The sequence below is a fragment of the Lycium barbarum genome, chromosome 1 (genome assembly GCF_019175385.1).
Source record: "Lycium barbarum isolate Lr01 chromosome 1, ASM1917538v2, whole genome shotgun sequence".
NCBI lineage: Eukaryota > Viridiplantae > Streptophyta > Magnoliopsida > Solanales > Solanaceae > Lycium > Lycium barbarum.
Genome location: NC_083337.1, coordinates 160,507,573 through 160,566,899, shown reverse-complemented (window position 1 = coordinate 160,566,899; position 59,327 = coordinate 160,507,573). Strand labels below are relative to the sequence as shown.

At 34.7% G+C, this 59,327-nt stretch overlaps 4 protein-coding genes across 5 annotated transcripts; 3 read left to right on the top strand and 1 right to left on the bottom strand.

The window, feature by feature from the left end:
• The first annotated feature begins 20,545 nt into the window (after positions 1-20,545).
• LOC132602000 (uncharacterized) lies at positions 20,546-23,562 on the top strand. Its single transcript, XM_060315036.1, has 6 exons — positions 20,546-20,736; positions 20,831-20,901; positions 22,259-22,307; positions 22,423-22,530; positions 22,798-22,873; positions 23,071-23,562. The coding sequence occupies exons 1-6, from the start codon at positions 20,688-20,690 to the stop codon at positions 23,315-23,317; spliced, it is 600 nt and encodes a 199-aa protein (XP_060171019.1). The 5' UTR covers positions 20,546-20,687; the 3' UTR covers positions 23,318-23,562.
• Positions 23,563-26,153: 2,591 nt separating this feature from the next.
• On the top strand, positions 26,154-28,646 carry LOC132601991 (probable aquaporin TIP3-2). The gene is made up of 3 exons (XM_060315032.1): positions 26,154-26,444; positions 27,027-27,277; positions 28,056-28,646. The coding sequence occupies exons 1-3, from the start codon at positions 26,312-26,314 to the stop codon at positions 28,446-28,448; spliced, it is 777 nt and encodes a 258-aa protein (XP_060171015.1). The 5' UTR covers positions 26,154-26,311; the 3' UTR covers positions 28,449-28,646.
• Positions 28,647-32,582: 3,936 nt separating this feature from the next.
• LOC132601976 (small ribosomal subunit protein uS2-like) lies at positions 32,583-35,335 on the top strand. 2 transcript variants are annotated; one of them, XM_060315025.1, is made up of 5 exons: positions 32,583-32,821; positions 33,876-34,138; positions 34,217-34,414; positions 34,584-34,779; positions 34,959-35,335. In XM_060315025.1, exons 1-5 carry the CDS (start codon positions 32,686-32,688, stop codon positions 35,057-35,059), a joined length of 894 nt encoding a protein of 297 aa, XP_060171008.1. In that variant the 5' UTR covers positions 32,583-32,685; the 3' UTR covers positions 35,060-35,335. The 2 variants fall into 2 exon arrangements, with proteins under 2 accessions (XP_060171008.1, XP_060171001.1); XM_060315018.1 differs by having other exon boundaries at positions 32,584-32,821; positions 34,956-35,335.
• A 3,839-nt stretch (positions 35,336-39,174) lies between these two features.
• LOC132601969 (uncharacterized) lies at positions 39,175-48,979 on the bottom strand. The gene is made up of 7 exons (XM_060315011.1): positions 48,519-48,979; positions 46,886-47,121; positions 45,227-45,920; positions 44,456-44,798; positions 44,191-44,285; positions 42,359-42,553; positions 39,175-40,381 (listed from the first exon to the last, which is right to left on the bottom strand). The coding sequence occupies exons 1-7, from the start codon at positions 48,699-48,701 to the stop codon at positions 39,608-39,610; spliced, it is 2,520 nt and encodes an 839-aa protein (XP_060170994.1). The 5' UTR covers positions 48,702-48,979; the 3' UTR covers positions 39,175-39,607.
• Positions 48,980-59,327: the final 10,348 nt, after the last annotated feature.

Sequence of the window (59,327 nt, the reverse complement as noted above, 5' to 3'; positions counted from 1 at the left end):
TAAAGTATATGGTATAAAAAAATTGTGAGAGGGGCAGGGTTGGGTAGTGTGGGAGGTAAGAAAGAAATTTCTCATTTTCGAAATAAGTTATTATTGGGTCTGGTGTGCTCTTATATGAATACCCATAATTTTCCTCATATTTATCTATATTTTTATAGATTAAAAAGATACTTGAAGCCCATATTTACCTATCTAAAATATGAATAACTCAACTCACTAAAATATAAATTAAATGGGCTAATTTTCTAAATATGGGCTCAAATTGCCCCATCTAATTCTTCCCCTGAGTTTGTACTTTGTTGTAGCTGCCCAAGTTACAAATTTGCCTTTTAAAAAAAAAAAAATCTTTTTAGGCTGAAACCCTTTCTATAGTATATATATTTTATTATCTTGAAGGGCTTCCTTGACAGTTAAAAGTGCAGGAACCCTATTTGCTTTTTGCACTTTCCGCCGCCTATGAATACTATGTCTGGATTGTAGTGTTACTTTGAACTAATAATTTGTGGAATTGAGGGGTAGTTTCAATAACTAAAATGGCAGATGAGGAGAGTTTAAATGTTAATGAAGAGCAGAATGTCAAGCCGAGGCACAAGGGAAAACATGACAAGCCAAAGCCATGGGATGATCCGAGCATCGACCATTGCAAGATTGACAAGTTCGATCCTTCCGGGAATGAGAGTGGGTTGCTTGAAGTCAGTTCCTTTTCAACTCTCTTCCCTCAGTACAGAGGTTAGCTCCCCAAATATTATCTGTCCAAAACAAATAACCTGTTTTTATGTTCTTTTTTGATAACCGTGGTGTCCCGACTGATTCCACGGGTTACGTGCCACCTCCCACTAGCAACAGGTAGCAGGTCCACCAAGGCTAGGACAGATGGGAGAAAAACCCCTAGTGTTTTTTTTTTCTCTGTTGGGATTTGAACCTGAGACCTCACGTTTCTCAACCCACTTTATTGGCCCTTGGGTGCAAAATAAATAACCTGTTATCCCATCGGTTTTTCCGAAGATGATGTATGCATAACTTATAGATGTTGTTGTAAAAACTTTATTTAATAATATGAAGATTTTGAGTAATTTAGTTCAAAGTTCTAAATATCGCTCTTAAAAAGTGGATAGTTTTTTCTTTTCTTTTATTGTACAAAATTTTGTACTTCTTTTTACAATCTTCAATATTGTCTGTGAAAAAATAAAATCATAAAATTCATCTATAAAAATTTTAGGGCCTCAAAAGTTTGGGGGGATAAAGTAAAGGTTTTACTAGCTTCACCCTTGAGCCATCCCTGATAATAACCATCAAACTAACGGACAAGTATCAGTATTTAATATATTTTGAAAAATCTAATTTTGGGTTTCCCTTTGTGAAAGAAAACGATGAAAAAGAATGGTAGCAACAAGTATCAGGAGAATTTGCTTTGCTTTTTCCTTATTGATTAGTCAATCTTATATTTTGTTTTTAAAATATAAAGTGTTAAAAAAAATTCTGTATAATATTCTGTATGATAGCAACAGGGGAAAAAGTTACCCCCAAAGGAAAAGAACTGCACGAGTTCAATTTATACGTTCTTCTAATTTTAAAAAGTGAATTAAAAGAGAATCTTGCTTATTATAGCAAAAAAGGGAAAAAAAAACATAGGCACTGGTGGGGTTTCGAACCCACATCTCTGGAAAGAGAGAGCTTATCTAGCCTCTGCATTACCGTTGAACTGTCCGCTTATTTCTGTATGTGGGTTCGTAAGTAAATAATATCTACCTTTACTATTTTTCTATAGTAAAAATATAGGATCTACGCAAAAGCTACTGGGTTCGCCTGAACCCCTCTTTAACACTGTAGCTCCACCTAGGGGTGGTAAATGGGTGAGTTTGGTTGGATTTGGTTTGGTTGAACAAAAACGGGTTGGGTTTCAAACCGCCCATATTTCATGTGGGTAAATATGGGTGGGTTGATTATGAGTTAGCCCATATTTTCAAGTGTATTATTATTTCAAGTGTAACGTTTATAATTTTTTTGCCTTTTGTCAGGTTGAATTATTTTTTTTCATATATTCATAATTGATATTATGAAATAGAAATTTCAAGGGTGGGATGGAGGTAAGAATTTTTTTCTCCATTTTTTATAATTGTTTTTATAAAAGTAAAATATATGAAATTGAAATTTGTGTGTGGGGAGGGGGGGGGGGGGGGTTCGTGGAGGGGGTGGGGTGGAAGGTAAGAATTTTTTTTTCCATTTTTTATAATTTTTTTTATAAAAGTAAAATATATGAAATTGAAATTTGTATTTGGGGGGAGGGGGTCGTGGAGGGGGTGGGGGTGGGTAAGAAATTTTTTATAAAATTTTAATAAAACTAAAATATACTATGAAAGTGAAATTTGGGGGGGGGGGGGAGGCATGGAGGGGGTGGGGTGGGGGTAAGAATTTTTTTTGCAGTTTTTATAAAATTTTATAAAAGTAAAATACATGAAATTGAATTAATTTTTTTTTTTGGGGGGGAGGGGATTTCATGGAGGGGGTGGGGTGGTGGGTAAGAGTTTTTTTTTCATTTTTTATAAAAGTAAAATATATGAAATTGAAATTTGAGGGGGGAAGGGTGGGGGTTGTGCAGGGGATGGGGTGGGAATAGGGGTCGGAGTGGGAGGTAAGAAATTTTTTTCTCATTTTTTATAATTTTTTTATAAAAGTAAAATAAAGTATATGGTATAAAAAAATTGTGAGAGGGGCAGGGTTGGGTAGTGTGGGAGGTAAGAAAGAAAATTTCTCATTTTCAAAATAAGTTATTATTGGGTCTGGTGTGCTCTTATATGAATACTCATAATTTTTCTCATATTTATCTATATTTTTATAGATTAAAAGGATACTTGAAGCCCATATTTACCTATCTAAAATATGAATAACTCAACTCACTAAAATATAAATTAAATGGGCTAATTTTCTAAATATGGGCTCAAATTGCCCCATCTAATTCCTCCCCTGAGTTTGTACTTTGTTGTAGCTGCCCAAGTTACAAATTTGCCTTTTTATAAAAAAAAAAAAAAAAACTTTTTAGGCTGAAACCCGGGCCTTTTAATTATAGGTGACAAATAGGTTTTAAAATTGAGTTGGGATAACTCTAGTTTGTTTAATTGAGTAGCGGTGATAAACTTTGGATTAGTGATTAGGGAGTTTTGACTCACCCCAAAGTTATATTTTTAATACTTTGACCCCAAGCTTTGTTTTTTTACACTTCGCTCCCAAGTTTTATTTTTAACACTTTGAGCCAACCCATATAAACCCTATAGAGCCAAAAAAAACGCGCCAAATTTTTGTTTACCTGCGCCGTTTCCACAATTTTTGGCTTTTCTTTTTTGCTTCGTTTCTTCTTCTTCTTGCTGCTTCTTCTTATTTTGCTGCTCGTTTCTTCTTCTTCTTCTTCTTCTTCTTCTTCTTCTTCTTCTTGACTGGATTTTGCTCAATAAAGAAAAAAACAAGACCACCTGATTTTGCAATTTTTTGTCTGGATTTCATTCGTGTAGCATTGGGAATTGTTTCATAACTCATTCCATTGTTCTGCTTTCTTCTTCTTCTTCTTCTTCTTCTTCTTCTTCTTCTTCTTCGTCCGCCATTGTTGCTCAAGAAAGAAAAAAATGTGACCACACGATTTTGCAATTTTTTGACTGGATTTTGTTGGTGTAGCACTGGCAATTACTTCATAAGTGTTTTTTGCTCATTTGGTAAGTACAACAATGTTGTTTTATTTCAATTTTTCACCTCGGTATAAATCTACTGATTTTCCAACAACTTACAGTAGCTGTTGTAGTTGTTGCAACATATAATGTGGTTGTTGCAACTTCTTCAACAGATTATGAAGTTGTTGTAATTGTTAAATAAATAACATGCAACAACTGAGTGAATTGTTGCAACAGGTATTCCACTTGTTCCAACAACTCAACGATCTGTTGGAGTCAGATTAAGTTTTTGTCTGAAACAGAACCCAAAAAACTGAAGCCGCTTCCAACAGATTATTGACTTGCTGCAACAAGTTGTATAGTTGTTGCAACAGGTGTTCCACTTATTGCAATAACTCAACTATCTGTTGGAGTCGGCTTCAATTTTTGTCTGAAATGTAACCCCAAAAACTGAAGCTACTTCCAACAGATTATTTACTTGCTGCAACAAGTTGTATAGTTGTTGCAACAGGTGTTTCACTTGTTGCAACAACTCAACTATCTGTTGGAGTCAGCTTCAGTTTTTGTCTGAAACAGAACCCAAAAAACTGAAGCTGCTTCCAACAGATTATTGACTTGCTGCAACATGTGTACTACTTGTTGCAACAAGTAATACACTTGTTGCAACAACTCGATAATCTGTTGGACATCTTCAACAGTCTGAAACATTACCCCAAAAAAACTGAAGCTGACTCCAACAGATTAGTGACTTGTTGCAATAATTTTATTACCTGCTGCAACAAGTAGTCCACTTGTTCCAACAAGTCAATAATATGTTTGAACAACTGCTGCAGCTGTTTCATTTTGTTATAGATTGGTATGTACTCTCATGACCAATTTTTTGTTAAACAAAATATCTTCAGCTACCTCGAACACCACTAATGGGGGACTCAATAACAATAGGGGTTGATTGCCACGGTGAATGGATCGAGAAGAACAATCGATATATTTGGCGATGGAAGGGTAGTGACACGTTAGAGACGATAGCGATGACTATCCAAAGAGATGCTATGTTCGATAATTTTGTGTACCTAATCATCACCTATTGCGAATTAACTTGTGAACCAAAAGATCTTGCCATCACTTACATGCACAATTTTTTTGAAAATCAGAGGGTCTTGCCATTTAAGATAACTGATCAGGTTCATTTGCGTGCTTATTTGAATGATGTAGCTAGGCCCATTTTAAGGGTATACATTGTTAGAAGCCCAGTAGAGAACCACAATTTATCTCAAGACCAACAAGATGTGTTAAATGATGAATTAGATGGGGTGGATGTGGATATCCCAGATAATGGAAGTGGGGCTGACCCGATTCCTATACCCGAAGTTGCGAGCAATACAGTGGGCACTACACAATCAATACAGTCTAGCCATATTCAAGATGATGACAAGTTTTTATAAAGGAATGTCATTCAAGAACAAGGAAGAACTAGCCACTTGGTTGAAACTTGCTTGCTTGAAGAAAGATTTTACAATCAAGAAGGTGATTACTTCGCGTACTGTGTATTGCTTCAGATGTGTACATTCGGAGTGCAAGTGGTGGCTGAGGGCTGTGAAGCTTTTAAGTTCTGACAGATTTTGTATCAGAACCTACATAAAGTATCACACATGTGGTTCTGAGCACATTACGAGCCATAATCCACACGCTACTGCGAAAGTCATTGGTGAATACTGTTGACACCCAATTTTGTCCCACCTTTTCTTCGAAATATCTATTTACGCTTCTAATATTTTTGGCGAATTAAGAAATAATTATTTATATTTTTTACAATAATTATTAATACCGGCATTTCCTTATCCTGTCGTAGCCACCACCGTCATCATCTTTATTTTATTACCGTTACTACTACTATTATCATTATTATTATTATTATTATTATTATTATTATTATTATTATTATTATTATTTTGTCATTATTATCACTACTGGTATTATGATAATTCGCATTTTTATCATTTCAGCATTTTTACCATCTTATGCACATGCATTGTATTTATTTCGCGCAGTTAAATAGTAGCATTTATCTACTGTTGAACTTTTTAAAATATTATAGCACGGCTATTGCGACGTCATATAATTTTATCTGAGCACTAATAATTACATATTTCTATATTGGGTCGCTCATTTAAATTTAGAAGCCCAAATCCGAGTCCGATTAATCCGTATTATTTTTCGGACCAGTCCATTAACGACCAGCCCTATCCGTATGAGGCCAATTTTATACCCAGCCCACATTTTATCCCTCAGCCCACTATTCATTCAACCCCAACCCAACCCATTATTTGAACTGACCCGGTCCAGCCCATGACCCAACCCGGGTCAGTGAATAAAAAGAACCCCAAGGGTTCATTCCTTTTCCATCCTACGTACTTCAAAGATATACTGCGAAAGTCATTGGTGAATACTTCAAAGATAAGTTTCCTTACGGTAAAGGCCCATCTACAAAAGATATGAGTCAATCAATCCGTACAGATTTGGGTTGTAAGGTAAGTTATTGGAAGGTCTGGAAGGGCATGGAGATTGCAAAGGCTTTGACAAGGGGGACACATGAGCACGGGTATACGGTGCTTGATGCGTATCGTTATATGCTTCGTTCTGCAAATCCAGGAAGTAAGACGGCATTAACGGTTGATAAAAATGGGAAGTTCAAGTACTTTTTTGTAGCCTATAAGGCTTGGATGCTTGGTTTTGCGCAAATGAAAAAAGTCATAGCTGTCGATGGGACATTCTTGAGGAGCAAGTTCGAAGGAGTGTTGTTGTCAGCAGTCGCACAAGATGCGGAGAATCATATTTTTCCAGTGGCATTTTGTGTAGTGCATAAGGAGTGTGATGCTTCGTACAAATATTTTTTTGGACAAATGAGAAGCTATATAGAGGATACCTCTGAGTTGTGCATAATTTCTGATAGACATCTAAGTATCAAAAAGGCGGTTTCAATTTTCTTCCATACATGTCATTATGGTTTTTGCATGAGGCACCTAGGGGAAAATCTGAGAACCACCTTTCACAATGGGGCCGTCGCATCTCAATTTTATAAAGCAGCAAAAGCGTACAATAGTGATGTCTTCAATGACCATTTCAATAAAATCAGAGATTTGGTTCCTGGGGCCGCCGAACATCTTGAACGTGCTGGATTCCACAGATGGAGCAGGGCATTCTGCCCCAGAAACAGGTATTTGCACATTTCTGTTTCCAACAATTAACGTATCTGCTGCAACTAATAGGTAACTTGTTGCGGCAGATATTGTACTTGTTGTGATTTTTGACACAGCTGAGCCTCAGCCATATGTTCCAACACTAATATGTTTGTTTTGTCAGGTATAATTTTATGACGACAAACGCTGCTGAGTCGGTGAACTCAATGTTCAATGTTGAAAGAGAATTTCCCATTACTGCTCTATTTAATTCCATAAACAGGAGGTTTACTGAGAAATTTCATGAGAGGCGTATGGAGTTCATCGACTCACCAACCATCTTTGTTCCCTTAATGGAAAAAAAAATCAAAATTTGTCAACTTGGGTAATAAGTTATTAGCCCATCAAATTGTCAACTACAAGTTCAGCGTCATCGGCTACGGTTCAGTTGCAACAGTCGATCTGTAAGAAGATCTTGTACTTGTAGAGTTTTTGACCTGGACAAAATACCTTGCCCACATGCTATGGCAGCGCTTCGAGTTCAATATGGTGAAGACTTTGGAAGGCGGATTTATGACTACTCATCTCCATATTACAGGATGGAGAATTACATAATTGCATACTGTGAGGAAATGAATCCCGTGCCTTCTGAAGAATCTTGGGAAGTTCCTATGGAGATTTTAGAGAGAGAAATACCTCCTCCACATGTTGATCCGAGCAAACCGGGAAGAAGACGGACAAAGAGGAGGTGTGGAATCGGGGAATCACTTGCAATGAGGAAAAAACAAATGCTACATATGCAAAACAGCTGGCCATAAAAAAACTACATGCCCAAACCGAATTGTTCCCTAGTTGTTAATTTGCAATGTCTTGTAATAATAATTACTATTGTTTATGTTTGTGAAATTGGATTTTATGACATTTTTATGTTGTTTCTGTTAGTAAAATTGGTTTAAATGATATGTTGATCTTGCTCAAATCACCAATGTATGTTCTGTGGTTTTGCAATTTCTGAACAGTTTCCACCAAGTAAAAATTCTGTTGCAACAACTGTGTAACTTGTTGGGATTTTGCCAACCAGTAATCGGACTTGTTGTAGCAACTAACTTAACTTGGTTTTCCAACAAGTGATATGACTTGTTACAGTAAGTTCCTATAGTGTTTTGAGTTTTTACAACAAATGGAATGAGTTGTTGCAGAAAGTCCTTAACTTGTTTCATCCAACAAATAGAATGAGTTGTTTCATCTAACAAGTGATATGACTTGTTCAACAGCTATGTTACCTGCTGCAACAGATTATGTACTTGTTGCAACAGGTTATACAACTGCTGCAACAGATTATGCAATTGCTGCAATAGATTATGTACTTGTTGCAACAGGTTATGCAACTACTGCAACAGATTATGCAATTGCTGCAGCAGATTATGTAATTTCTGCAACAGATCATGAAATTGTTGCAACAACTAAGATATAAGTCACATATGTTTAGTTATTAACAGAGGGAACCAATGATATTTAGTGTTAAACAAAAGGATTCAATGATATTTAGTAATCAATATATTTATCTACTAACATCCTTAATGGATTAGACGGTAATTTCATTGATTTGATGGGAAATTCTAAGCGTATACTTCCCAAATCGAGCGATCGTTGGTGTAATTTGATGAGAACTACTTGATTCACCCATATTTAGGTGTAAACAAAGAAAACCAATGATATTTATTGTTTAATAAATGTTCCTAACCGATTTGATGGTATTATGAGTCATGACATATGATCAACTAAGCGTATACTTCTCAAATCGAGCGATCGTTGGTGTAATTTGATGAGAACTACTTGATTCACCCATATTTAGGTGTAAACAACGAAAACCAATGATATTTATTGTTTACTAAAGCTTCCTAACCAATTTGATGGTATTCTGAGTCAGGGCATATGATCAACTAAGCGTATACTTCCCAAATCGAGCGATCGTTGGTGTAATTTGATGAGAACTACTTGATTCACCCATATTTAGGTGTAAACAACGAAAACTAATGATACTTATTGTTTACTAAATGTGAAGCTTTTAAACAGGTTACTCATCCGTTACAACAGATAATACACTTGTTGCAATATATTATGAACTTGTTGCAATAACTAACCCATCTGTTGCAACATATTACAAACTTGTTGCAACAGGTGGGTTAGTTGTTGCAATTTCTTCAACAATTGAAAGATTTGTTACAACAACTGACTCATCTGTTGCAACAGATCACAAACTTGTTGCAACAGATTATCAACTTGTTGCAACTTCTAAAACAACAGTTAGATTTATTGCAACAACTAACCCATATGTTGCAACAACTGACTCATCTGTTGCAACAGATTACAAACTTATTGCAACAGATGGGTTAATCGTTGCAAGTTCTTCAACAGCAGTTAGATTTGTCGCAACAACTGACCCATATGTTGCAACAACTGAACCATCTGTTGCAACAGATTACCAACTTGTTGCAACAACTTACTCATCTGTTGCAACATATTAAAAACTTGTTGCAACAAATGGGTCAGTTGTTGCAACTTCTTCAACAGCTGTTAGATTTTGTGCCTTGTTTAAAACTACTGAAACCATTGAACATAATGTATTGAACACAACTTAAATAATGAACACCTAATATATACTTAACAAAATGTCTTAGAAAAGTACTGAACACCAAATATATACTTAAATTACATAATGTCGTAAAAAACTCCTAATATATACTTAAATTGTTCGACAGGCCACATTTTGGCTCCAAAAAACGCAAAATTAATGAACTGTTTATCAACCCATCTTAGGGCTCCAACACCTTTTCAATGACACCTAATGCCCATCTCCATTGCATCCTCCCCACAGAGTTGTCGCTGATTAGACTTTCCGATTTTGTCACAGTTGTGCCGGTAAGCAAAGCCTCCATAAAAGCAATTGACCACGAACCACATGCCCTACTAGTGACATTGCGGGGGAGATTCTGTACCCTATTGAATTCCTACGATTCATTGAGTAACTTTGCAGGCAAGTGTGCGAACATTCCACTCTGTTGCAATAACTCTGGCCACAATTCCATTACCGGCTCCATGAAACAAAAGAAATCAGATTCTTCATAGACAGGAACGTTGCAATCTGTTATATCCCGTAATTTCGCATAATTGGAAAGTCTTGGAAATAATTAGAACTTGTATGTTATAAGGCAATATTTTGATTTTAGTTAATATGTCTAGGTTGTTTATGAAAAATATTGGTGTGGAAATATGGAGGAAGTTCAAGGGCAAAATTGGAATTTCGGAAATTAGTTTCGGGAATTACAAAACAAAAGCTTTAACGAATTGGGCTTAATAAACTTGAGGAAATTTAGGCCCAAACCACAAAGGTGGCCGGCCATGGTCCAACATATATTAGCCCAAGTCCATGGATTAAGTAGTCATGTGATGACCATGTGACATATATTAAAGGGGCAATAATATATATACAAGCTCATCCTTTGGAATGTTCAAGAAAGCAATTAAACACAAAAAAAAAAAAAAGATTGAAGAGCTCCAAGAAAGAGCTCTCGGCCGAGAACCCTCCAAAAAAAAAAATCTCTAGCCTTTGATTGTGATCAAAAAGTCTTGTTCTTCTTGTAGTTGTAGCAAGTGCAAGACGCTCTTCAACGTGATATAATTAGTTTGGCGGAAGAATCACGTTTGCGGCAAGTCGGAATTTCAAGAAAAATGTGAGAATTCCATACTTTTATGTTATGAAATGAGTATATGTGTTATAGTGATTAGAGTTGCATGAAGAATATGGTATTTTGGTGTGTATGTGCATGACGTGAGTGTGTGTGGAGTAGTGTTGGCCGTGAGCCATGCTAGTTTGGTAGGGAAGATGAATTGAATTCTCTTTAGTTCGTTAGTTGCGTCGTTATGCATTTATGGCGTAAATGAATGTTTAACGAATTGAATTGGCATTGAAAATGGTTGCGGGTTTTTATGGGAAAATATATGATTTATGTGTATTTTTATATAATTGTGAAAGTAAGACTTTAAATGTGGATTATGGTTGTTGTTAATGAATTTGGTAGGAAGCAATGCGAGTTAGTATGTTCGTCGTAGTTGTTGACGTTTCGGGTAGAATATGGAAAGCGGCGGATTTCTTAAATTCATATAAATCGCTTGGGATATTACTGGATTGTGTTTGAATAATCTTCAATGAGTAAATGAATATGATAATGTGGACGTTAGTTTGATATTGTGAAGTTTGGATGAAAGTTGTTGATTTATGTAGAAAGAAAAATATTGTCGTTAGAATGATTTTCGTTATGACTTGTGATGTTTGGGATGTTGTGAGTTGTTGTTGTTGTTGTATATGGAGCCGAGCTAAGTCTCGGGGTGTTATATATATAGGGGAAATGCTGCCGAAATTTCGGTAGACAAAAAAAATGAAGTTAAGTGAATTCTTAAGCCTTGAAATCTCTAATTGGTAACTTTGACCATTTGCAGATTCTGAGCGAAACGGGACTTAAGTTTTGGGCGAGCGTAAGTCGTATATAAGGTATGTAAGGCTACCCACTCTTTCTTTTGGCATGTCTTAGGTATGCTAGGTTGATATCGGAACCCCGGGAGCAATCCTGCTCCTCGAAATCCGAATTATAAAATGTCTACTATTCATTCAATTGAATTGAAGCTTAAAGACCTTATTTTGGCTAGAAAGGAACCAAGTGTCTGAAACTTATGCAAACGTCGTCGGATCACTTCGAAACCTTTATGTATGATCCCATAGGCCCCAAATGTCCGTGATTCTTGTCCGCCACCTCGACTTGACCCGAGGTGGGCCCGCTAACCCCGAGATGCCTTGTTTGTTCTATTAGGCTCTCTTTTTGTAAAAGTTTGACAAGGGACCTTTAACTGTGAAATCGTCTATTATAAAATAATGTTTTGATTAACACAATATGCTAAACTATGTTTTGGGTTATGAATACCATTTCGGGAGCACTTTTGTAAAATGAACTCCGTACTAACTAATTGTTCGACTATTTTTACTAAAGACTTGACTTATGATTTTATCAAGTTCTAAAGAATATTTTGACATACAAATTGCATTGTTTGCTCACGACTCCGCTCGTGCCCTTATTATGATTCGTTCACCGGTTCCCGGGCCGATTATGATTCGTGCGCGCTATGATAAATTCGGCCGTATGCTGTGTTACGGTTCCCGAGGCCTCGCCATAGGGCCGGGTTCCGTTTGGTGTTATGCTGTGATATGGCTGGTGATATGTATGATGATATGTGTGCTCGGGGATGTACGGAGATTTGAACCTTCTGGTGTTATGCTGTGAGTGGCACCAGCGTCGGAGTGGTGACCACGTTCCTGAGCTTTGCATGATTTTGTTTGCATTATATATATATGATTTTGATACACATTCTGATATACTGCTCGGCATTTCCCTCTTTTGTATCCTGTTTGCTTTCAGTTGTGGTCTATATTTCTGTACTCCATGTTTTACATACTCAGTACATCTTTCGTACTGACCCCCTTCCTTCGGGGGCTGCGTTTCATGCCCGCAGGTACAGACGCCGGTGATCCACCATTGTAGGCTCCACTTTCTGCTATTTCGGAGTACTCCCTTTTGATCCGGAGTCTACTTTTGGTACATATACCCTTTTGCTATGTATATATTTCTGTATATCTGACTATTTGGGTACGGCGGGGCCCTGTCCCGTCATATGATTCTGTCGGTCTGTTTAGAGGTCTGTGGACATGTCTGTGGGTTAGGGTCTTTCGGTATGGATATGTGTATATGTTGTTTGGGCGATCCCATACGCCGAGGCGGCCGGTCCGCATATGTTTATACGTTGCTTTGTTAGCCCTGTGTGGCCTTTGTTGGTGTTTGCTGTGTACAGGGTTATTCTGGATAGTCCGAAAAACAAAGGAAACTCTGCCGAAATTTTTCTGGAAATTATCTAAATTTGGAATATAGCCTTGTCGGCTTCTGCTATTTACTTGAATGCATTTGATAGAGGGGTTTGGGTGCCCAGATCAGGCACTAGTCACGGCCTACGGGGTTGGGTCGTGACACAATCATACACATTTACCACTCCCTCTTCAATCATGAACTCGAGAGTGACAAAATATGTGGCATTAATATTCATCACTGTTAAAACCCTCTTTGCACCAGCCCACGAGCAGCCTCCCGAGTAGGGTCTGACACCCCTACACTAATCGACCCTATCATCATCCCACTTGAATTCAGCAAGTCTAACCTTCAGAGGAACGACATTTGGAACTGTACTCTCTTTTGTCAATTCTGTGTACCTCTTGGACATATTGTTGTAAAAGTTGAGGTCCAGGATTATGTCAGTGGAATCATAGTACTCAGGGAAATTGATTTGCCTCATATGCATTAGAAGCAGGACTTCATCTACATACTAAAGTAAAAGTAGTAAAACTGTTAGTTACTTGGTGCAACATATTCAACAGATTATCTATTTGTTGCAATAGCTAGTTAACTTGGTGCAGCAGATTCAACAAAATAAAGGAACTATTGCAACAACTAGTTAACTTGTTGCAACAGATTATCTACTTGTTGCAACAACATACTGAATTAGATAGATATGTACAAGTGTTGAAACTTACCCAATCCTCCCACCAAATTTCCATGCTTGTCAGAGCCTTGAAGTCTGCTGCTCCAAATTCATGCATTGAGTACATGGTTCTCCCACTCTTTTTGGACTTGATTGCAGTCTCAACCTTTTTCTTTCTTTGGGCATGTACAGGCTTGAAAATGTCCACCTTCTTTAGCACTTTTGGCCCAACATCAAGAAGAAGAGTCTCAATTGAATTACTGGGAGTAGCAACAGATCTTCTTGATCTAACTGATGCAAGTGCCTTGGCAATTGCTTTGCCCCTCCTCTGAACATGAACAAGAGTATAAGGTGAGGAAAGATTCTTTAATGGATTGATACCCCTCTTGGATATCAACCTCTGCATAGAAGTGTTTGTGGCTTCTTGGGCCTGTACCAATTCCTCCACCTTTCTAATCAAATTATCTATTTTGTCCTTGCAAGTGGTGCACTCACAAGCACATGAGGGCACTTTAGAAGTACCGACACCAACATCAAAAAATCTTCTACCACTAAAATTACCACCAAATCCGAAAAAATCACTCAATCCAGGAACTGGAGTAAATCCACCAATATTACCATCATCATCTCTTAATTTTTCCCCAGCAATACTTGCTGGGACATCATTACCAACACCACCAACATCAACAGGCTGAAAAACACCACCAACAGCATCAGCACCACCAACAGCATCAACAGTAACATCACCACCAACACCAATAACAATATGACCACCAGCAACATGACCACCACTACCAGCTACATTATCATCAACCCTAGTAATGGCTGTCACTCTAGCCACAATTCCCCTTTGAACGCATCAATCAATCTATCAGGCACAAATTCTATGGGCACAAAGGTGACAAGGCATGGCATCTCCAACTCTCTTATTGTTGGGACACAAGCCATGGGTTTACAACCTACAACAAGAATGTAGATATATCATAATGGTGCTAAATCATAAAAAGCGAAACCTATTTAAAATAAGTTATGAGGTTGTTACAAAATGTTACACATTTGTTAGGCAATGTCCAACAGATAGGTAACTTGTTGCAGCAGGTATCTCATCTATTGGAAATTTTCCAACATATGGGTAACTTGTTACATCAGGTTTCTCATCTGTTGGATATTGTACAACAGATTAGTAATTTGTTGCAACAGATTATTGTACTTGTTGTAAAAACTTACTGTAACAGATTCAGAAGTTATCAAATTAGCAAATAAAGTGATATGATGCAACAGCTGTGGTACTTGTTGGAAATTATCCAACAGATTGTCAACTTGTTACAACAGTTTTATCATCTGTTGGACGTTTTCCAATAGATGGGTAACTTGTTGCAACAGGTTACTCATCTGTTGTAAAAAAACTAGTTACATGTTATAACAGATTCATCTGTTGGGTAATTTGTTGCAACAGGTTAATTATCTGTTGGACAATGTCCAACAGATGCATAACTTATTGCAACATATGCATGTGTTGTTGCAGCAGATTATAAAAACTATTGCAACACCTAGTCATCTGTTGTGTTCTAATGCTTACAACTTCCTTAGGGGGGTTGAAAAGGTCAACACTCAATTTTGTGTTGTTCCTGGCAGTGAGTCATCTAAGAATTCTTGAATAGGTAGCTTCTTCAGAGTATTCCTTGACTTGATGCCTGAGGTGAGGAATGGCTTCAAATGCCCAAGCCTAGAAAAAAAGAAACCATCAAAAATCAAAATAGTGATTGAAAAAAAAAAGGTAAAACATTAAAGAAAATTTACCATGAAAGCCCAAGGGAAGCCATATAGGTTTTGTGTCTTCCCCGTTGGCTTCAAATCCTTCATCAAATATTCAACAGTCAAGCTAAAGCTTTGAAAACCCAGGCATAGTTGTTGAAGGCATCATAGTCCTCAGCAAGTTTAATCAATCCAAGTGGTATGATGTAGTTTACGTCTCTTGCCCAAAGAACACTGTGCACAAACCAAACTAAGCACAGTGCCTCCTTGTGCTTTTTTGAGAAAGTTTTGGACTCCAAGTCTTGCAACAATTTCTTTTGAATGTAGCTCATTCCCACTAAGTTTACCAAAGAGACATCATTCTTAGCTTTGGAACCCTTTGCTTTCTTGGCTGCCTTGGGCGTCCGGGCTGGCTTGGTTAATACAACAGTAAGAAGAGGCTCACAAGGATAACATCTCAATCTGGTAACTATGGCAAACTCCTTCATGCCAAAGCAACCGGCATGCCACAGTAATTGATCCAAATCTCATCCTTTCTATCACAAATAATCTTACGCTTCAAAAGCTCAGAAACCATTGTCATTTGAAATCGGGCACCGGTATCTTCAGGCAAATCTAAATAGAGCCCAAAGCAGCTAGCCCTAAAGAAATTCTCCAACCCCTGCTGCCGGAGAATGCCCCTGAAGGTGTCAAAGCCCTTGCCCATTGTTGATCTAACCACAAAATCACCGGACATATCCTTATTTCCATTCAGCGGCATCGTCACGCCGTACTTTTCAATGCTGAAACTCTTGACGACCTCCTCAATCAAAGGTCTATTGGGATCTGTGGCAATACTAGAAGACTCAACAAGATTGGCATCCACATTATGTTTCCTTTTTCTTCTTAACTCGGCCGAGGTCTGATCTGTTGATTCTTCTTTTTCTTCATTACCATTTTCAGTTTCTGCATCTTCTTCACCTCCTTCATCTCCCCCAGCTCCTTCATCCCCTTCATCTCCTTCTTCTTCATCTCCTTCTTCTTCACCTACTTCTTCTTCATCTCCTTCTTCTTCATCTCCTTCAGCATTTTCTTCATTTTCTTCATCTCCTTCAGCAAATTTTTCATCATCTTTTTCACTTTCTTCTCTAGTTTCTTCACTTTGTTCATTTTTATCACTTTCTTCTTCATGCCCAACAGAGGTTTCGTGTGTTTCCTCTCTTTCTGAAGCCCCAGTTTCACTAACTCTTTCCTCATTTGTTGATTGACAAATAGCAGTCACAAGTTTACCTAATGGTGTTTGCACCTTAGCTCTTTTACTACTTTCTCCCTCAGTTGGTTTCTCTCCTTTTCTTTTAACTGGAGCCATTTTATCTACACACAGGAGATAGAAAAACAGTTTTAATTGGTTACTGCAACATTCAAAGTAAAAAGGGAAAAGGAATATATTGCAACAAGTAATCAGTTGTTGCAATAGATTAAGAATATGTTGCAACAAAATACGAAGCTGTTGCAACAACTTATTACTTGTTGCAGCAGAATCTTAATCTGTTGGAAATAGAAAAACAGTAGCAACAGCTTAGCAACTGTTTTGATTTTTTACAACAGCTTGTTAATATGCTACAACAACTGCTTCAGTTGCTGCAAAAACCTCAACAATTGTTTTGATTTTATCCAGCAGCCGTTGGATAAAATCAAAACTTTTCCTAAACCATAGCATGACAGCAACAACAACAACAGCAAAAACATCTAAATTTAACTACAAAACATCTGTATTTCACTACAAACACACAACCATCACAAATCTCACTCACAACTTAAACAAAATACACTAAATAGGATTTTTTTTTAACCAAGCAACCTCAGCAGATGTTTGCAACTGTCAAACAAGTGCTAAATTTGCTGCAACAGCTACAACAACAACAACAACAAAAACAAAAACATCTAAATTTAACTACAAAACATTTATATTTCATTACAAACACACAACCATCACAAATCTCACTCACAACTTAAACAAAATACACCAAACCATGCAACCTCAGCAGATGTTTGCAACTGTCAAACAAGTATTGAATTTGCTGCAACAGGTAACCTCAGTTGTTGGAAAACATCAACAAAATTGCAAGCCTTTTTTTTCGAAACAACAAGGAGAAGAAGAACAAAAACAACATAAAAACCATAATTTCACAACCACAACCACTATTTAAAAACTCACAAACCCCAACAAGTGCAACAAATACACGAAACTACAACAAAACAAACAACATTCAAGAAAACCCCATGCTCTTCTTCATCTTCTCTAACCAAAATCATCATTTTCACACTCTGATTTCAAAACCCTAACTTTTGAACCAAGTGAAAAAAAAAAGTTTACCTGAGAATAATAGAGAAGCAACAGCAATGGATAGAGAGAGAAATGAGCAGCAGCAGCAACAACAATGGAGAGAGAGGAACGAGCAGCAACAATGGTGGTCGTCGGTTGCCGGTTTTTTGTAGCAACAACGGAGAGAGACAGAGACGAAGGAACTGGGAACTGCTTTTTTTTTTTTGAAATAAAATGAACAAGTAGTTGGGGTCGTGGGGGGAAGTGGGTTGGAAGGAGTTTTTGTATAATGTGTGTAGGTTGGAAGAAGTTTTTGTATAATGTGTTTGGGCTTTTGTGTATTTTGTAAAAGATTATAAGTTTTAAAAATTATAATTCAGTCCCAATTTTAGTTAATCACATTTTTAAGACAAGTTTGACCTTGGCTGGTCAAACTTGTCGCCATTTCTAATTATGAGACTTTTTTGTCACCATAAGTTAAATCTTTCGTTTTATCCTTTCATCCCTAACCCTTTTTTAGAAATCCCATGAGTGCGATTAGTTTTTTTCCACTTGTGGATGTTGTGGCCAAAATATAAAGGCATTTTTCTTTTTGTTATTTGTATTTTCCTACTTTAGGGTAACGATTAACCTAGATGTGCATCTGAAAGGGAAATTCAGTGCACAAAGTATTTCGTATTAACAGGATTTGGGAAATGACCATAACGCATGGGATATGATTACATTGTCTATTTTAATGTAAGTATTAGTGACTGCTTACACGGCTCGAATCTGTGACCTATGAATCATTGATTTTGAAAAGTTTCATTTTTAAGCTAACGTGTTTTCAATCAGAGTTGAAGGTATGTTTTTTGTTTATGAGTTTTAAATCACGTTCTGAATAAATTATTATGTAAATTAAATAAAAAAATTTAAACAAAATACAGATTTTGAGTAAGAACTACTAAATTCTACCGAACTCATAACATTAAGGCTGGATTGTCGCTGCTCCGAATCAAAGACAATTATATATTCAGAGCTCAAATTTGAAATCTCTAATTAACAATGAATGGATATCATCTCATCTCAATTTTTAGTGGTACAAAAAGATATATACTCATCTCATCATACTACTACTATTTAAATCTTCAAAGAATTTATCTCTAATTATAATTTTGTAAAAATGTTATTTAGATACTTTTAAGTATTAATTATTGTCCTCTCTCCGTCCCAATTTATGTAATATAATTTGACTGGACACGAAATTTAAGAAATAAAGAAAGACTTTTGAATCTTGTGGTCTAAAACAATTCAAAGACATTTGTATGGTTATAGATCATCTCATTAAGCGTAAAAGGTAAAATTTAAAGTTAAATTGTGGTAAAATTTAAAGTTAAATTTTGGTCAAATAAGGAAATGTATCATTCTTTTTGGGACGGACTAAAAAGGAAAGTGTATCAACATAAAATGTGACAGATATAGTAATTTATAGTGGCAGTTTATGTAATTTGTAAATATCAACAATCGTCTATAACCATAATCATCGCCTTTGTCAATTAGCACACAGTCCCAACGTCACCATCTTTAGCCACCATTTACAATGATGGCTCCAACCGTCATTACCCAACAATCACACAACATAGTGCACAACCACCATCATCATTAGCTATTACTATCATCCACTATAATTATCAGGCACCGCTAACTATCACTACGTCAATCACTACTATCAAGTGTGAACTACCGTCCCCATTAGCTAATATCCACCACCAACACGATCCCAAATCGATACTGATAACCACCAGCACTAGCCATTATCGTCACTAACCATCATATATTTGTTTAAAAATATTTTATTAATATAGCATTACATTACTTTAGTGTTTTCTTTTATTGAGACACTTTTAAAATACATAAGGTTCTACATTTCAGATATTCAGAAAACAAACAATCTTAATTATTTAAAAATTAGATTTTTAATGCAATAACTTAATATTCAAATGTGTATTTAATTACTTATATTCAAACATCCCAATCTTAATGCTCATTTTAATAATCAAATATATATTCAAATTCAAATATCTTAATTTCAATAAAAATAAATAAAGCTTCAATATCATACAAAATTATCCACGTAGTGTGATCAGCTTTGACCGCCTCAATTGTCTTTGTGAATAGTTGTAAATATTATGATTTTCATTACTTGAAATGACAGTTTCTAAAATTAAAAATTCTCATCTCCCACGGAGGAATGAAAATAAATAAGCAAATCAATACACTATTGCTAATAATAAGACATTAAATACTTTATTCGTCCCAATTTATAAAAAACTATATACTGAAACATCCAAAAAAAATTCTATATTTGACTAATAATAGCAATATACTTATTTAACTTTCTTTTCACAATCACTTAACAATTTACAATTTAAAATTTTAATATAGTTTTTATATGAAACTAATAGTTTAACTTCAGTTTAGTTTATATTGGTGCATTATGTAAATCAGACTAATACTAATCATTTCAATTTTATACTACTGACGTTGATTGCGTGAGACCTAATGCAAACTTTTCATCCCTCAAAATAAGTGTCATCCTAGCAAAAAAAAAAATTATCACAGAAGTTAGTGTTTCTAACTATATCCTTATCAAAGAAGTAGTTCTTTTAATATTATTCAATTTTCCAAAAGCATCTAATAAATGGGAATAATTTACTAAACTACATTGCATGTATTTGTTCCTCACATTGGATTTGAAGATAGAGTTGTGTTTGGTTATAGTTTTTGCAAAAAATATTTGGTTATTTGAATGTGAAGAAAAGTGAAAACCAATTTTTTGGTGTTTTTTAAATTTTAAATACAACTTGAAATTTTTACGGCTAAATGTTGATTTTCAAATAAAGTGAAAATATCTTGCGAAAAAAAGTAAAAAAATTTCATGGCCAAACGAGCCCCAATAGTATTTATCAAAACTAATCGCTTGGAGGCGGACCTTTGATTTGTGACAAATGAAGAGGGTCTCATACAACTAGTGTTGGTTGTGTGAGACATAGTATAAACTTCCTCGGCTGAGTGTTGATCTCCTCCGCATCTAGAAAGAGGATAAATTCACAGCGAGTGAAAAAAAGAAAAAAGACCCGAATGCAAAAGCCCTAAACCGAGAAGCACACATCTCGAGCAAATAATTTCTGGTTTGTATCATCAATTTCCAATCACCATAATTGAATAGCCATGGCTGGAAGAGAAGTTCGGGAATACACCAATCTCACCGATCCTAAAGGTAACTGGTCACACATATGTAACTGTAGCTAGTTTTTTGGTGTATCATTTGCTCTTTAGGGTTATAACATGTAAATGCAAATAAATTATTGCAGATAAGAAATTTGGGAAAGGAAAGGACAAGATTGATGATGAGGAGGTCACTTTCCAACGCATGGTTTCCAAGGTTAGCGAATCCCTTTCTCCAACTTTATATCTTTATAACACACAACACAATGTCGAATTTGTTATACAAGTGAACTAATGGTGCTTCTGATTTGACTTCCCTCTGCTTTTAGAAACTTTTAGTTTCTGTTGAATTGTGAACCACCTCGTTTAAATGCTTAAGCTATTTCATGTCGTGTTGCGCTTTGTTTAGAAACTTAAGCTGTCGGGGAGGAGACATATTTACTTATTTATTCTAATTCTGCAACAGTTTATAATTCCATATCTGCTGTTTCTTGTACTTCGCTTATCGTATTATTTTGCTGTTGTTATTGTTCCTTTTTCTTATTATTTGCTATGGCTTCTTCACTTCTGCTTTTCTTTTTCTGAACTGTTTTGAATTGCTTTTCTTGAGCCGAGGGTCGATCGGAAACAACCTCTCTACCTCCCAAGGTAGGGGTAAGGTCTGCGTACACACTGCCCTCCCTAGACCCCATTTGTGGGATTACCCTGGGTTTGTTGTTGTAGTAAAAGTTTACAATTCCAGCAGAGCATATCTTTCAATTGTCCTCATGCCTACAATTTTGGAAGACTTCTTTTGAGGTTCTAATTTCTTTTGTTCGGACGTTATTTATTTTCTCATAAACTTGGCCATTAGCTGTATATGACTTTTCATCCGCATAGGAAATAAATGATATCTTGGGAAGATGATAGTAGTGGATTGAAGAACTCTAGAGAAGATGGGGTGTAAGATACTGTAGTTTTGAAATTAGGGGTGTGTTAGAATAATCGCCACGTCCTATGCTGGATGATGTTGAAGCACCTTTTGTTGGCCCAACATATTTTCAGCCAATCTGATTTTGAAGTTACAGACTGGATCTGTAACCACTCCATTTTATATTTACTGCTCTTTATATTTACTCCACTGTCCTTCCTCTTATTGCTACTGAACATTAAGTTACAGATTTGTTTTGTAAAACCTATAAGCAACTAAAAAATGTTGTTTTAGTTAAGGGGGATGCTTGATTATTCCAAAAGGTAAACACTTAAAGAGTTATGGAGTGAAGTAAGGGAAATATTCTATCCACCTATTAGCATTAGATAAAAGAGGTCCTTGCAGTATATTTGGATGTAGAAAGACTTTGAGGACAAGTTTAGCCCACTAACTACTACAAGAATTTTTTTGATGGTTTTAAGTTCAAATATGTCTGAAAAGCATGTGTTGATTTAAAAAAAAAAAAAAGTCTTAAAAGCATGTATCTGAAGTCATTTCAGTGTTAGATCATGTTATAATATATCCATTATAAAATGCCCCAATTTCTGATAACATGCCCTGGCAGGGAACTTGGCTTTTCCTACTGGGTGCTTGATATGTTCAGATGCAAGAGGTTGCTGGAGAACGTGGAGGTTACCTTCATGGAAGAGGCGGTATAGATTCTTGCTCAAAATAATTGCTTCCTCTTTTTTCTTGGTACATTAATCTGTCCATATAATGGAAGTGCGGAATAGTTTCTTGATCCCTGTTTAAGTTAAAATAATGCAGCCTTGGACAGCGATGACTTGCTTTATCTCAAGGAGCAGATGGAAGCCGAGGAGGATGCTGAACGCCTTCTGCGACGTACTGAAAAGCGTGCATTTCAAGCATTCAAGATATCCTTTTTGTTTGTTCCTTCCTTTGATATTACATCCATATGATATTATATGGTGACTGTTAGTGCTAATTGATGTCAACTGAACTCATTAACACTGAGAATAATTACAAAGGGTTATTTGATGATTTACCTCATGGATTTTAGCTTTGCCAGCAGAGAGGATGTGTCATGGCTTGCAAAAGCACAGGACACGTATAACTTATCCCCCAAAAAGGACAATTTATAACCATTTACATCTTCTATGTATTGCTTAACCATTTTAAACAAAGCTGTTGCTGATTATTCACCTGCATCTAATCCCCTGCCACTTCGTGTTGAGCCCAAGCCAAAAAGTGGGATCAGGTACAATTTACTTACTTTTAGACACTTCCATTCTTCCATGCGTTCCTCCTTGTTTGTTTCCATTTTTTTTTTTTAATTTTTCTAAACCTATTTGGTTTTGTGCCCAAATAATCAAGGGGAGTCATCTTTACATCGTGGTAATCTTTTTTGTATCCAAATATGCAATCTGTCAAATTAAGATATTTACTGGTCTACAGGCAGCAAGATTTACTAAAAAGGGTTTTAGAAGTCAAACCTAAGAAGCAGAAAGTTTCTTCAAGGTCTGATGGGAGTAATTCCCCCGCAAGTACACAGGGTGCTCTAAGTAGCAACTCTGATTCCAATCAGGAGGAGCAGAAAGAGGTCTTGCCAGCTAGATCAAATGACACGGGAAATGAAACAAAGGTAGACAATCCGATAAAAAGCTTGGTAGCAGCATATGAGAGTTCAGATGATGAAGATTGATTTTGTATGGATTTTTATTTACATCTGATGCTTAGATCATAGTGTTTAAATCAACGAATATCCTACTACTTGTTATGTGGCCATTTTGATCAAGGATCTTTTGAGCATGCGCATAGAGGCCTAAATTTTCTTACCATAAATTAGCTGACGAGTGAATATCGACAAACTGTATGTTGTAATTTGTCATAGTTGAGACGTGAGATGTTAGTGTTTTGCCCAAAATTTGCATGGAATTATTGCCGACCTATCAGTTCTCATTCACATAGAATCTGTTTTCTTTCACGCAACGGACCTTTAGATCAATTCCATTGATCAGCTACATTGAACTGCTGAAATATCCAAAATGAAGCTACAGGATTAATTTTCAAGGATCATTTGATTGAAAAACGTTGATCGTTATCAGTGTGGTTTCCTGTCAAGAAGAAGCTTCGATCTGAAACATAACATCTGCCGATAGATTTCCGAAGAGATATGGAAATATCTCAAAACTGTACACGAAGAGCTTCTAGGATTACTGATTTCAAGGAAATTTGATGTGGATGGATCTGCAGAGTTATGTCAAGGGAAGAAGCTAACCGGTAAAGCAGGTATCTGCAGCTTTGGGATTATTTTCCTGGAAATGATATCTGGAAAGTTAGCGGGGTGAAATAATCTAACCATGGAATGTGGTTGGTCAAATGATATTTTTGATACGGAGGTATAGTACAATCTTTGCTTTATGAAAAATATGTCTGTTTGGAAAGCCACCCGGTAATTATTGTATTGTAAGTGCAACGACCTGTTTGTTTGTCATAACGTAATTATAGTGTAATTACAAGTGTGCTATTTGGTTGCACAAGTGTAATTACACAGTTAGTTTAATTTAAAAATAAAAATTAATATTTGAAAAATTATGTGCCTTCATAAATGATATTAAATTAGGTATTTAACGACACATTGTTTCTTGAAAATATAATAATTAATAATCGTATATTTGTAATTAATATTGTAAAAAATAATTGATATATTTTTTGTAAAATTAATTATATTTTAATTTTAATTAATTATAAAAATTAAAAGCAGACTTTTTTGTGAGAACATCATGGATTGGATGTTTGACAAAAAAAAATTATAAATATAATGGCATAATATTAATCAAATGTTTGACCAAAAAAATTTATCAATTGTAAATGAAAAATAAACAGCATAGAATGTGAAATAACAAGTCAATAATATTAATGCAAATAAATTAAAATCGAAAATATAACCTAAATTCAAAATCCAAAAGAAAAAGTTTAACATAATACTCTTATGTCAATTCCAACATAACATAAGTGAGTTCCAACGTAACTTAAGTAAATATAATTTAAAAAAAAATAAAAAAAATATAAGTCTATAACCACATTCACAACAAAATTGTACTTCAATAATACCACTCATTATATGTCAAGTTTGTTAATGATTCATTCTTTCTATTATTAAGAGGTGTAGTTTAAAAAATTAGAATAATAACACAGTTATGCTAAAAGAATTTAATAATATTAAAAAATACATGCAATTACATGAAACCACAAGAAGTAAGTGTTGGGAATGAGAAGAAAGGAAATGAAAGATAAATAATATAAAAAGAAAAATAAGTTAAAAGTGAAAATAAAAAAGAAATTAAATAATAGAAATTAAAATGAATTATAAAAGAAAAGAAATTAAAATTTAAAAAAAAATCTATGTAATTATAGGGTGTAATTACACCAAATTTTCAACCCCCTTGAGAATTGGATAGGGTAGTTAGACCCTCTCAATTACACTTAATTCTCACCTAACTAACTAATTACTTGATCAAATAAATATGTCAAACTGTGTAATTACACTCAATTAAACCCAATTTCAATTACCTGGTGGCTTTCCAAACAGGCCTAAGTGCAGCCAATTTTTTTTTTTTGTAGAACTTAATATTTTGTTATGACATTATTTGTATGTTTACGTTTCTCGACTTCCTACATCTTGGTGAAACACGTTTAACTGAATTTTTCATTTACTAGTATGCTTCTTTATAGTTCTCTACAAAGATAAATAAATTCCAGGACAAAAAACGATATACAATTTGGACAACAGAGTATGCTTGATATAATGAAAAATGAGATGCCAATTTGAAGTGTAACTCTGGGATATCAGTTATCGGATAAAGAAGTTGGAGCATTCCCAAAGTGTTGTACACATATAGCCACAAGCTTATGGGATGGGTCCATTTGATTTTGGTCGATCGGATGCAAAAGGCGCTATAATTGACGCTAGATGATAGGTTTCACTAAGTTGGATACATACATGTATAATTTTTTTTTAACACACTGTATACTTATTTACCTGCTGGAACAGATCACACCATCTTTTTTTATAAGAGAAATCATAGGTCATCGGTTGTTATAAAAGAAATTGTAATTGCTAGCTTCTAAGCTATTTTAATACATATACTACAAATTAAATTCTCCATATATACTACTTAATTAAACTTTCTGGATAATATGTGAGAATAAGAATCATATTTTCTTGATATTAAGCGATTTCTTTCATCTACGAGTAAAACTTTTGGTACCTGTTGACGGAAAGAAAGTACCTAGCGTTTAAGTTAGTAGATCCTTTGAAGTCATTTATGGCGTTTTGTTAGTTTGGATTTTAGCACATATATAGATGTATAGGAGGGAAGGACGTGAGATAAATACAATTTTGATGGGATCGAACAGACAACGTAATACATGTAATATACGTGTCAGTATACATGCAGTGCTTCTCCCAAGTGTCCACTTAAATCCAATTTTATCTTACTGGATCCCACCCATGCACCCTTCTATAACCCCCTCGACGATATCGTTCTCGAATAGCCTCGTCTTTCTCCCAACTCTTCATCTTTATCTTTTCTTGTCAAATTAAGGTAGCTACAGATTTTGAGTGATAAAGCTGTGATTAGTAAAGGCTGTTGGTATAAACAAAGTAAAGTGGTGTTAAGAGTAATCAAAAGTGATGCAGCCACGCAGTTATGCCTTTGGGAGGGTGGATGAGGCCACACACCCTGATTCCATTCGTGCCACCATATCCGAGTTCCTTTCTACCTTGATTTTCGTCTTTGCAGGGGAAGGCTCTGTTCTTGCTCTTGGTAATTCAATACTAGCTATATTACAATCTAAGTTTGGAAATTTGCATTAGAAAGTAGTTGTACTTACTACTATACTATATTAATCTGTTTCATTTTATATGATCCATCTCACTAGGTAAGTAATTTAAGAAAAAAAGAGAAGTTTTTGAAACATGTTGAAAGTACAATTTCAAAACTTGGGATATATACTAACATGTCAAGATACTCTTCCCGAGAAGAATCTGATCAACAAAAGAGTAAGTTTAAAGTTAAATCTTCTTTTAAAAGATAAAAGCGGGGCAGAGTTACGGTGCCGGAAGGGGTGTATCCTAATCTCATTTGTCAAAAAATTATGGTTAAAATTATATTTTATCTATATTTAAGTAGATTTTAAATTCCATCGACTTTTTTATATTTTAATTTTTCTTAGTCAAAATTCTGTGCAGTAAAGTATCATTTTATTACCACAAAATAATAATAATTAAATTAGAGAAAGTCAAACAATTAAAAAAAAGGGGGGGGGGGGGGGGGGGGGAAGAACGCCATTTACTAATCATGCATGCATTCAAAAAGGTCACTGATTATATATGAATGTATGTGCAGATAAATTGTACCCAGATACAGCTTTAGGAGCGTCAAGATTGATAGCCATCGCACTGGCGCATGCATTTTCACTGTTTGCAGCTATAGCATCGAGCATGAACGTGTCGGGCGGTCATGTTAACCCAGCGGTCACCTTTGGTGCTCTTGTGGGTGGCAGAGTTAGCGTCCTTCGTGCCGTCTACTATTGGATTGCTCAGCTGCTAGGTGCTGTCGTTGCCTCTGCCTTGTTGAGGCTTGCTACTGATGGCTTGGTAAGACAAAGTAGTCACTTGGATATATGTGTTTTGTGCAACGAAAATTAAAATTATTCTCTAGAATATCAAGTGTATCATTTTCTAATATTTGGTTGCGATATAGGGAATTTTTTTTTTACCAAAAGGGTAATGAAATGCTTACTTCCAATAAGTCTGATGGTAGGTTTAAGATTACACCATTCAAAAGTTAGTCTGATGGTAGGTTTAAGATTACACCATTCAAAAGTTTCTATAGCCAACAAATGTTATGATGTGGTATACATGGTGTCTTAAAGATTACAAGTATCAAAAATACAACTTCGTGTCCACTTAAATAAGTTTGCATAGATTGAAGGGGGCCAATACTTTAATCCTAATACTGAATTTTCTTATTTAAAACACAATTTGATGTCCCTACGGATGGACACCAAACCAGGATTTTTAGTTAATAGATTAAGGATCTGAATTCTTTTCGTTTACTGAGTTCTAAATAGATTAATTTTACATATTAAATGAATTTTTTAAGCACATATACAATTTTGAGCCATAGGTATATATCCCCCGAACCGTAACTTGCACTGTGGCTCCACCCCTGATGTACTAACATTAGCACTAATTATTTTTCCTGGTTCTCTTTTCGCCTCAATCAGCTTTGTTTATTTGATGCAGTTATAACTGAAGTATTGTTTATTTTGATTTTCCTAATGAAAGAATCCTACTAGTTGGCACTTGACTTACAATTTGATTTTTGATTTTTTTTTGGGGAATTTTATCACAATTTTTTTTTTGGGTTCAGAGGCCAGTGGGATTCGCAGTAGCATCAGGAGTTGGCAGCGGGAATGCACTTGTGATGGAAATAGTGATGACATTTGGGCTGGTCTACACTGTTTATGCAACTGCCATTGATCCAAAGAGGGGTAGTTTAGGCATTATTGCACCTCTTGCCATTGCTTTCATAGTTGGAGCCAATATACTTGTGGGTGGGCCTTTTGAAGGAGCGTCCATGAATCCAGCAAGGGCTTTTGGGCCTGCTTTAGTGGGCTGGAGGTGGAGAAACCACTGGATCTACTGGTTGGGCCCATTCATTGGTGCAGCTATAGCTGGACTTATCTATGAGTTTGGGCTTATACAATCTCATGAAGCTCCGGTCCATACTCACCATCAGCCTTTGGCTCCAGAAGATTACTAAACGTGTTAGCACATTTGTTGAAGATTTGTGCTTTACTTTGAGACTCGTTTTGTTTGTGAAGTTTGTTTGTGTCAAGTTGTTTTGTTTGCTTCTTCAAATCCCCCTTCTTTAATGTATGTATTTGTATGGAGACTTGTCCAATTTAAGTTGTATACATTTTGTAAGCTTCTAAATAACAACGCAATGTTGCTAGTAGTATATGTTGGAGTAGCTTTATCGTGAAGCTCAACTTCTATGAATGGACAATGCAAAAAGAAAGTTTTCTCAGGTGAAAGTCAAAGAATGGTGGTGATATGACAAAAATATCATTTGGAGAGTGAAATTTGCACTCTAAAGTAAAAAGTAAGGTAGATGTAAAAATAGTTAGATCTCATCTATCTCTATCACTCTTTCTCTCACACAATTCTCACCTTATATCATCTCATTTTTTCTTCCCTCTACTTTACCATACCCCCCACACACACATACCAAACCCACCCTTATAAAATCTGTAACATGTGACGTTTTTTAATTGTTCATCTCTATTTTTGTTATTCATTATTAAACTCATAAAGATGAGGATGGGAAAGCACAGTTGCAAGAGGAAAAAGAAATTGTCATTGTGAGACCAAAATTCACATAAGAAAGAAACCACCTCACAATGTGATTCAAATATTATGGAAATCGGACATAGAAATAGGTAATCAAGTGCAAGTCTTTCAAATTCAGCAGAAAACCGCAAACAATTGCTTTTTATTGCACTATGAGTCCCTTACCTAGACCTAGAGATATTAAACAAGTCTCAATAGCTCATAAACTTTGGAAAGATGTAGACGGAAAAGATTTGCATGCTATATCTGTTTTTTAACAAGCCTCAAATTGTAATACAAAGTTAATTTGCACTTCTTTGATCACAAGTTACAGCCCAGCTTTTTGATATAAAACAGATATCTTTCAATTTTCATCTTCTAAATTTCTAAACTATATATATATATATATATATATATATATATATATATATATATATATATATATATATATATATATATATAGAGTAACAGTTTATCCGATAAGGATATTGAGTAATCCGTACCCTGCATTATATATATATATATATATATATATATATAGAGAGAGAGAGAGAGAGAGAGAGTAACAGTTTATCCAATAAGGATATTGAGTAATCCGTACCCTGCATTTTTTTTTTATAAATTTCAATCTGTTCACCAACTATTAATCTGATAATCCGATATCAATAAGCCAATAAACCTATTTTGCGGTTGGATTACCGGTTACGGTTCGATTTTGAACAACCCTAGTAGATAGTGGGGTAGACATAGGTAGAGGTTTGTCTAAAAGAAATTACTCCCTCTGTTCCAATTTAAGTGTCTTGCTTTGCTTTTTGATTTGTCCAAAAAAAGAGTGTCTTTTTCTATACTTAGTAAATTGACAATACAAACACCATAAATGGCAAGTTTAAAATCACAAAATTCAAAGGATATTTTAGTACATTACACATATCTTTAATTTAGAACCACAAGATTGAAAATTGTCTCTATATATTTTTTAAACTTTGTATCTAGTCAAACAAAGACACCTCAATTGAGGCGGAGGAAGTATCGCTTACGTATCCATAATATATATATATGGACCAACATAATATTATCAAGGCTTTCGATTTGAATGTTGTACGTCCTCCTCCGAATTCTGCAAAATGTTTTGTGCACCAATTTTTTTTTTTAATTATTATTTGATTAAAAGGCTACATGAAGAACATAATCCGGGTAATAGAATGAAAGACCAAAGAGAAGATTGATTTTGACTTGTGAAAAGGTTGAATGCTACGTGAAAAACATAAGTCAGATGATGAACGAAATACCCAAGCGAAAATGATTTTGACTTGTGAAACGTTGAATGCTACATGAAAAACGTAAGTTAGATGATGGAACAAAAGACCTAAGAGAAGGTTGATTCAGTAGATTAAAAAATGAATTTTCAGCACAGTTGCTTAATTTGAAAAGATTTGCTGCAGACTTCGCCACGAGCTTCGAGAATGTTTGGAGAGATCTGTTGTGAATTTGAAATTTCGCTTGATAAAAATTTGTAACTTTTGCTTGACAAATAACTTTTGCCATAATACTTCGAGAAGTATAAAATTGAAGCATTAGAGTGGATCTAGGTTGACATCCTTGAATATGTCAATCAAAGACTCCACAAATGAGTTCGTGATTCTACAATTCGTGAACTTAAAAAAGAATTATAGAGTTTGTATTTCTATAACCAAAATCAAGGTACAACTGGGATCTAAAGGAAAAAGTTTAGAGTCATGGTTTTACAAGCGAGAAATCTCAAAATTATGTTAGGAATTCGTGGTCTACAACCCATACCTCAAAGATATTGATTGAAATTAGATTCGAGGTTATTTTTTCATACTACTTGGGGTCTGCTGGCAAGCTCGTTATAATCCTGGGCGTAATATATTAGAATCTAGAAGGTAGAAGTATCACCACTACGTTACAACACGTCCATCTGCGTACCGCATCAACCAACTTTGACGTATCCTTTTACATATTAAAGCTCAAAACTTTATCATACTGCATTAAAGTTTCATATAAATAGAGTTTTGAAATTTATTACAGTTTTGAATTCCAGCATGTTATCCCCCCCCCCCCCCCCCCCCCGGTATTTTAGCTAGAAATATTTTTATTTAGATTTTATTTACGTATTCAAAAGTCAAAAGCAACTACTCCCTCCGGATCAAAAAGAGTATCCACTTAGCTTTTTTTCTTGGGTCAAAAAGAGTGTACAATTATCAAATCAAGAAAGAATTCACTTTATCTTTCCATATTAGACCCTATTAAGTGTTATGTGATCAAATCCCAATACCTATTTAATTAGGGGAAGTTTAGTCAATTTACAATTTTTTTTCTTGGAGTGAATAGTTTCTTAAGGGGTGTACAAATGGCTAAGTGGACACTCTTTTTGATTCGGAGAGAGTAGTATATTAGATCACATTATAAATCACGGCTAAACTTTAAATATCGGTCTAAGAAGTGGCTACCCAACTAAATGTCTAGGATTTTAAGAAGCGACAAACGGGCAATTCGCAGAATTGCCCTTCTTTTGGGGTGGTCTTTAAAATTTGCCCCTCATAGTTGAAATCTTTAAATTTTGCCCTTCGGCTAAAACCCATGTGTTCCAGGTTCGAACCCCCACTCAGTCAAAAATTTTAAAAAAATTCGCAAGGCAGAGTTTAAATTTCGCTATGCCCCCACCGGCATACACTTGTTAAAGAATTACCAAAGTTATGCCGGATCCGACATACTTATGCCTTATGGGCAGACTTAGCATAAGTATGATGGGTCCGGCATAACTTTGGTAATTCCTTCACAATTTTATGCCGGGTCCGGCATACTTATGGGCAAACTTTTAGTTAAACCTTAACTAAAAGTTTTTTCCTAGTTATGCCTTATGGAGCATACTTTTAGTTATGTCATAACTAAAAGTATGCCCCATAAGGCATAACTAGGAAAAGACTTTTAGTTATCCTTAAGACATAGACTTTGTCTTATAAGACAATTTTTTAGTTATGCCTTAAGGAAAAGTTTCGCCTTATGGGGCATACTTTTAGTTATGCCTTATGGGGCATACTTTTAGTTGTGCCTTAACTAAAAGTCTGTTCCATAAGGCATAACTAGGAAAAGACTTTTAGTTAAGGCTTAACTAAAAGTTTGCTCATAAGTATGCCTGACCCGGCATAAACTTGTTAAGGATTTGCCAAAGTTATGCCAGACCTGGCATACTTATGCCTAGTCTGCCCATAAGGCATGAGTATGCCGGGTCCGGCATACACGCGACCCAAATCTTGCCTTGCAATTTTTTTTTTTAATTTATGCTTGATTTTTTTTTAATTTATGCGAACCTCATGATTTCTGCGTGAACGCTCAGGGTTGCAACGCGAAGGGCAAAAATTAAAGACCAGCAATATGAGGGGCATAATTTAAAGACCACGAATATGAGGGGCAAAATTTAAAGACCAGGCCAAAAGAAGGGCAATCCGCGCAAAAAAATGGCGACAAACCTCATCAAGCCCAGAATGGCGCAATAGCCCAGCCCAATAAAAGCAAGGTTTTATAATCAAGCTCCTCATTACAAAAGGGTTTTATAGATAGGTGGTTGATAATCTCGATCTGCCGCAAGCCTCAAACCCTAGTAGAGCAGCAGCAGTAAGCGAAAGGGAAGAAAACAGAGCACAAACATGGCGACACAGGATGTAAGAACTCTTTCAACAAAAGAAGCAGATATTCAGATGATGTTGGCTGCTGAAGTACACCTTGGTACTAAGAATTGTGACTTCCAAATGGAGCGTTACGCCTTCAAGCGCCGCAATGATGGTATTATAGTCTTTAACCTCATTACCTGTCTCATTTCCTTGATTCTCTTTGTTTTTTGTTTTGTTATGTTAGAAGCAGCTATCTGTTAGCAGGAAATAGCACCGATTTATGCATAAGCTTTACAGATGTTTATTGTCATGTTTGTATTAAAGGACATCGTTTTGGTAAATGGAAAGTGAGTAACATAAAATTTTCTAGATGATTATTGTCATGTTTGTATTAAAAGACATCAGTTTGGAACATCGACTAACATATGTAAATCATAGCACAGTCTTCAGAATTGCAAGTCATTTAGGCTTAATTACCTCATTAGTAAATGTATGCTGCTAAGATGTTGTTAACTCTCAATAGTTACATGGTTGGGTCCGCCCATTTTTAATTATGCTGAAGTGCGTGTATTTTTCCTCAAAAATGGTGATTTTTAGCGGTAAAACATGCAGTGAGACTGTTGCAGAGGTGCACTTTATTGAACTGTTAGACTCCTATTAATTAGTTATAGCCTTATAGTCACCTCTCTTACAGCCTGAGAAAGAAATAATGACAATGATAGTTACAGGTATACTGCAACTATTCTAGAGCCTGTTATTAATTCATTAGTCATGTTGATATAGTGGAATTGTTAGCCAGGAGTCATATAGGTGCCCTAACTACTTGGGGTTGAAGTGTTGTTGTGGAAAGTCAAACCAAAACTTATACAATGTGCATTGACTGTAGGTTGTTCTGTTTGGAAATAATGGTTTCTCTTCCAGATAATCTTTTCAATGTTTTGACTTTTCATGTTTTAAAAAGATGATATATGTATATATATATGCATTAGCTGTCATCAATCATTTTATCTCATATTGGAATTGTCTTACCTGCAATATTTCAATCACTTTATTTTTATTACTTCCATAAAATGTATTTTGGATTTCCATTTTGTTTTGGTTGAATCTAGTTACTACTCTGTGCAGCCAGTATATTTGATTTCAAAATCACTGTTTCACGACAATATTTTTGTCAGTGGTTTGTTCTGTTTCTCTGCTTTTCGTGACCAGCATATTTATATTCTTAGGTATCTACATCATTAACCTTGGAAAGACTTGGGAAAAGCTTCAAATGGCTGCCAGGGTGATTGTTGCTATTGAGAACCCTCAGGACATTATCGTGCAATCTGCAAGGCCATATGGACAGAGAGCTGTCTTGAAGTTTGCCCAATATACTGGTGCACATGCCATTGCTGGACGTCACACCCCTGGTACTTTTACCAATCAGCTTCAGACCTCATACAGTGAGCCGAGACTCCTGATCCTCACTGACCCAAGAACCGATCATCAGGTTTTACTTTTTATCCTGATATTAATATTCTCGTTTTAAACTTGGCAATGATTTATAACCTGTTTGAATACTTTGCAGCCAATCAAGGAAGCTGCTCTTGGGAACATCCCAACTATTGCTTTCTGTGACACAGATTCTCCAATGCGCTATGTTGACATTGGTATCCCTGCGAATAACAAAGGAAAACACAGTATTGGTGTTCTTTTCTGGATCTTAGCAAGGATGGTGCTGCAGATGCGTGGGGCCATTAGTCAAGGACATAAATGGGATGTCATGGTAAAGATCATCTTTACCCATTTTATTTTGTCTTAGCTCTAATTCCATTTTTTGTTCTGCTGCTGATGGTTGTTCGCTCTTCTGGAGTTTAATTGATTATTAATGCTACTTTTGCAGTCTGTTACTGAATATATGTTTCAATCACATCTGTTCATATCTGTTTTTGCAGGTTGATCTCTTCTTTTACAGAGAGCCTGAAGAGGCAAAGGAGCAAGAAGAGGAAGCTCCCGCACTAGATTATGCAGACTACTCAGCTGGGGCTGCCCTTGGTGGTGACTGGTCTAGTAGCCAAATCCCTGAGGCCCAATGGACTGCAGATGTCGCTGCACCTGTTCCAGTAACTGGTGGCTGGGCCGGAGATGGAGGTTAGTTTGTTATTATACTATGAAATTGGTTCCTGGTATTGTCTTCTACAAAAGTCAATCCCAACTGAAACTTAAAAGCTCTGAGATTTTTTAGCTGATAATCTTTTGCTATAGTTGTTCAGTCCTAATTTGGTGGCACTAATTACATTGCCTTGTTTTCCTTGGATGAATTTCAGCAGCTGATGGAGGATGGGATGCCGCAGCTGCACCTGCACCTGTACCTGTACCCCTTCCTGTGCCAGATGTTGCCCCTACTACTGGCGCCACAGGCTGGGACTGAAACCTGTTTCCTTAAAGCTCTTCATCCATTTTGGAGAAAGTTTAGATTTTGTGAGTTACTACAATAGATGTGTTTTTTAATGGCACAGTTAAAAGGGTTGACTTCCTGGATGTACTGAATTATTTAATTATCGCTAGAGCAGGGCTTTTTGGAGAATCTAAAAGTTGTTTTGTTGCCAAGAGTTGAAATTCGAATTTTGGTTACTGTTTCAAAACTATTGAACACCAGCAGGTTCTATTACTTCCTTTATCCAATATGTTTGGAGGGTTTACTTGATCTACTTCTTATGTCAGACATTGATTAAAATAATTTATTCAAGTAAAAGTTGGGGTTTTTGCTACTAGATTAAATGCATACCCAGATTTTGCCATAACATGTCAATGAGGCTCTCAATAATGGTTTAAATGTTAAAAAAATAACTTTGGCAAGCAAAGTGTGACTTAAGGTTTTATACTACTGTTTATTACCCTCTTAAAACACTATTTATATTTTATACTGGTGTTATGCTATTTTCTCACTTGCCTTGCTGTTAGAAGCGTAAAATCTCTACAGATGGTCCTTGTAATTGGCCATGGTCGTGGTTGAGTGCTTTAGGGCAGGTTGTAACTTAAAAATGTACTTATAATTCTTTGTTCCAGTCATGTTGTCATTTATGCAAAAAGTAAGAGCTTCATTGTTTCTTGCACTAAAGGATTGTACCAAATTGTTGAGTTTGCATTTCCATATCTCTCTCTGTTGGACTAAATTGTTTAAAGATTAAGGAGCAGAATTTCGAAGTTTTACAGCAATTCTGACACGAGAAATTCTAGCGTTCTCTATACGATGTTCTTTAAGCGATCATGACTATGTTGGAAAGAGTTGCCCGTGCTGGGAGGAGCCTGGGTGGTAACTGGTGGTACTAGGCAGCATGTACTTGGTGAATTGTTTATTTGCATACCAGCAAATCCAAACACCACCATATTTTTTCTTAAAAAGGAAGATATATCCGCTACTTCTGCAATTGCTATGTAGCTTGCCAGGACGAGAAGCTTGGTGTTTTAGTGTCCTCACACTGTCTCGTCAGTATTCCAATGGTTGTTGATTGTTGTATGCAGACGTAAATATTTATCTTCCTCATGTGCATTCACCGATTCGTGTTCCTACAACGGGTATCTGTGGTCTTTGCAAAGGCATGATTATATTCAAGTCGCCGAACCCAAGTCGGAAATTGATATTATTAGGGATAATTTTAGAGACCTCCCTTGAGGTTTATCCTTATAATACTAACTTCCCTTGTGGTTCCGAATATCACCCTAACCTCCCCTGTTTTAAATTTTTCATAGCCAAACTTATTTTAATGATATTCCCTCCGTCTCAAAATATTTGTCGTCCTTGCTAAAAATACTTCTCTCAAAATATTTATCGTTTTATTTAATCAAGACAAAATTAAGTAGCTTTTTCTCATTTTACCCTTGTATTAATTAGCAACATTTAAAAGGTTCTCACCATTAATGGAGTAGACATTTATTGAGGAGAGAGAACATGATGAAATATGTTAAGAGGGTAAAATAGTCAAAATGCTATCCTTATAAATGCTTCCTAAAAGGGCGTGCAAATGAAAATGCAATAAATATTTTGAGACGCCCCGTAACACTTATTTGATATTCCAAAATTGCCCTTACGTGGCATTTATTATTGAATGCTAAATTTTGGAACAAAAATCTTCGAAGTATATAACTTTAGTTTAGACCTGAAATATTCTACCTTACGTCGCTCCTCTCCACGCCATTTCATTTAATGCATTTATTTATTATCTTGTAAACTACATATCTTGCTGTATTCGAAGTTCGAACATTCCAAATTTTAGATGTATTTTTTTCCACTCCATCTACGTATCAATATTTAAAGTATAAGAAGTTGTTGATACTTTATTACAAGTAAATACAGTTTAGTAGTGGAGAAATAAAATATTGTCTGATACATACGTTAACACCATATAGATTTTATATTTGAACATGATTTATCCTTTATTCTTAAGTCCAAAAATTTATCAAACTAAAAATGTATTATCTCATGTTAGATGCAAGAAGTAATGTTTATATGAATATGTGTAAGCCGAGTACGAATACGAAGTTCAGTTTCTGCATGCATGTATTATTTTTTACCCCAAAAAAGGACTTGCTCATCAATAAATATTTGTAATTTCTTGTGATTTCTTTAGATTTTGAAATATAATTTATTTTTTACACAGGCTGATTTGTCTTATGAATAAAAACTAAAGCTAAAAAATCAAACATATAGTATTAGAAACCTGTACAAAATATTGTTCGGTCACCAAGTTAGTGGAGTACTCCCTCCGGATAAAAAAAAGAGTTCACTTAGCCATTTGCATACCGCTTAAGAAACTACTCACTCCAAGAAAAAAATATGTAAATTGACTAAACTACCCCTAATTAAATAGGCATTGAGATTTGGTCACATAACACTTAATAGGGGCAAATCTGAAAAGATAAGGTAAATTGTTTCTTGATTTAATAAGTGAACACTTTTTTTGACCCAAGAAAAAAAAGGCTAAGTGAACACTTTTTTTGATCCGGAGCATTAAGTAATCAATGCATCAAAGGGCATTTTTGGAATGTCTTTGAAAGATTATCATTAAAACAAGTTTGGTTACAAGAGTTTTAAAATAAGGGAGGTGAGTGTAATATTCAAAACCACAAGGAAAGTGAGTGTAATGAGACTAAATCTGAGGGGAAGTTTATGAAATTATCCCATATTATATTAATGGCATTAACCGAAAAAATGAAGAATTTTGAGCACGCCCGAAAAAATGAAGAATTTTGAACAATAATATTTATGTGTAATCTTTTAATGTATTTTAGAAGATTAATGCTTTTGATCACATTTTATGTGCTTTGACAATACAGATTTTATTGGAAAAATAGTCAACTAGTGTCCAAAACAATCCGAAAAGGGCCAAATATACCCCTCGCTATATTTGGGGCCAAATATACCCCTGACGTTATACTTTTGGGTCAAATATACCCCTGTCGTTATATTTTGGGGCCAAATACATCCATTAAAATTGTTCAAGGTGGACATCCAATCCTACATGACTGCCACACATTTGATGAGGTGGATGCCACGTGGCATGCCACCTCAACACCCCTAATTCATTTTACCCCTCCTCTCTATTTGTTCCTCCACCACCATTACCGCTACCATGACCGCCTCTTCAAATTCCAAGCAGCATCACTAAGCAGATTTCAAAATGCTTCTATTCGATTGATTCTGCTGCGATTGTTTATGGATTGGTACTGATTAATATCTGAATGTTCGTGTAAGATTTGCTTATGGATTGCGACTCTTTTTGCATATCTTAATTTTTGTTCAGTTGGACTTGAATTAGCAAACAGAAATTTGTTTCTGGGGTTATTGATTATGAGAAAAGTTTTTACTGTTCGAAGAACAAAGGCATTTAAATAGAAATATTAAACTCATTCATAAACATTGCTGAAATCTGCTTAGTGATGCTGCTTGGAATTTGAATGGCGGCAATGGGGGTGGAGGGGAAGAAAATTTTAGTGGTGGAAGAACGAATAAAGGGGAGGGGTAAAATGGGTTAGGGATGTTGAGGTGGCATGCAACGTGACATCCACCTCATCGAATGTGTGGCAGCCATGTAGGATCGGATGTTCACCTTAGACAACTTTAACGGATGAGGGGTATATTTGGCTCCAAAGTATAACGGTAGGGGTATATTTGGCCTCAAAGAATAACGAGGGGTATATCTGAATTTAAGTCATTTGTTTTTGAAACAGTTGCTGAGAATGATCAATTTAAGGAAAGTGAAGTTGTTAGATTATTTTCATTTTTTATTTTGACGACAATTTCTACAGGTCATCGTTCATTTTTTAACTCTTTCTAGTTCACTTATTTCCTTTTGAAAATTATCTTCGTTTTGTCCCTCTTCCATTGGCAGGAGCCAATAATCGTCACAAGGAAACGCTTTAAGACGAAAGTGAAAAAATTACCTAAATAGTCTATTCAAGCTTAGGCTTGGTTAAACGTAGTCCTCAAAGTATGACGTTGAACATTTGTAAGGTGTGTGTGTTTTTGAGTTTGTAAAAACTGAATATGCAAGCTCAATTTTTGAGTTTTTCTTTAATGAGAACATCTCTCAATTCAATGGGAAAGACGTGGTAAAATGACAAAAATAATCACTTTAGCTTATACAATCAATGTAGAGCAATATTTTACTAACAACTCTTTCTCCATGACTAACCAATTAAGAGCGACTAAGCTTGCTTAGTCCTTGAAATGAACTTGTATAACTCAAGAACTCTTCCTCCTGGCACTAAAGATGAACCATCAGACGACAGAAGAAAAGCATGGAGCTTTCAATTTGATTTTATTCCTTCAGAGGGTTGTCAGTTGTACTGCACCTGTGCGACTGAAACATGTGTAGCAATCGAGGATTTCGTTCATGAACATCAAAGCACAAATGAAACATCAAATAACCAATAACAAATACACCGGGGACTGGCCTAGTGCAAAGAAATGAATTGGTTACAATGTTCCTTTTTTTTCATTGTTGACCCTCATTCTCTCAACTAAATTTCTCCCCTTCTCTTCTATATGACGTGCCCTCTCTTCCAGTTTCTCCCCCATTTTTTTCCCCAAACCAAACATCCTAGCCGTTCTCCCCATTCTTGTAGACTTTGTATCATCTTCTCCATTAATTTGACTTTTTTCCTCATGCAGAACCAGTTGTCGAGAAGGTGACTGGCATTCTACGTTCTCCTCTATACTCCTGAGGTGACCATCTTGCTGTTCCTCATGCTTCAACAACGGTTCCTTCAATTCTTCCAAAGGCTGGTTATTTCTGCTAGGCTGCGCTGTAGGAACTGAAAAGGACGCATGTGGATCCAATGACTTGCTACTTTGCAGTGCAGCCCCTCCAACTTTTCTTGTCTTTTCTTGTTTGCTTTCGGCATTACTGGTGGTGCTTCCTATGTCTGGACTATGCATAGGAACTGATAATAGTGCATGTGGATCCAATGACTTGCTTTGTTGGGTAGTCCATCCTGTTTTTCCTGGATTTTCAGTTTTGCTTTCAGCATTACCATTGGTCCCTCCCCTATCAACTTCAGTTACCCGTGTTGCATCCGCAGGTTGGGAGCCGGGTGCTTCTTGTTTGTTGGCATTATTACCTGCAGCTTCTCGATTAAGCCATATAAATGGAGCAACTTGTCGCGGGACCCAGTCATCCTTTTCCGCTAACATGCATGGGATGCATACACTTTCACAGTTTGGAAGTACCAGTACTTCGCGAATAGCACTCTGCATTAGTTATGAAGAATCAGCTAAGCCTCTGAAGGAAATCTCACCTATGTTTTTTGTTGGTATCAGCATGAAGAGTATTAATTACCATATCAGCAAATAATATAGCCTATGGTTGACAAAAAGAGAACAATATAATCGGAAATGTTGCATACATTGCTCTGTTAATTTTAAAGGTAGATCAAATTCAAGCATCTTAATGTTGTACAACAATCCATAGAATCAAAGCCATTGGTGGTTGGGGACGAAACAAGCAAAAATAATCTAGTAACTTATCAAAAAGAAATGATCAAAAAACAAGAACTTGCAAGGCTGGGAGGCTTAAGAATTTCAAATTTAGTCGAATTGCTTCACAAACAAAGCACTTCACAGGATAGCCATGATGCATCGAGATGGGGGAGGGGGAAAATGCCGTCTTTTCTGTTAAGTCTATTATGAGAAACTTCTGATCAGCTTTTCCACATATTTCAATGTGGATCCTAAGGTATCGAGAAAGGTGTGTTTTTCACTTGGCTAGCTGTGAGCGCGTGATCTTGATGGCGGAGATTTTTTTTTTGAGACTGGTAACATAGATGGCGGAGTATTTCAGGAAGAGGAAGATTACTTGTATTAATTAGTGTTTTATGTATAAAGGCTCAAGGGAAGATGTGAATTACCTCCTTTCACATTGTAGGGTAGTGTCTTGTTTGTGGTGAGGCATTCTGAGATGTTTAAGACTTGAGTGGGTGATGTTGGGCACTGTAAAAGAAACAATGTTTTGCTGAGCCTTTCACAGACGGCACAGAGCATGGTATGTTGCTCCTCTTAACACTTTTGTGGACTGTACGAGGAATAGGAAAGCTTTTGATGGAGTTGAGAAAGACTTTGTACACTTGTGGAATAGCCTCTTTTCCCTTATTTTGTTTGGTGCAGGCACGAGTTCCTATATGTATAGAAAATGGGTGTCTCTTATAGAAAACAGTGTCTTTTTGTAAGAATTACTATTTGTGGTATACTTCTTTGTCACGGGCACGTTGTTGCCGTTCTTTTGATGAAATTTATTACTTAATCGGAAAAAAGTGATCTAACAAACTAGTTATGCAAGCTTACTGTATTCAGCTCATGCATTTTGTGTTGAAGGTTACATAACCTTCCATTAATCTCTATCTTCTTCAAATGAATTTCAGCAACTGAATCACTCCTGTCCCTGGATCTCAAACAACCTTTCGTCTACAGTTTCCAACTACATCCTACTCATTACAAGACCGATTTAAAGTACACAAATTTCACGTAGACAATATCAAACCATGGATCTTTTGGGGGTCCACCGACTACGGTAGCTACAGTCACACAACAACAAAGGAATCAGGAAAGAATATGAACATATGGGAAGTAGAACCTCGTGCTCTTATATGAAAAGTATTGGAGTGGAAGATACTTTCTTCAATATTCAGTGCATTTTTTTTTTATATACTTTTGGAATCATAGGAAATATCCACTATTACAGATAACTGGCTAGTTTTTTAGGAAAGGTACTCTTTGACGCCAACTTGTTTGAGATTAAGGCGTAGTTGTAATAGTAGTAGTACTCTTATGTATAGAATTGGATTTGACATGGAATCTCCAATCACTCAACATTATATATTTCCGTAATGATGATTGCTAAAATGCTAAGTGCTTTTTCCCAGTACTTGATATTTGTGTCAGTATTCTACTCCTTAGTTCAAGAGGATACGTTGCGGTCTGTTAACCCACTACTGTTAGTCTCACAAATAATCTTTATAAACCTTAACCGAATGAAGATGGATTTAAGCTAGCGAAGTGTTAGAACTGTCAAAGGTTAACACATTTCAATCTTAATCACCCACATTGGTAAAATTTTCAGATCACGATTAAGTCAATGTAAAAGGCTAAAATGAGAAGATTGAAATTTTTTCAAATCATGATTAAATTGAATCACGTAATCAAATTGTAGAGCAGATAAATTCTCAATCTGACCTTAAACCGATTGATTAGGAACAAAGACAGATGCCCGCTTGAGATCTTATGCTCCCCAACAGAAGAGTCCAAGTGGAAATCTATATCGGGCATCGATGTGAATCCAAACCATATTTGATCTGAAGGTGGCGGCTTTATGTATAGCCTCATAGTTCCTTGAATGGATGCAACCCTAATCCCCAGCGAGAGTGGTACCTGGTGATTTCCAGATATGCTTAGAATGCAAAAGAGCTTCTTCCACAATTTGTTACAGTACAAGAAGAATAAGACAATATGTTCTATCAGTACATGCGCCAATAAATTCAAAAACCGTCATCAGGCACAATATGATTAAATCACTAATAATAGTAGCATAATGCTGCCATATCAGAAGTTCTCATGATTGTATAACAAGTAAATCCTTTTTCATTCAGAATCCATTGCTCAACCATACTTCATACTGTGTTCTCCTCGGGGCATCATCGTTTCACCTGCCCTTATCTTTCTCGTAAAGTAACAAGGACACTAAGGTCAACTGAATGAAATCAACTATGGTTCCTGATCTGTAACAAAATAAGGAGGTCATTTCAAGTTAAAGTAAAGAGCACTGCCGAAGTTCTGCTGTCTTTTACACAAATATTCTAGGATGTAGGTTACATAAACATAAGTTAACCTGTAGATTTTTGCGAACTCAATCAGATGAATATTAGGAAAGTAACCCAAGTCAGGCGAATCCCTCAAGTAGACCTTTTCTATTACGAATCCCTCAAGTCGAACATTTTCAAGGAAGCAAACTAAGAAATTAAGACCTCCATGATTTAGCTCGAAGGATCTTGTATCATGACTTTAAGGACTATGAGGGAATCAAACAAGGAAACCCAAGGCCAATTAATCTCTTTGAATCAAACGGTCATGTGACAAGAATTCTCTAGGTCATTTCTTGGTGGCTAACTATTAAGTGCATCTTCGTACTTTTGGCTCTTGGTTGTCGTAACTGTAAATACCCAATTTAATTGTGTTCTTTCTTTTAGAATGAATTTGGATGAAAGAAACCCTTGTGGGAGCTTAGAGTATCTTAATTCCTATTAGCAACTTTAGTCATTCTAGTTAAGGTAACATAACTAATTCCTTTTCTAGCTTAGTTTAGTTTGTTTCTTTAGATATTGACATATTATAATAGTTAAAAATTCAATTATTCTTGTTTGTGCTTTGGTTTTATTTGGAAGTTGATTTCCCCATTAAAGTTGGTTGTTCTTCTTTATCTTTTAGCTTCCGAATCTATCACAATCAGAATCTGCACTATAATATATAGTAACTACTGGTTTCTGAAAATTTACAATGAACCAACAGCAGTTATTTTGCAAAACTGTACAAAAAATTTCAAGGGAAGAAAATAGTTGTATCCCTACATTCTAACCATTAAACTGTAACCTTGGCATCAATTTTCCTTTATCTGATCACCTCTTAAACACCAGCCAGTGCAATGCTCAAGGATGCCCCTATGTAAAGAATTAAATTGCTGGCCCAGAATGGTACCAGTTTAAGGATTTGGTATTACTGGGTGTGAATGTGTGATAGTGTGGTGATTCTATCCTCCCCTACATTGTATTTTTCCTTCAACCCCCCAAAAGTGAATAGCGGGAATTACTTACTACTTAAAGAATCAACCCTAAAATAGTTCGGCCAAACAAGATGTTGTGGAGACAAGACTTGAACCCTTGACATCAAGGATATGAGCCTTACGAGATACTAAACTGCTCTACCCCTTACATAAACAAGGATTAAGTGAGCCCCTCCACCCTATCAGTACAAATTGAATAGCCCGTTATATTAATAACAAAGTTGTTACCAACCTGTGAGACCTGCTTGGCAACAGAATTAAAGATGGACTTCCACTTAGACACTTGAGGCGACACACTTGGCGTGCTATTGGAGCTTCTCATCCCATCTGAAAAATTCACCTGATTAATACACCTCCATTACTATCTAAATATTTTTGTTTTAGAAATAGTTGACTATTCCTTAAAACTGCATAAATAACCATTAAGCATGCTCAACCAAAATAACATATTTTGATTGCACAATCCAAATTTCTGAGAACATCAAAGAAAATGTTACCTTCCTTGGTTTGGTCCATCTTATCAACATCCACTTCAGAATGCTTTTGTTTTCCAAACTGCTCAGCCTCTTTTAGTAAATCAAATTTGACATCATGCTCACTTGATTCTATTTCTGGTTCGTCCCCTTCAGGTAAATCAAGGTCCTGAACTGCAACCCTTGTCTCGACATCCAAGATTGCACCACCAGAATACTGAAGATCAATTTCGAAGGCCCAATACTCATTCATGTCTGAGGGAAGAACCCTCATTGCACGTATATAGGGAGGAAGGTTACCAATATTAACACCAGTACATGTCACTTCGCCTATGTAGCTGGGAATTCGTATATTTGACAGCGTTCTCTACAAGTAAGAACACACAGAATCATAGGTCAGTTAGACGAAGATTTTTTTTTTTTAATTTAATATAACAACGGAAGCTGCATAAAATGTCGCAATAAAACATAGAAGCCTACAAAGCTTCAAATAAAGCATTAAACAAATTTCCTGCCATGGTAACTTGTGTAGGAAGAGAAGAAAATCAACCATTCCAGACACAACTTCTAAAACAGAAAGGTTACATAATATGGAACCAAATCCATTTCTTACTCAAACACTTGCAGCTGACAAAAATCAATTGCTAATTTTCCACCTACAGTACTAAATACTAATTGCAAAAAGATGTTCATTTGCTTCAGAAGCAATAGTAAGCAAATTAAGATGTCAGTAACCAAAAAGCTTAAACCAAGATAAAAGCATATACAAATGGAAAGAGAAAGGAGATTGCAAACCTGAATCCTGGCTTGCAAGGAGGTTTTCATCTGGTCGTTTCTTTTAGCATCAAAAAACAAACGGGATATTAACATATTCCAACAAAAAGTTCCCTCATCACCAAACATTCTGTCATCAGAATCTGCATCAGAAGTAACAGACATTTGACTCCGGCTTCCTGATCCAGTAGATGTCGATGTAGATGTAGATGAAGGCACTACAACATCCTTAGTAGAACAATCAAGAGGCTTGCGCGTTGGAGCCAACTTGACGCCACCACCAGCAAAAGCAAGGTCTTGGAAGGACTGAGCTCTCTCACTTATCTTCCTTTCGTCATGATCTGACGTTGAAATGGAGCTTCCCTTATTTTCTGGAACACTCTTAGAAGCTTTCTTGGCAAGCTTTTTCAGAAATTGCCGAACTTTTGAGGAACCATCAAGCTTACTTGATTTATCACCTAAATCAACACCAACGCTTGAATATGGTTTCATAAATGAAGGATAACCTGCATTTAATGACACCAGGTAATTTTGAAACTCAACGTTCAACTTGGCAAACCACTTTAGTTTTTCTTTGTCCTTGCAGGAAGCAAGACGAAGGGATTTGCACCATGCTTCTTTCTCCCAGCATGTGTCAAGATAAATGTAAAGTATTCTACTTCCTTCATATAAAGTCGACGCTTTGCTCTCTATTTTGATAGGATATCTCTTCTCCCTGTGTTGTAGCAGATAACACCAATTGAAGTTGTAAGTTATTGTTATCACATCTTTGCGAAACAATTAGACAAACCACTTACTTAACCGCGTGCTAAATAAAAGGATATTAACATCTAAATAAGAAGTACTATACAATATTATGGGCAACTAGAGAAAAAGGCTATTTGGTGTTTTATCTTCTGTCTACTTCTTCTAAAAAGAATTTTATCTTTCTTATTAAATAACCTCTGCAGTCCCAAAATCACACAACCAAAATTTGAACATCAAGCGCTATAATGAAAATTTTATACTTTTAGTAAAACCGAGCAGCAAATGACCTACTTGCACCCAATGTTATACTACAGATAGGCAAATTTGTGCAAATCAGCTTCCAACAACCAGATTATTTCAAGCTAAAACTAAGAAGAATGTTTTAGCCCACCTTTAAAAGAATTTTAGCTTTTTTAGTTTAGAATAAAATCTGCAGATACCCAAAAATCTTGACCTGAGGTTGAACTTCATACGGTAAATCCAAGAAAAAATTTGCTTTAGCTAGACACATCAGCAAATGACCAACCTACTTCCACTCTATGAAACTACAAAATACATGTAGGCATATATGTCTGATTCAGCTTTCAACCACCAGATCAATTCACATACAGACTATGAGGAATGCTTTATACTCATCTTTATGTATACCCTAGCTTTCATGCCATCAGCATCAAACGACAAAAGTTCATAGCCTATAGATCAATTGCAGCTAGAGACTAGAGATCTCTTTCCAGATCTGACGCCTCCAAAACTAAGTTATATATATTCATAATTCATAAAATTGTTAGAACAGGAATACGAGTGCCTTATAAATCTTGCCAATGATTTATATTTGAAACCAGTGAAACAAACCAACTTAAACGACCAGAAAAAGATATAGTGTGGCGATTCAACACAAATCACTTCAAAATATAATAGTACTTCCGAAATTACCATTTTCTAGAGGAAAAGCTTGAGGCCGAAACAGCTGCTATCGTGCAGCCCTTCAGTGGAATTTCTACATGGGAACCATCTGACTCCGTTAGGACGAGATGATGATCCTTGATTTTGGCAAATTTCTGAGTAGGTGTAATCTCTAAGATCTCTTTCTTGGCCTTTTGCTGTGTCAAGGCTTTGTCCACTGGAAGAGCCTTTGGTATTCTTTCAGATTCTAGAACCCAGACTATCCCCTGGGAGACAGAACAACAAGCACAATACAGTAAGTTGAAACTGGGCCAAGCACGCGGAACTACCTTTATGGGCAGTGGTGAGACTTCAAACCAAAAACTCTATCTGCTCTAATGCTATATAGAAATTATCGAACTGAACACACACTTTGTATTCAATGTGCAAGTATACATAGCAGGTTAGGGATATAAATCAATCGCCTAAGTCTCATCTAATACATCCACAGAGACTCTACATAAAACACATCTAATCTAATCTATACATTCAACTGTTCAAATTACATTCTATCAATCTCCCTGAATTGAATACAACAGGTCAAAAGCCACGCGGGCGCATTCACACACATGGGGCCAAGAAATCACATATACTCCCTACATTTCAAAATGTCCGCCACTTAGCTATCTCCCGAAATTTCAAACTAATTGCACACCAACATTTCAAAATGGACTTATTCACTACTTAGATATGGGAAAATTGCTAATCCCTCTGTCCCGATTTAAGTGTCTTAGTTTGACTAGACATCGAGTTTAACAAATAAAGAAAAACTCTTGAATCTTGTGGTCCTAAATTAAAGATGTGTATAATGTGCTGAAATGTCCTTTGAATCTTGTGGTTATAAACTTGCCATTGCCATGTACTCCCTCCGTCCCAAAAAAATTATCTTACTTTCCTTATTAGTTTGTCTCAAAAAGATTGGTACATTTCTATATTTAGAAACAATTTAACTTTATGAAATGATTTACAGTCACACAAATATCTAAGACTTGTTTTGGACCACACATTTCAAAAGTCTTACTTTATTTGTTAAACTCCGTGCGAAAATTAAACTAAGACAATCTTTTTGGGATGGAGGGAGTATAATTTTTGAATTGTCAATTACTCCCTCTGTCCATTTTTACTTGTCACATATTGAAGGTTTACCATATTACCCCTAATTATTGCTAATTACCTAATGATTGAAATCAAGCTTATCAAAGAAAATGTGAGCCAACTAATTAAGTTATGGGTTCCAACAATTCACATATTCCCCATAAAAAAGTAGTGTTGGAAAAAGGAATTGGAAAATTTGACTTATTAATTACTGAAAAAATTGTTAAATTATCTCTTGATTTTCTAAAGTGGACAAGTAAAATTGGATAACTACTTTTAGCATGGTGGACAAGTAAAACTGGACGGAGGGAGTATAATTTTTAAATTGTCATCTTACTAAATATAAAAAGAGAGCTCTCTTTTTGAAACAGACAAGACACTTAAATTGGGACGGAGTACGACACGCTTTTTGGGGACACTTAAATGTCGTTTGCAAAATTTTATTTTGTACCAAGAGGAATGACTTAATCTAGTTAATTTAGCTGACAAACTGAACAACATAAACATTAAAGCAAGTAAAATGATACACCTGTTTCGGGTACAACGAAAAACCAAAATCCCTGGTAGATGATAGTGACCCATCAGGTTTTGCTTTATCCACTTCCCGAGCAACTCTACGGTTCAACCATTGAATCAAAAGTACCACACCAACAGCTTCAAGTACAAGTACTGTTACAGCTCCCAATACAAACACTATAAAGAACAACAACATCCTTTTTCCTCTCTCCTAAATTCGTACAAAAAAGAACAGATTTTGCAGTGTCACAATAAATCCATTATTTTTTAATGAGATTTTTGGATCTTTTCAAGTTGAAAGAAAGAAAGCAGCGTAGGTTACCGTAATTAGGAAGAAACGGTTTAAACTTAGTTAAACGAAATTGTGGGATAAAGTAATTTATTGGGTTCAAGCAGTTGCTGACCAAACTCTGATCAACGCGTTTCAAATTGTAGGGGTTATTTTTTTGGAGCTTTAAGAAATCAAATTGAAGTACTAGTACTTATTTTCCAATAGAGCGTGTTTGGATGAGCTTATGCCTATAAACTCGTCCAAAAGTTTAACTTATTTTTTTGGCTTATAAGTTATTTTCATCTTATAAGCTGTTTTAGATAAGCTAAGTCAAATGGGCTCAATTATTTTTTTAGCTTATTTTAAGCACAAAATGACTTTAAGCTGACCAGTTAAATACTCAAAAAAGCTGAAAACAGCTTATAAGTCAATCCAAACGGGCTCATAGTCTACTTTTGAAAACGCCGTACAAGTAAAGTCTGCGTACATTCTAACTCCCTAGACCCCACGTTATGAAATTTCATTGGGCTATTGTTGTTATTGTTGTAGTCCACTTTTGAATAAGACATTATTTTAGATATTTTTTGGCAGAGTTATTCATATTCCACCGGTGTGGTCCATGCTAGTTGTATTGGTTTTCTATCATTATTCCATCATTCTTATTTCTTACCTGTCCTGGCCCAAATCAGGAAAAAACGGACAAAGTGCACTGATAGGAATTTTCCAGGTGATATTTTGTAGATTGTACTTTTTGAAATAGTTATTTAGTAAATGATTATTTTTTATTTTATTTTTATATAATTTATGGACCTTTTAGAGTAGAGATTCATTTTGAAAAAATTGAAAATGTTATGAGAAAACTTTAGATCATGGTTTAAATTTTTATAAGTTACTAGATTCAGTGTACGCGCTTTGCGCGTGACCAAAGCGCGTACCTCATTTGTCAACAAATACTACAGAAAAAAGTCTAGACTTGGCTACGAACTTTATCATTAATCCATCCTAAATTACTCGTAGCTAACAATGCGACTAATCGTCAGTAAATAGAATTAACGATGATTTTTACTGTTTAACTTTGCATCGCTAATTCATGTTTGTTTAGTAGCGAATTAAATTGATATATAAATGAATATTGAAGTTTTCATTTATTAGAATAAGTGTACCAAAAAAAAGTGACAATTCATTTAGAATAGATTTTATTGTCTATAGTTTCATCCTTGTTTCAAATTTTGCATTTTAGCAATTTGGCATTTAACATTATACTATAATCAATTTTTCTTTATTTCTAATTTCTTTAACCATTAATATTTTTCTTATCTAACAAATTTTACATATTTTAATTTAATGAGATTAATGTATCTTACACAGTCAAACCTCTCTATAACAGCATCGTTAGGTCCGAATTTTTTTGGTTGTTATAGAGAATTGTTGTTATACACCTATAACGGCACTTGCCATTTAAATAATAGTTGTTAAATAATAGTTGGTTGTTATAGGCAAATAAGATGCATAAAATATATTTTTTTAATGTTATAAAAAAATAACAAATTATTTGAATTTTAAATCTCAAAGATATGAATTCTTCACTAACTAAACATTAAGGAAAGTTAACACAATTTGAATATAACGCTTAAATTTACGAATATTTGCATCTAAACTTTCAGCAAACAGGTATCCAATTATTTTCCCTTGGAGTGAATCTAAGAGTTGAACTGTTAAATCTTCTAACCAGTCCAAGTAACAATAGGTTGAGATTCTTCGTCAGCACTTTCATTGTTGTCTTCGGCTTCCATATTCTTTTGTTCTTCCACTCCAATGACACGAGTAATAATCTTTTCATCAGTGAAAGTTTCAATGGCAGGAAAATGTTGCATCAAACTCCACATATGTATTCATATGTAATATTCTGTCATAAATATAGTATATTAATGTATCAAATTAAATATTTGGTCAATATTTTCTGTAGAGATGGTTAATAATTACATTACAAAAAAAGCGCAAAGATGTTATATGGGAGGTGATTTTACAAAGAGCGTACTGTTATAAAGCTGGTTGAGTAAAATATAACATAAAAAATTGGTTCCAAAATTTTTTAGATGTTATAGAGAGATGTTGCTATATGCGGATGCTATAGAGAGGTCTGACTGTATTGGGTCAGAAGTTTGCTCGTAAATGATGCTAATTACCATACCATAAGATCAGGCCTTAAGTCACAATATTTTCCTCTTTATATTTTATGTATATACTCCTTTCTAAAACTTTATTTATAAACTGTAACGTTACAAGTCCTTTAGAAACATTTTAGTTTCTCTTCTTGAGAATTAATCTCTCTTTTTTTCATTGCTCCATTTTTTTAATTAGTTTTTATTAAGATTTAACCTTATATAAAGCATTATCCTATCTAAATTACATAAAATAATTATATTTCTTTCATATTACTTTATCATACTGAAACTAAGCTTTATAAAACCGTTTTAACTTCTTCCTGGGATAAGACCAACTAATGCTACACATCTCAGTTTCACTGAAGGTTCGACCATATTGTTCAGTAAAGAAGCTAAATAATGAGGAAAATAAAAAAGAAGTGGCCAACTGGAATTGGTTTGTGACTTTGGTAGCTCTTTTTTTGAAGGGTAAAGATGCTTATATTAATAATAAAATAATACTACTTGCAAAGGGTTCATGTTGGTACAACCCATATGATAAGATAATGAGTCTAAGTTCTGTACACAGTTAGTGTATAAATTTTTTACACTATCAAGTTATATTAACCTGCTACAGCAGGTTACCAACTTTTTTCTAATTAATTTTCTATTTCAAAATTTTGCATTTTCTCCCTTCTCTCCCTCCTCTTCAAACATCAAAGTCCAATCATCCTCAAACTCTCATTTAGCAGCAACGATGACTCTTCCCAAACCATTTAGTGTTCCATTATCTCTGTTAATTAATTTCTAGAAATATCAAATGGTGAATAATTAAATGATGATCCAATTTCATCAATTAATTATGTGAACCCCAATTGGCTCTACATCTCCTATATCAATAGTATTATTTTTCTTTCAATCTCTGCAATTTTTTTCTGCGTCATCTTACAGTATTAATCTTTCAATTTTTTCCAGTCAAATCATGTCTCCAGGTATTTGTGAATATGTTTAGGGATAATTACACTCGTATTTGTGATTATACTCAGTTATTTGATCTTGGGATACTTGGCCCGACATTCATATATACAACAAATCAAATTTATAAGTTGCTTTTTGAATTCTTCTTATTGTTTGTCTGGATAATAACTTGCCATAGTTTCAGAAGGTGAAGAAGAAATAACAACTAAGCAATTATTTGAGGCATTGTAGAATTACTTTTGATTTTGATATGATGTTAAGAAAAATTGATGAGAAATTTCAGACTTAGAAAAGAAAATAAATTTGCTTAAGATTAATTCTGATTAGAGTACGAACAGGACCCAACTTGCCTTTATTATCTTTTTCTATAATTATAACTATAGAAAAAAGGTATGACATTAATTACTTAACAATATTACCATGTTTACCTTTAAAATTACCTGATGGTGTAAAAAAAAAATTTGACGGTGCACAGAACTTAAACTCTAAGATAATTTGTAAGATTTTGAAATATCACTTGAGATTTTATAACGAAGTTCTGCTATACAAACACCAAATTAGCATTAATTTGATGAATTCAAGTAAGGAAAGGATATATATAAATGAAGTTCCTAAATTTTAGGAATTTTCTTTGCCAAAAATAAGTCTTTTTTTTGGAGTTTTTGTTAAATAATAATTTGAGTAAAATAGTAAATGACAGTTTTGTCTATTGTAGCCTAGCTATTGTCACCAAATTCATATAAAAAAGTAATACTTGTTTGCATAACTTAAAAATGTTTATTTAACTTGTTAATAAAAATGAAATATTACAAAACCGTGAATCCAACTTTATTTCTAATTTCTTCCGTACTCTCTTTTAATTAATTATTTTTAACTTAAAACTCAAACTATACAAAATTATATCGAGTATACATTATTAACACAAAATGAAAACTCTGAAACATATGGAGTTCTAGTGCACCAAAGTTTCTAACTTTATTTCTTTCAATTTTGGTGTCACATTTTGTTTATATAATTATATAATAAATAATAAAAAACTCCTAAAGCTAAATGGAACTTTAGGCGCAGGAAAGGTTCCTACTTTGAGTTTTTTATTTTTGGTGTTACTTTTTCGAATAAGTTGGAAGGATTTATGAATACATAAAAAAAATTTAGTTGAATATTTAAATGTTCTATCTATTAGAAAATATTCACAACAAAAAAAATCATCGTTCATGAATTGCTCGTAGCAAATAGAATCTTTCAATAATAATAAATGCTAAACCGTGAAATAATTTCTTTTATAGAAGTATTTGTCTATATAATTTTTTCAAATACACAAAGATCAGGCACACAGAAATTTGTAAAAACCTGCAACCTGCAAGTTATGAGAGAAAAAAAGGAACTTTTATACCTTAAACAAAGACTCATGTAATCACCCATAAACGAATGATGCAACCGATAGCTTTACAAAATAATGTGATTGTCTTGTGTTATTGTTTTCTTTTGCAAATACATTATATTATATAGTTCAAATAAGACAAAAATTAAATACAAAATTTAGCTGATTTTAAAATCTTAAATATTAGGATAATAATTAAATGTCTCCCTCACAATAAATATTTGTTTTCACAAGTTTGAATTTTCATGAAAAATATGTGATGTATATAATGAAAGAATTTTTTATTTTTTTGCAATTCGTGAAATTAATGAAAGAATTTTTTATTTTATTTTTGCATTTCGTTGTGCAATTCACGAAATAGGCTTTTTTTTTTTTTTTGCATTTCGTGAAATTAATGAAAGAAACTGTTTTTTTTTTTTTTTTGCATTTCGTGAATGAATGAACGAAATAGTTTTTTTTTTCTTGCATGAATGAACGAAATAGTTTTTTTTTATTTCGTTCATCTAAAAACGAAATTAGAATATATATATATATATATATATATATATATATATATATATATATATATATATATATATATATATATATATATATATATATATATATATATATATATATTTTGTATTTCGTTGATATACCAACGAAATAGGAAATTATAATTTTTTTTTGCATTTCGTGTATTAAAAAACAAAATAGGATAAAAAAAAATTATTTCGTTCATATAAAAACGAAATTGGAATATATATATATATAATTTTTTTTTGCATTTTGTTTATATTCCAACGAAATAGGAAAATATATCTTATTTTTTTTGCATTTCATTTATATTCTAATGAAATAGGATAAACATTTTATTTTATTTTTGTATTTCGTTTATATAAAAACGAAATAGGAAAATAATTGGATTTTTTTTATTTCATTCATATATCAATGAAATAGGATAAATATATATATATATATATGTATATATTTGTATTTCATTTATATAAAAATGAAATAGGAAAATATTTTTTTTTTCCGTTTATGTACCAACGAAATGTTTTGTTCCATTTCGCAGGTATATAACGAACCCCCCCCCCCCCCCCCCCCTCCTTTTTTTTTTTTTTTTTTACCGTTTTTCTTCTCTCCATATCGCTATGGTTGTTCAAATAATATCTTTTACATTTCATGAATTAATTTGCGAAATTTTTTACTTTTTTCCGTTTATAAATATTGTCCTATCTTTACCTATGGTATATCCTTCATTTTTCAATTTTCTTTTATGCATCTCATATCTTTCATCTATTATTTTTCTCTTATCTGTTTCATATCCTTCAACTTTTATTTTTTCTCTCATATATTTCATAAAAGATGATGGAAACTCATGTTAAAGTGTATTTCTTTTGGGGTGGTGAAGTTGTGTATGAAGCAGATTCGGTTAGATACAGTCGTGGTCCTGAAATAGGGCAAAGGTTTCCAATTTCCCTAAAATATGATTGTCTGCAACGCGTCTTAAGGAGTAAAATGTTCGTAAATGATCCTGAACTATCGGTGGTTATAACCGGACGATGTCCAAGTTCATTTACAGCCGATGGTTCACCAATTTATGGTGAGATGCCAATTACGGACGATGAATCTTTATCGTCATTTCTTCGTTGTCCTGAGATTTTTAAAAATCACATATGCATAGCAGCACTTGACATGTATGCTACAGTTCAACGCTCTACCCAGGTCGAAGTACCGACCGACAATGAGTTCAATTTTGGAGGTACTACCTATCTCCCAAGTTTGAATATTGGTTTTTCAAGGGGTGTAGTTCAACAACAAACAATTGTAGGATTTGGTAGTCAGTCAAATGATACAACTAATTATGGTACACAGTATGATGGTATGGCTTCAACGCACGATCATAACTTTGATTGGAGTGGACAGAATCGTGAGACGGGTGGACCAAGTAATGCTACTACGCAGTTGCATAATTTGAATTGTAATGTACGACACCTTTCACATCCTGGTCCAAGTGAATTGGATAGTGATGGGTAAATATAATCATATTTTATTCACTTTATTCATGGATTGTATAATTGTGTTTGACTTGTAAATTCTATGAATTTTTCTTATTTATAGGCATAACGGTTTTGAAGATAACCCCACGTTGACTCAGCTCACACAAATTGTGAGCAATAACGATTTAGCTAATGATATAATAAATGAGTCGGATAGCGATAGTCCATTAGATCATGAAGGGACGAACGATGATCAATCGTCTGCTGACGATGACGATTTTGATGAAGATGTTGCGGCCCCCAGTAATGTTAGTGTTAATTATCATTCAAATGTGATCCCATATTTGGATAATACAGAAGAAGTAGAACCGGAAGATTTTGCATACATGAGAGATAACGGGTCTGTTCGGGCTGCACTTTGGAATTCCAGTAATCCTAAAGTTATCAAATCAGGTTAGTTTGGTGCGACTTATTTTTTAATAATATATTATTTTTGAATTTTGTGATTTTAATTGGTGTAATTAGGAGTTGATATTTTTTCTTGTACATGCAAATGGGTATGTTATTTCACAGCAAGAGGCAAATGAAAGGTGCAGTGAGACTCTATAATATAGCCCACAAAAAAGAATTTAAAACAGATCAAGCCAAAGGTACATTTTGGAAGGTTATTTGCAAGCGGCATGAGGAAGGATGTAGTTGGATGATCCGTTTTTCATTGATCGAAGTGGCATGTGGAAAGCAGGAAAAATGATTGAGCCACATAATTGTGATACGGATGATTATACAGAGGATCATTTCAATTTGAATAGCAACATGATTGCTACTTCGTTGATACCATATGTTATGATCAATGCACAAATCAGTATTAAGTTTGTTCAGAAAACTATAAAAGGCATCCATCACTATACTCCTAGTTATAGAAAAGTGCAAAAGGGGCGTAAGAAAACTTTTGAGATGGTGTATGGTGATTTCGAAGGTTCTTTTAAGGCATTGCCTCGATACATGGCTGCCCTAGAACATTTTTTTAATCCGGGCACTATTGTTGAGTGGACACACGAGTCAACTACAATGCCAGGCGAACACATCTTCAAGTATCTTTTCTGGGCCTTTAAACCAAGTATCGATGGATTCAAAAGTTGCAGGCCCGTCATCTCAATAGATGACACCCATGTCTATGGTAAGTATGAGATGAAATTGTTGATTGCTATTGGCATTGATGCAAAAGGAAATATTTTTCCACTTGCATATGCTATAGTTCCACGTGAGAGCTTTGAGTCATGGACTTGGTTTCTCAGTTTATTATGGAGACATGTTGTTTGTGATAGAAAAGGCATTGGACTAATTTCTGACCGTCACCAAGGGATCTTGCAATGTGTAATGACACATGAATGGTTACAGCCACCCACCACACATCATAGATTTTGTGTTCGACATTTAAAAAGCAACTTTAACAAAAAGTTTCTTAACTTTGATCTTGAGAAGCTAATGTGGTTGGCTGCTACAGAGCACCAGAAGAAGAAATACCAAATGAGGATGCAACAAATCAAAACTTTGTCACCTGCAGCGCATATGTGGTTAAGCGAGCTTCCGAAGGAAAAATGAACATTGTATAAGGACGGTGGTTATAGGTGGGGAGCTATGACGACAAATGTCTCTGAGTCTTACAACGGTTTATTGAAGAAAGCCCGTGGATTGCCTGTTACTGCCATGTAAATGTGTTAACCGGTTCCAACCGGTAACCGGTTAGGGAACCGGCCGGTTCCGGTTAAAAAACCGGAACCGCTTAACCGGTTCCGATTTACCGGTTTGAAACTCCAAACCGGAACCGGTCCGGTTTGGAGTGGTTAAAACTTTTTTTTTTTTTGTATTATATATATATATATATATATATATATATATATATATATATATTATAGTATTTATTAGTATATTGTAGGTATATTTACATATGTTATACAACTTTATAATTAAAGTTTAAATATTTACTGACTAACAGGCTAACAGCAAGTCAACAATACAGAATAGTGCTTTTCGTATACATATATATGTATAACTTACATATACTTATAAATATGTATAACTTAATACATATATACTATATATACTATATATACTTACTATATATACATATATACTATATATACTTAATATATATACTATATATATTTATATACTATATATACTTATATACTATATATACTTATATATGTGTATAACTTAATATATAAACTATATATACTATATACTATATATACTTAATATATATACTATATATATTTATATACTATATATACTTACTATATATATTTATATACTATGTATAACTTAATATATATACTATATATACTTATATATACGTACTATATACTATATATACTTACTTATATACTATATATACTATTTTTTTCTATATATACTTATATATGTTTAAGTATACTATATAACTTAATATACTTATAAGTATATTCTTAGTATATTTTAGGTATATTCCTAACTTAATAAAAGTAAAAATATGAACACAAGTAAATAGAAGAAAGCTCAATGAGCCATATATTTTATTCATTCTTGGATAACATTTATTTGCAAGTTGTATTTTTTTTAACTTGCAAATAATACATGAGTTGTACAAAAATAGTAGAATAATAAAATCACCAATTTTGAACCATTTCGTTAATTTCCCCCACATCATATTCGGTCATGGAAATATCTTCAAAGTCTTCCATTTGGTCCGGTCCACTAGCTATCAAATCTTCAATTTCTTCCTCTTCGCCTTGCTCCGCTTCTGAGTTTTGGTTGCGTCGCTCCGATCTAATCCAATCTCGAATGCACACTAGTACTTGCAAGCTAAAGCCGGATAATGAATGTCTATGGTCTCCAATTTGCTGTCTTCCTTGGCTAAATGCGCTCTCCGAAGCCACGGTTGATACTTGAACCGTAAGGATATCTCGAGCCATTCTTGAAAGTACCGGATAGCTTGCCTTGTACTTCTTCCACCATGCTAAGACGTCCACCTCATCCAGTTGGTTGATATCCACATTTGGCTGCATCAAATAAAAGTTATATTCATCAAAGTTTGCAGTAGAAGAAGAAGTTGGCTGTGAATGTAAAACTTTTAAACCCGACAAGCCCTTTTTGCTACTCTGAGAAGTAGTAGGGCGTGGAGCAACGAGTGTAGCACGTTCTTCCAAACTAGAATAATGAGTAAAAACTTTTCTAAACTCATCATCAATAGCGAGATCAGCTTCAGCTAAAGATGGTTGAACTCCCTCTTCAATTTCTAAAAATGTATAAATTTGACTAACCAAATTTTTAGTATAAGACACTTTTAAACAAGGATTTAAAAGGGAACCCAATATAAATAAAGTTGGATGGGAAAAAAATACATCTTAAATTTGATTATCATTTCAAAAATAGCCACTTGATAATCGGGTTTATATTTATACTCTTGTAAAACTCTAGCTATTTCCGCTAAGTAGGCTAAAATTTCGGTTACCGTGGGATAAAATTATCTAGAAAAAGCAAGAGTTGCATTATAAATTTTTTCTAAGAGTTCAATACATTCTTTAACATCTTCCCAATGCCTAAAAGTTAACCAATCCTCACTATCAGTATTATATTTGTTGTGAACTTGTTGTATGAGAATCCTATACTCATATGCTTGTTGTAGCATAATGTAAGTGTAGTTCCACCTAGTCTCAATTTCTACTTGAATTTTCCTAGGTCTAAGGTTATTTTCCACACAAGCATTCTTAAAATCTCTAATTCTTCCCCTATTAGCATTACAAAAAAGAAACGCAATAACATTTCTAACTTTTTGAACAGAATCATCAAAATGCACAAGACCATCTTTAACAATTAAATTTAAAATGTGACAACTACATCTTACATGAAAAATATTTCTTAGAGGAGGGTTTATTTCTCTTTTTAAAAGACCAATTGCCTTTGTATTATTAGAAGCATAATCTAAAGCAATACAAAGTGTTTTTCTATAAATGTTAAAAAATCTCATAATAGTAGACATTGAATCGGCTAAAATTTTTCCATCGTGACGACCTTTTCCTTC

Coding starts and splice junctions, on each gene's coding strand:
- LOC132602000 (XM_060315036.1), top strand. CDS start 20,688: ATGGCTGGAAGAGAAGTTCGGGAATACACCAATCTCACCGATCCTAAA. Junction 22,308..22,422: donor TTACCTTCATGGAAGAGGCG/GTATAGATTCTT, acceptor AAAATAATGCAG/CCTTGGACAGCGATGACTTG. Junction 22,531..22,797: donor TGCATTTCAAGCATTCAAGA/TATCCTTTTTGT, acceptor CCATTTTAAACA/AAGCTGTTGCTGATTATTCA.
- LOC132601991 (XM_060315032.1), top strand. CDS start 26,312: ATGCAGCCACGCAGTTATGCCTTTGGGAGGGTGGATGAGGCCACACAC. Junction 26,445..27,026: donor AGGCTCTGTTCTTGCTCTTG/GTAATTCAATAC, acceptor ATGTATGTGCAG/ATAAATTGTACCCAGATACA. Junction 27,278..28,055: donor GGCTTGCTACTGATGGCTTG/GTAAGACAAAGT, acceptor TTTTGGGTTCAG/AGGCCAGTGGGATTCGCAGT.
- LOC132601976 (XM_060315018.1), top strand. CDS start 32,686: ATGGCGACACAGGATGTAAGAACTCTTTCAACAAAAGAAGCAGATATT. Junction 34,139..34,216: donor ACCCAAGAACCGATCATCAG/GTTTTACTTTTT, acceptor AATACTTTGCAG/CCAATCAAGGAAGCTGCTCT. Junction 34,415..34,583: donor GACATAAATGGGATGTCATG/GTAAAGATCATC, acceptor CTGTTTTTGCAG/GTTGATCTCTTCTTTTACAG.
- LOC132601969 (XM_060315011.1), bottom strand. CDS start 48,701: ATGTTGTTGTTCTTTATAGTGTTTGTATTGGGAGCTGTAACAGTACTT. Junction 47,122..48,518: donor TTTCGTTGTACCCGAAACAG/GTGTATCATTTT, acceptor TCTGTCTCCCAG/GGGATAGTCTGGGTTCTAGA. Junction 40,382..42,358: donor TCCTAATCAATCGGTTTAAG/GTCAGATTGAGA, acceptor TAACTAATGCAG/AGTGCTATTCGCGAAGTACT.